This window comes from Tinamus guttatus, unplaced genomic scaffold (assembly GCF_059628265.1).
Source record: "Tinamus guttatus ecotype Peru unplaced genomic scaffold, ASM5962826v1 Tinamus_guttatus_pri_ptg000813l, whole genome shotgun sequence".
Lineage (NCBI taxonomy): Eukaryota > Metazoa > Chordata > Aves > Tinamiformes > Tinamidae > Tinamus > Tinamus guttatus.
The window spans coordinates 84467-148784 of NW_028289347.1; the positions used below are offsets into that span (position 1 = coordinate 84467).

Genomic DNA, 64318 nt, shown 5'->3' on the forward strand with positions numbered 1-64318 from the left:
CCATCATTCCTATCAAATTACTTTTGGTGGAGATTCAATGCCAGATGGCTCCTCAAATGTGTCAGATGTCCATGCAGAAAATTCATTTCAGGGTCACTTCTTTGTTTTGTTTCCTTGAAGACCCTTTTGATTCCTGCTCCCCATGGAGAAGGATTTTATTGAGCTCTTGGGAAAGGGAATGCTGTTTAGAGGAGACTGCTGAAAGATCAAATCTCTGAAGAGCAAGCAAACTGAACCAACTAGATGTGCAATACGCATGATTTTTTTTTTTAAAAAAAAGCATTCCAGTTTCTATTCCTTTAAATGGATTCCGTGTGAATGAAGCTCGGTCGAGACTTAGGAACATGACAATAATTTGCACGGAAGTTCTTTTGGCATTGCTAGAAAAGCTTAGAGGAGTCTGATGGCTTTATCTCAATGCTAAAATTTAAAGAATTAATTTAGTTAAACCAGAGTAAAAGTTAGTGTGAATATTTATATGTGTTGGCTAAAATTGCCCATGAGGTTTAGCTGTGCTTGTAAAAAGAAAGTAATGATGTAAGCTAAACTGATATAAGAGGTTTAAATTGCATTAAGAGTATTCACTCGAGTTTGTATAGTTTAACTAAATCATTTAAACATCTGAACTGTGCATTTAGATCAATCGTTAGCATAAAGCAAAACCCGGGTGTAAATTTTGTTACGCTGACCTGTGACTATTGGGCCTCAGTCTAGGACCAAATGGAAATGGTAGTTTCTAAAAACAGCTAATGTTGTCGTCCGTAAATATCAGCTGCCTAACTTCAGAAGTGATTAACATGAGCACTGATACTGCACTTCTCTGTCCTGACTTTAGCTCTTTAGATGTTGAGCAGCGTCGCTCTCCATTTGCATATTCGTGGGTATCCACACGCAAGGACCTGCAACAACACACCAGTCATTAAAGGACCATTAGATCAAGAACTCAGAATTTGGAAGCTGCCTAGAGCAGGAAGATTTAAATAACAGAAACAAGCATGTTGGAGGCTTCAGAAGATTAAAGGATTCTGGAGTAATTCCAAGCAATAAATCTTTTTCTCTGCATACATTGTAGCAAGTTTGATGTTGTCTGGAGCAGACTAAGAGTCAGTGTGCCAGCATCAGTATTAGAATTTGGGATTAGAATTAGCCAAAAGACTGCAAACTGTCCTTTAAATTTGCTTTCTTACCAAAATGGATTTACACCTACTAAGTCGACTTAAGTCAGATGCATTTCTGGCAAATTTTGAAAGTTGTAGCTGAGGAAGTTTTAATTATCTATCTCCTGTGTTTCGCATTTAGATCATTGTATTTAGAAAGCTAATCCTTGTGAAAACAAGTTATATTTATATATGCTGTGGGATGTGGCTAATATTAAAGAATGTGTAACTAAATCTGAGTTCAGAAAAAATACATATATATAAATAAGAGACAAATACTACTATTTTACTAGTTATATTACACTGCAATTAGTCATACCAATGGCTGCCTTGACATTACATTAATTTTCATTTTGATTACAAGTATCAAGATTGCATTGAAATTTCCCCACCAAACATTTATTTATCCCCTACTGTCTTTAAAAACTAAAAACTTCTTAAGTAAGAAATTAAAAAAAAAAAAAAAAAACTGTGAAAGGGACATTATTCTGAGTAGACAAAATGATTTAGCTGGTGAGCTGACACTGCAGGCATGCCCCCTCGGAATAACACTGCACCAAGGATGCAGCGGCCGAGTCTGCAGAAGGGATATTAAAAAAATAAAATCCTGCTGTCAGCAACTTCAGGAGGCCCCGGTATAGGCAGGATCCTGTGACACCGTTTTAAACGTTGTGTAATTAGCCTTGTCCTCAGCAGGATTCAATCAGCACCACGCTTCTAGTCTGCCGGCTGGTACTCTGCCTTCTAATGTTAACACTAAAAGAGCTGAAATGGTTTTAGCAATAGCAGGCAGGGCATCAGAATGAAGTCATGTCCCTCTCTGCGCTCTTCCCTCGCTCCAGAGGCTTCTGCAACTGGTGCATTAAAAGACCCTACGGAACCAGGGAAATTCAATATAATTAGGAACTATTCTTAGAAGTTCATCGATATTCATGCATTAGTTACAGTATTCTTCATGTACGGTATATAATATAATGCCTTTTCTGGAACCACTATTTTGTGCTGTGAGAGCAGATTAACAATAATGCAGACTGAGCTATTGCCCTAGAAAACTGACTGCAAAGCAAAAATCTGCCAGAAAAGTAGCCTTAGTGCATCCAGTTAATACACTAAGTCACAGCCACTTGTCATATGGACGTTTTTAGTGATAGAAATCTAACCTTTGACAATAAAAAATTACAACCATTTCAATCATATAAGTATTAAAAAAAAAAAAAACACCGAAACTTCACTTTTCTCTTTATATTCTTCTTGCTTCCTTAAGAGCATTTATATGATTTTAGTTAAAGACTGAAGTACATATGAGCAGTGGCTGGACACCGATGAAGTCACTGTATATTTGGAATTCTATATATAGACAGAAGCTGGTGTTCAGCATACACCACAGCTCCTAAAAAGGATACTGCCTGGACTTGAACCAAATGGGACACGGCATACTCCACACAGGCTGTTTGAAGCTGGTTAAAATCCAGCTCCTTTGGGTGTTTTGGGTGGTTTTCTTTTCCATGACTAGTTTAGAAATGCAGCCAGTAATGCTGCCTGGGCCTAAATTAATCAAGTTATGTAAATTAGAGTGGAGTGGAAAACCTGAAAGAAAGACACAGTCCACCGTGCTGAGATTATAGCTCAACAGCTTCATTTTGTTCGTATTCAGTCACCCCTGAGCCAAATGCCAAATTCTTCGGAGAGCACGTGTGAGTCAGGCTCTGGAATTAGACATGGACAGAAAGGATGCTTGCACCGCCGTGCGCTGGAGGGAGAAGAGAACGCTCCGCGCGCGCCGGGCGCCGAGCGGGACGGGCATCGGCAACACGCGGGGAGCTCCCTGCACAGGCACCCTGACATCACCGCCAACAGCCACGGGGGACTACCTGGCCAATTCGAGTTCCTCCTCTGTGGAAATCCAAGGAGTTGTTTCCAGTATCTCAGATTAGAAGTCTTCCTCACTCAATGCCACCCGCTGCGTACTCCCACTTCTCTGTCCTGCCAGCAGTTGCCATCACTGCAAGGTTTCGGTTTTGGCTCTGCTTTGGATGTCCAGCAAGGAGAGTGGTATCAAGTCTCAGGAGTACCGGAGGGGCAGAAGGAACTGAGCAGTCTTGTGTAGCTACAGCCATGGAAAAAAAAAGGAGGAAAGTGCCCAGGCTCCACGGGACTGCTGGGGAAACAGCACTGGTGGCACTAGGTGACTCTCGGCCCAAGTCTTTCCCATTCAGAAGTTGGTTTGGAAGACCATCCAAAATTCAAGTAAGGAATAAGGATTGGTGCCTCTCCTGGGCCACGGTTTGTAAAAATTGGTGTGAGAAATCTCAAAACTTCATGGGCTACAAAGTTGTGACAGTGTCCAGCTGTGTAATTGCCTCCTCTCAGGAAGTCTATCATGCAGCCACCTCACTATCTGCAATAAACAAGTGCTTAGATGTAGGACTCTTCTTCTAAATTAATCTGGATAGGAGTAAGGTGAATCTGTCTGAAAAACAAAAGCTCTTTATGGATGCAGGCACCTGCACAGCTCTCCCTGTGCTCCCATTGGTCATAGTCAGCACTATATACAAGCACCCAAATAAAAATGTAAAGAAGCAACAAGTCTTTTTACTGCCCATGACAAACCATCTTTTGCCCCTGTGAAGAACATTTAATTCAGATGGAACAAAGACAGTACAGAGACCACGTTTTTTTCCTGAAGAAATTCAAGGACAAAGCAGAAAGCAGATCTATGTCCAATCCTGACTGTTTTGTTTTAACCCTCATTACCTTTAGAAGTAGCTATAGTGAGGCTTTTTTGACGATAACACATAAAACTACCACCAAAGTTTTTAGGAAAGTTATGGCTAGAACAAAAGTGACATTCCACAAACTTTTGGCAGAGGATCCTGTCTCTGCATAGCAAGAACAAAAAAGTGGGCTTATTTACAGTAAAAGAACCAAAATAGAGAGGATGAGGATTTACATAGGTACTTACAGTGAAAAAAATCTGTAAACTTTATAAATATTTGGGATGCAATCATTAATTTTACTCATGTCCTTAAATGTAGCTTCAGTACTTGCCAAGCTGACTTCTGTTAGCAGATGTTTCTTCGCTGCAAGGATACTAACAGATGGCTACAGATAATTTCATGCACCTGGATGACTCTACTAAAGCAGATTTCTCTCTTGAACTGCCCCTTTTAAAACCATAATTAAAAACTCAATGGTCAGTTTGGTCGGTTCCAACTCTACTTTTTTGCAGGATTCAGCTTTTGCTATACGGCATCGCTGTACATAAAATACATTGCACATTCCATGAAGTTACTTCAGCTAAAGAAAAAGAGTAGTTTTATAAGCACCGGAACTAACAACGCCAGATTGCCTTCAGATTTGCATCTCTTGTTTGATCAACTTTGATGTCAAAAGGAAGCAAGGGATCCATTTGAAATCTGCCCTGTAATTAGAGAATTTATAAACTCTCTTTTTAGCGTGCATTCTCCACGAATGAAAGAATGTATTAAAAGATACAACATGATATTACAGCTTTACCTTTCACTGCTGCACTAAAGGGCTTGCCTGTTTTCACACACCTTATAGGAACTTTGCAACATCTACCTTTCTGTCGTTGAAGCTGGCTAGGGAGAGCAAAAATTAACTTGGGCCCTCACCATATATGACCACTCTGTCCGTGCTTTGTCTTCTGTAGGGCAGCTCAGTGCCTGCAACTTTTGTCATCAGCCTCCTATGCATTCCTATACAGATAAGAGCAAGATCCCTATCTTCCTGTAAATTCTGCCTATACCTGCCTATTACCTGACCTCTAGAGTGACTTTCCAGTATAACAGGCTTCTCAGAGAATGAGAGGATGAAAGCCAAACTGCAAGGTAATTTCTTGAGTTCTGTGTGACTGCTGTTCTTTTCCTTTCCTGGTGTCTCTGGCTCCATCTGCATTAATACTGTATTGATGCATCCAACCAACTTAAAGCCAGAGGAGACTGAGAGTATCTAGTCTGACTTCGAGGTCATCCAGTTATTCCCCCATAGAAGGGGGAGCGCAGGCCCACTGGCAGTTACCGCTGAGCAGCAGCTGAACTTGGGCAGCTCAGCAGACCTGTGCCTCACCTATGCCTTCTATTTATCACTTATATCTTGTTCCACCAGTCCACAAAAAAAAAATGTGTGACTTCTTTGTGGCTGCATGCAAAACAGCAGTTGTTCAGCCTGACAATATGCCATATACAGGAACGAAAATACCTCTCTACTGCTGTTTATCATCACTCCTTGGTATCTAACTCCAAAGAGTGCATTAGTCCTTTTTTTTTTTTTTTTTTTTTTTTTCCCTCCTACAGTGCCACCCTAGGAGCTTGTAATGATCTGCTTGTCCATGATGACCCCTAAATCTTTCTCTGTCACCGCTGATATGCTGAGATCAGCATCTTCCCCTACACTCAGTATGCAGCTTTGCTATCCTTGGGACTCCTCATGGGCATGGGCAGGGCTCTTTCTGTAAGCACACTCATTTCCTATTCTCTCAATATCCAGAAAATATTAAATTATCCATCATTGCTCAGCTTCTGTTTTGCTCATCCAAGAGAACTTCAAAATACACCTTGCTGTGCAGCATGGGAAATGAATTTGTCCGAGCAAATTGGTTTTAAAGACAGCAGGACTATGTGTTCTTGCTTCATTTTATTTATAGAGACAATTCAAATTTTAAGTGATAAGCTCTGGAGTGAAACCTATACTTTGTGGGTGAATGGTCCAACTCACATTCGCCTCAGTTACCCATTTCACTTGGCTTGGCCTCTAAACCTCATCTCCCCCAGACAGTCAACAAGTGCCAGCAAACATCCAGCCCATCAGCCCCTGCTACTTAATTACGAGTAATAAAACTGTCTCTAACACGTAGCTGCTGATGCTCCACTGACCAGACTAAACCAGAATGTCTAACTGCCTGCCATGAAACCCCGCTCAGGATGCCCAAAAAAACAATTTTCCCAAATCAACTGACTTTGTTCTGCACATGTTTTCATAGGACTGGTGCCAAATAAAGCCGGAGAGAGCTGAGCGATCAGGGTATCTCAGGGAAGGAAGCCTCGTCCTGCGGTTACAGCGAAGGCCTGGCAATGAGGTGGCCTTCCTCCTGCTGAGGAAGATTCCCTGCCAGACCGTGGACAACCTCAGGAGCCTCCGTTTCCCACGTTTGTAAATGAGGAGGGAAAAATTCTTCTTTGAAGGCCTATATTTAGTAGGTGCTTATTTTAACTGCAGTTACTAATAATGGCAGTTGGACAGCGACGTGTGTTTTACCACCCCAGCCCTGGCCCTTCCTCAGAGCCGCGTGCGCGCGGCTCTGCCCAGCGCAGCAAGGACAGGCCGGGCCAGGGCACTGCCGCAGCCACGAGGGCTGGCCAGGGAAAAAACTAAATTCCCACTCACTGAGCAGAAAATGAGATTTTCAACTAGATTTTTTTTTTTTAAGCCAGTATTTTCCTGAGATGTGAAACCTCATCCAGTGCTCCATTCCTTTCTATGCAGAAGTCTTTCCTGGGAAAATCTACCAGCTCCTAAGACCCAGCGAGTTTCACTTGCCAGTCAAGTTATCAGCATTATATCAAACTGTTTTGAGAAACCCCAGAAGAGAATGCACCCAAGGACATGTTTTCACTGTCATCACTGGAAAATACAGACAAAACAGCAGATGTTCCTGGGACATCAGGAGAGGATATGGACAAAAACAGCAAAGACAGGTTGAAGACGAAGATAAGGACCATGGTATCTTCAAAGAACTGTCTGGAACTGGGCAATAGGACCAAAACAGGGCCTCTGAGCCAGAATGGGGCCACATATGGAAGTGAGTTCCGAGTTGTCATGGAGTGGACACAGCAAGAGGACCACCAGGGAGTCTCAAAAGACCCCCCGAGACCACCAGAGAGACAGAGGGTGCGTGTGCACGAGGGTGGGGTATATTGTAATTAGTTCCAGGAAATAGAATGAATATGTATTATCAGTCCTACACTTTAATGCATACGTAGATAACAGAGAAATAAAGGTTTTAGCAAGTACACCTAAGGGTGTGCACAATAGCACCCCGTGCACCCAGCGCTGCAATAAAGTGAATGCCTGCTTCTTAATGCTACATTGGTGTTGAGAGGTTTATTCCTGGTTTTCAGTGCCAAAACCAGTCTCCCTGAGAAAGTAATTCTACTGTTCTTTTTTTTTTTTCCCAGATGTTGCCAGAAAAAAAAGTCTCTTAAGGATATAAGCAAAAGAAATTTAAAAGAAAAATCATTCAAAGGTAACCATTGTGACACTCTAAATTGTACATCAGTCAAGCAAAACATCTTTAATTACATCAGGATGCAGCTATCATGAACAGAACTCCTGCTGTCAATACATAGTAAATCAGTTGCAAATGGCAGCTTTTACAAGTCAATAGGTCAATTATGGACCAAAAAACAACAACAACGAAAAATGATGTCGACTCTAAAAAGCAGTTTTCATGTCAAGTTCCTTCATTTAATTCACCATTCCAATACCAAACAAACTTTAAAAACAACCAATTAATTTCAGATGCTTGTCTAAATAAATCTGGTGGTACTTGGATGCTTGCCTTACTGCCTAGACTTCCTGCTCCCTGTCAGACTTATAAGCAAAATAAATAGCATTTCCTCATCTCTTTATCATTGCTGCTAACTACAGAGCAGTAAGCAGACTTGTGCAACACAAACAACACAGGTTATGTTTCATTAGATGATTTACTTTTTTCTATACTTAAGTTAAGACTGTGGCTAGAAAAGGGTAGACATGAAGATACAACAAGAATCTATATTGATAACACTTGTATCCAGCCAGAAGCAGAGCAGGAGAGAGTATGAATGAGGAAAGTTCTGTCAAACAGAGAAGTTGACAATAGTTCATTTTTCATTGAATTTGACAAAAAATTAGGCATATAGCAGTCTGTTCTTCAAGGATGTGCTCGGATTAACTGCTTCTAGTCTGACTCAAGGGGCCGTCTACTTATAAAAGAGGAAAAGGAAAAAGGGGGGGGAAAGTTACATAATCAGTACCGATTTCCACTTTACTCCTCCTCATATTCTTCTTGCCACGCACCAACATAAAGTCAAAGTGCTTTCAAAAAACTCTCACCAATTTATCGGCTCTGGGAGCAATGCCTATTACTCAGCCCAAACACATAGAAACCCCAGGACAGGCAGGGTTATCAACCATTTTTCTGAGAAGGTCGAAGATTAGACACCCACAGGAACCCAAGATCTCCCAGGTGAAAGAACTAATGCTGTCTCAGCAGGGGAGAACCTCCCCAGGCGTCTGCAACGAAAAAATGTAATCCTAATTGGCAAGTTTCTGAGCCCAACTTCTGCAAAACCGGCAACTGGGTCGTGTAGGAGTAGAGTGCCCTCTAGAGTGTTAAGGTTGAAGTAGTTACGCGTTCAGATGGCCACCAGCAGATCATCACATTTGGTCATATCCACCTGATACAAGACATATGCCTTGCTGATCAATGTTCACTTTAATAGAGTAATTGAAATTAAAAGGTAAGTTAATTAATCAGAATATATCTGGGGCTTCCATACACCAATCATGTCATGTTGCCACATCATTTTTTTTTCCAGAAAAAAGTGAGCAGTTAAGTCTTTTGTTGGAGCTCTGAAAGACTGTGGCCTTGGTACACCTCTTAAGTGTGCTGCTAGAGCGTGCGGATCACTAGCTGAACTACTTTCGCAGACCATGAAAAAGAGTGGAGAAGACTTCTGAAGTCATAATAGCCTTCTTTGTTTCAGTGAGGTTGATGGTCTCTGGCAGAGCATCTCCCTGTACAGTGCAGATGATACTTTCCTCTCCCAAAGCCTATTTTATAGTGCTGGAGAAGAGATTATGCCCAGCCAATTAACCCATACAATTACCAGAGGGGCCAAACAGTCAGCCCACCACCTTGCACAGCTTAGAAATGAACTGTTAAGAATTTCCCCCTTTTTCCTTCCAACATCTTGTTGCAATTCAAAACAGAAAAGAAAAATCAATGACATGAAAGGGCTGTGAAACTGGAATTCCTGTTCTATCTCTAACACTTTGTGGCAATATTCAGACAACTGCTCCTTCTCCTATTACACAGCCCAAGTTGTCAGGTATGCTCAGGAAGTGTCTGAATGTCTTGCACCCTTGGAGTCCCACACAGACCTCATCACTTCCGCAGTTCTTATAATATTCTACTGAGTGCAGCAGAATCGGATGGGATTTTGTCATTCAGGAAAGACATTTAACTCAATCTTTTTGTATTATGGGTATTTTCTCTCATTAAGAGTATTTTGAAAGGTGCTGTTCAAAGGCTTTATTTAGTGCTTGGTTAATAAACATATAGATATTTAATTTATATGACATGACAAAACAACACGAGCTTTGTTTTCAGAAAGCTGTTTTTTCCATATGGGTAGTGGCATGTGAGCTTTATCCATATGCTGTTGTTTAGAAAGCATTCACACCCAAGAAACAGTAGCCAGCCACTGTCAGCCACATGCTTTCTATATATCTGCCATTAGCTTTTGCATTGTTTTCAGTGCTCTGAAGGACAGTTATCTTTCTAAGTAACTTGATGTATATCATTTTAAAGATTCCATAAAAGAACTATGATCATTTTAGCTTGACTGTGCTTTAATATATAATATAGTTGTCTAGAAATATCCCTGTACAGAAAATGAAATTACATAATCTCTCCAGTGTAGGATTTTTTTCAATGTGCCCATAATACCCACAAGTCAACATCATTCACCAGTAGCTTCCTGTGTCTTTACAGTTTCTGACTTAAACATCAGCTTAGCCTTATACATCTCATTTTACCAAAAAAGCTTTTTATTTACTACAGATCTCCAATATTGTCTTCCACTGTGATTCTTACCACATCTCCTGGTGCAAAAGCAGAAGGGTATTTTTTCTGCCAGAGTTTTCTTTTTTTGTCACCTTAAGGAGTCTCAGTAACATAACATCTTTCTTTGACTTTTTTTTTTTGAATTTTGTTTGTTTGTTTGTTTTGCAGTGGTGTAACTGCACAAGTTCCAAAGATCTGCCTGCATTAGCTACTAGCTAGGATGCAGACACACCGTGGCACTCTTTCCAAAGAGCAGAAAATGTACATTAAACAGCTAAGATATGTTGTGTTCATCTGACACAGTGCTATTTGCTTCTTCCTCCTTGCATACTTACTGCACATGTTTCCAGCAGAGACTGTTTCATACTCACCAACAACTTTGTCTTAATTCTCTCTGAGGTACAGTCCTATAGGTGAGACCAACATATGTTATGACATTGTAGTATATACTCTAGAGTATATGTTGTAAGAGACATGGACATGGTCTGTACTGTGTTTATCAACTTATAAAAGTGAAAAGTGTGTCCTTGTCCTCTAACACCTTGTTTCAGCTTCAGATCTACCTAATATTTTACAGACCCGAGCATCTCCTGTCAGGATCACTGCCTGTTACTATTATCCACAAGGTGGAGCTCCAAACGTGGACATGAGACCTGTAAGGATGCTTTTTATCTTGCTAATTACAATCATTTTTAATCTTCCCTCATTCACACAACACTACAGATCATCAGACTTGCTGGATAATTTATTTTGTTGTAAAATGAGTGTTTATTTTCAAAGTAATCATGTGAGTTTTCCTTCATGCATTTCTTTGACTTTATCTAATACCCACTTGATCTCTTGCTTAATCATAAAGCTTCTTAGATGTGAAACATCTAAGAGAACAGGAGACAAAACTGGTTCAGAGTAGTCTTACCTGCTTTTTTCAGGGGCAGTGTTTCAGGGCCAGTTCCAGGAGAGTTTTTCAGGGTAGGAGTTGCTTGTTTTTCTGACAAGGAACAGAAGAGCAGTTCTGGTATTACCTAAGGTGAGCCAAAAAAGGATATCTTTCTGAATCACCAAAGAATTCAAATGTTTTCATGAGTAATAGTATATACACTCTTTATCCATCATTAGAGACCCTGCTCAGCCTTCTTGATTCATCAGCAGCAGCACAAGGCTGAGCAAACTGGGTTTATTGTCTTCCCGGCCAAGTGGATTGGCCCCTCAACGCAGGTCACCTGCCCCTCAGAGTGAGTTTGGACAGGGGTCAAAAGCACTAGATCTGGACACAGGTGAGGTTCGCCTCTACACAGTACTAGAATACTATATCTAGAGCTTCAGTCCACATTCAGCCCAAACAAGTTAACTCTTAAGAGCTGATCTCATGAACTTTTTACTCTGGCCTACCGTGGCACTATATTGTCCCATAAAACACTGCTGAAGCAAGATCCTCTACTCTCAGCAATTCTTTTTCCCTCCTGGCAGCTATAACTAATTTAAGAAAAAAAATGCAAGATTGTTTCACTAAGGCTTATTTGAAATCTGGTAGACACCCAAGCTAAAAATATGCTCAGTGTGAAACAAAGCTCTTATTGACCCCAACCCCAGATGCGCAGGGCTCTGTGCCAACCCAGTCATTGGCAAATCAGGAGAGACCTGTTCATAGCAGAGACCTAGCAGCAGCAAGACCTCTCTTTCCGATAACTTCTAGCATACTATTTTACTACTTAACTAGATGTGTCTAAACCTCTCTGCTGTTATTTGGACCAAGATGATAATTGCTGTATCGTTTTCTGAAAAGTGATTCCTTCAGCTAAATAATCACTGCATTTCCATCACCTTGCTCTGACCTCCCATTATGAAAGCAATGACTCACTGAAGGAGAGCAATACTTTAATATTTAGAGGCCTTAGCCTTACTTGGCAGTGCATCAGGCCTATCAATCAGTTCATTTTTTTGCCCTCTGTCTCCATCAGGGCTCAGTAAATTAGGGCTTTAATTACTTCCATTTTAACTGCTGGAAAACATTAAAATTTATTTGAACCTCTGTAGATCTAGAGGTGGAGGTTTTGCTTTCAGAACAAGGCAGAGCCTCTCCAGCTCTGGCCCTTAGTGCTTCCTCCTGGCGTTTGATATCTCACTCCAAATCCTGAGGTGTCGTAAAGGCTGCCTAAATTTCTGGTCTCTAGCCCAGATTCTGGAAAGGATTCTTAGTAGATCTTTGGCCATGCTCATCCCTGATCTCAGTTATCTTAGTCTCAATATTTGTTTCTACGCAGAGAATGATCATTCACATCATGCATGAAATCCCCTACCACCCAGAGAGGAGCGGAGGCAGAACTGGGCACCTGACCTCGTGATCAACTTGCTGCTCAAACCAACGTTCACGTGGGCACGGGCACTTCCAGGTGCCTTGCTTAGTCACAAGCTGCAGTCCTCAGACACCCAATTTATTGATTGCTGAAATGTGGCCTTTGGGTACCTCTGACCTTTTTCTGGGTCTTGCTTGGACAAGCTCTGGATGCGTCCAGCAACAGCAGCTATGCAGGCAGTTTGCTAGTGAAACCTTAGGCAATGTAGGTGCTGGCTGAGGTGGGCTATTTTGAAAAGCAAAATGTTGGAGACTGCTAGCTCAGACCTTTTAGGGGAGTCCAGAGTTACTCAGAGCATGTCTATAAAACTAGGCAAATAGTTAAAATTAAAAAAAAAAAAAAAAAAAAAAGAGAGAGAGAGACCAGACCTAGCAAAGGACGGCAAAAAAAACCCCCAAAACACAGGTATAAGCCATGCTATACAGGCAGTGTCAGCTGAGATTGAGACATATAAAACACTTTGTAGTTTCAAAGTCACACTGTGTGTACATCAGAGGACAAAACAGAACAAAGCAGAAGATCCTTGGATTTGGGGGATGGCAAGCAACTTGTAAGAGATGGCACTGCAGAAGTGCTTCTGACAACTAGGGCAATGTCCTCCTGCCTCACGCTCTGGGGATGCTTACAAGGGCAGACTCACAGAGCACAACTTAGCTCCCAGGCAGAGACACCCCCCTCCTACCATGGTCTGCAGCCAGGCCTAGCAGGGCTCTCCAGAGCTGATCCCCCTGCAAAATGATGGCATTTTTCTGGAAGATGGTAAGTCACACATTGCCAGCAAACGGAGCCAAAGGAAATGCCAGAGCCCAGGGAACAAGGATAAGATCGGGAAGGAGACTCAAGGCCTGTTCAGCACCTCATGCAGCCTCATGCAGAGATGGGAAACCCATCTCACCCACAGCACTGTGCAAATCCCACCCTGGTTCTCTGCACACCGGAACCCTGTTGCTAATAAGTCCCCATCACTAAGTTTTCCTGGACTGCAAAAGCTAAAGGAAGGGAGGGGCTTGTTAGGCCAAGTCGTAGGGGTGGTTTAGAAAAATTAATTTAGCTTTCAGGTGTTTTCAGTCATCTACTATGATTTTTTTTTAAGGGTCCTCATGCTCTTATTTATGTACCTTTTCTCTGAAAAAATGAGACTTATCAGTGGGAAGTTTTAAAGCAATTAAGTGCCCTTCTTTCAAGCTAGAGGGCGTAGCTGAGCCCCCTTGAAGACAGTCTGGACTAATGACCTTCTGCACTAAGCAAGAGCCCTGCTCCCCATGCTCTTCAGCCCTGCTGCTTCTTTTCCCTTCTGCAGCCATAGAACAGTGGCTGGCTGCCCTTCTCGGAGGGGGTAGCGTGTCCTGTGCTGCTACGCTTCGCAGGAATGTGCTGTGAGGCCGTTTCGGGCCGGGCTCCCCCAGCTCAGGGAGATGCAGAGCGGGCTGAGCTGGGCCTGACACAGCGCTGCCAGCCTGTGGACGTGAGCAGAGGCAGTTCTCAGGTTCGTTTTACTCAAGTAGTATGAAAAGTGCAGCAGGAATGGCAGCAGTTCCTGGCCTGGAGCCCGGTTACTAAGTGGTAGGTTGTCAGCCCTTTGGGGAGTACCCGCTTATTGCTTTGAATTAACTCGTGTGCTGAGAGAAAGGCTCTCACTGCAGCCTGGGAGCTCTTTAGCACATGCACTCAAGTTCGAGAGAGTCCATGAGTCCAAGACCCGATATGAGATGCCTCCCTGCAGCCCAAGAGCATGTGCTCCTGCTCTCCATGGGAGAGCAGAGGGCATACCCTGTCCCTGCCTTGCTAGCAGCCTCGCACGAGCCTAGATAAAAGAAAAATAATCTAATAGGTTACAATGCAGAGGTAAAAAGGCGTCAGTGCCATTGTAATACATTCCATGTTGTAAGGAGTTAGAGCAGAAGTTTTGGTTCTATAGAAGTATTTTAAGCACCCTGAGACAATACTCTTTTTTGCCAAGAAAATTCTGCTCACGGTATGAGATATAAATACTCTAATTCCTTCGTACCTCATTATTCAATACAATTTTTCTCTCTCTCATGCAAACAGAATTTGATTTAATTGTCATCCCAATTAGTTAAAGAATATTGAAAATTTTGGCACAACCACAAAATATCTGAAAATAGGTATGGAATTATGCTATTGAATCAAATGTATTTCACCTTCAATATTTGTATACACAGTGATGAGAAGAAAAACAAACAAGCAAACAAAAAAACAACCACCAAGTTTTAAGTTAATTTTACCATAATGAGACACAGGAGCTCTACATAGCTGAGCAATGGAGCACTAGACTTCAGAATAAAGAGAAAAAATGCTCAGCTAGTAGGAGACTAGCTGAGTCAGAGAGTTATAGAAGGGTTAAATACACTGTAACATTTACACACCAAAGAAACTCAAGAAGAATACTTTATGTAACTAATAACAATAAGATAGTCGTCTTCAATTCAAGGTCCTGTTTTAATTAGAAATTAAACATGTGTTCTCGAAGTAGTAAAAAAATAAAAAAAACTAGCAATGCCATGGAGTGATTCTTCCCAGAGGTCACGAGGAGATATGAAAATCAAAACAATAAAAAATGTAATTCTTCACAGTAATGATGTTTTAGCTCTGTTTAACTGAAGGCAAAATTGAGATTACTATTGAACTCTTACAATGCAATTATTGCATCAACAGATGAGAGGATTTGGTAAATAAAAAGAGTGAGAGGTTTTCATGCTGTTAGTACTTTAACATTGACTATTTCAAGCTTTTATCAAGTAGTGATAATCAAACTTTGTTTAATAAATTCATATCCCAAAGTGTTGATTTGATGAAAATTACCTTCTCAGTAAAGGATGTAATTTTCCAGGGCTAAACTGAAGGATGTTCTGAATACTGGTAATTGCCCGATTATTTTGTACAATTATTATATTTTAACAAGCTCAACGAGTTTCAAGGCAATCGGAACACTCTGCATGGTCTGCAGATGTGTTTAATAGGAAGGCACCTGGTAGTATTTGAATTACATAGTCTTCTTGTTAGCTAGGGGAATAAGACTGATATCTTTTTTTTTTCTTGCTGAGTGTAAAAATGACAACATCGCAGTTTTCACACAACAAAACACAAAACACACCTTACTCACTTCATTTTCCATTCCAAAATACATGTTATTTTTTATAATCTATCAGAGCACAAAATGAAATCCAGGTAAAATAGCTGTTCATTCTGAGCAGCTTCTATCAAATATACTGTAACACTGGATGTAAAGTTAAAGCTGGTGCCATAGTACAACTTAATTGGGATGACACATTAGGCACTAAAAAGTATGAAGAGATGAAGCAAAGTCTGTTTCTGGCACACATCAAGAGCTCAAGATGTAAAACCCTGTGCACATAACTGGAAGTGGGATCACCCTTCTCATGGCAAACTCACCCTTTCCGCTGGTCTCTGAGAAGAGGGGGGTCTAACCTGGGCAGTTATTTGGCAGTACGTGTCTGTGTTTTGTTGAATATTTAGACTGGTAGATGGGCAGCGAGAATGAAGTTAGACAGGGATGAACTGGTGAAAAACCCAGACACAAGCTGAATGTAAACTGATGCAGAAACACTGATTCTCTCAGTCTGCTGGCAGATACTAGTAGGTTTCAGGCCTTGGAAAATTGTACAATGACATTCTCATACATTACGTTCTCCCTGTTCATCTTTCTGAAGCTGCTCATGGACTCCTCTTGGAGACTACCAGGAACAGTTACAGTCTCTTCCCCACAGCAGCAAAGCTGGGAGGAAGGTTTGATGGAAGACTTGCATGTGAGCATGAGGCTGGAAGAACACTATGTGCTACCAAAGGGAAGGACAGCTACAATAAAATGTGATAGAATAGACTGCCTCTTCTGAACAGTATTGTCCCTCTCAATGAAAATTTCAGGTAGCATAAGGCTAAAAGGGCTCTTATGTTATCCCAAGTCAGAATGATACCAATGGGCTCCACACATCTAAGTTACCCAGAGTTTAAGCCTTATGTTGACTACAGAATGAGAACTCTACCCCGAAAACAAACTGTGAGACCACATTAATTTACGTACCTGTTCACAGAGACATCGGCATTGGAAGTCTGCTGTTCTCCATAAGAGGGAGAATATGATTTGTACATTATGTACAGTATAGCAACTCCTATTAGCCAGCAAAATAATACAGTGGCAAAAAGATAAGAAATGAAAGAACCGGCTAACAGGGAAGCCACAATGCACAAGGCAAAAAATATCATCAGTAGCACTGCTGAATCCCTTACATGACTTGAGCTTTGAACACTTGGGAAGTCCACATGCACAACTAAACCCTTCCGTTATTTGTCTGCTTTTCAATAACACATTTCCTCCCTCCTTTACTTACATTCCCCCCTGCACTTTTCAAATCTCTAACTAGAATAGTAAGGAAGATGTTAAGGCTTTAGAGATGAACCTACTGAAAAATGAACATCTGTTCAAAAAGCATATAGAATCACAGAATGCTTGAGGTTGGAAGGGACCTCTAGAGATCATCTAGTCCAACCCCCCTGCACACGCAGGGTCACCTAGAGCACGTGGCACAGGACTGCGTCCAAGCGGGTTTTGAAGATCTCCAGAGAAGGAGACTCCACAACCTCTCTGGGCAGCCTGTTCCAGTGCTCTGTCACCCTCACTGGTAAGAAATTTCTCCTTAAGTTCATGTGGAACTTTTGGTGCTTCAGTTTTGGGCTGTTTCCTCTAGTTCTATCAGTGGCCACCACTGAAAAGAGGCCAGCACCATGCTTCTGTGAAAATAATACACTTTTTCTTATAGGTACTTCTGGTTAAAATATAATGTACTGCACTAGATAATCTTTGTCACCGAAAAAACTAGCTGAATGTTAATACAGAAATGAAATGGAGGTATCAAATAACCGACTGTGATTTCTATCGCTGGTGACTCTGAATGAAGAAAAACCCTGAGCAGCAAGAAACAAGCGTTACCTGGCAATACTATGGATTTATTTTTAAAGAATGACCAAATAAGCACTAGAGGTTAAGGAGGAAAGAAAACAAAAAAACAACCAGATTTGGATTGTAGTGAAGTATTTGACATGTTAATGAAATTTCCTTCTGATAAATTAATGCAAATCAGCCTTGGCAGGAACAGCCTCCTATTAAAACTGAGTTTATATATATATATGTATATAAAAAACCAAAATGATAAGTGACAATATACTGAACTGGTTAGTATTCATTAAGCATCATAGAAAAGGGATAGGAGTCAGGACATTTTTTATTTAACATCCTGATTAATGATCGAGAAGAAGAAGCAAACAACAGGTAATGAGATTCAATACCTGGGGAGATCAGTTAGCACTAGTGAGAGCTGCAAATTATTGCAAAGCAGCAGACAATAAAATCATGGGCAGAAGACAACAAAAGACACAAAACAAATAGGTAGAAATTAAATTTAATAAAAATAAATCTGGGGAAATTTAAGGCAGAAGAAACAGCATTTAGGTAAGGAAAAAAAGCTAGGAAGCAGGAACATGGGAAGAGATTTAAGCATGAGAGCAGATGACTTATTACACATCAGATTGTATTTTGAAGATGTTGCAGCTAAAATCAAAGAAATCTGAGGCTGTATCAGATGGCTGGGGACTGACAAACATTCATATCTCTGCATTAATTTGGAATACTGCGTTTAGCTGTTCCACTCTGAGCGTTTCTGCCCAGGCACTTTCAGAGGAGAATTCAGAAGAGAAAGGAGCAATAAAGGTGGTAGTGCAGGAGCTGGGTGGTTTTACTGATCTCTATGGAAAGATTGAAAGTGATATATCTCAGCTATTAAAGCAGAGCTTGGCAAAGTAACAGTTTTGAAAGGATAGGAGAGCATAGCAGTCATTTACATCTGAGGAGAAACAGAAGAGCAATATGCAGCTCAGTCTATCACACCACAAGTTAACCTGCCAAACAAGGAAAATGCAGTGTAGCTCTTCAAGAATATCTGGACCTTAACATAGATGGAAATTGCTGCCTTTGAGAATGTGAATGTAATATGAACACATTCTAATGAGAGTCCTACAGAGTTAATGAGAGTAATGATGCAACATTAATATCTGCTTGATAAATCAGTCTTACATGAAGCAAGGTTTATCATTTACCTGGGCTCAAAAAGGCAGAGTGATAGCATAAAAAGTGCGTTTCTAAACAGTTACAGATGATTATAAAGTCTGATTACATAACTCAAATAATACATAAGGCATATCAACGCCTTGCAAGGAATGTCTTAATTACTATTATGAAATGGGATTTATTAATAAAAGGAAACCGAGCATTCAGATTTACCTGGGGTCACTGCAAAGCACACAAATCAGCTGACTGATCGTGTTAAGTGATCATTTCTAGTTGATACTTCAAAATTCTTTAAAAACATCTCGATCCTAGCTAACATGGAGAAGCTTCTTGTTTCAGCATGCAGTGTGTAGAACGAGCCTACAGCTCTCCTTTGGATCCGTCCTGTGGGAGAGCACAGGCAGGTTTTGAAAATTTCAACAGGAAATAGCAACAAACTTAAGGGATTGTGTTGGGAACAGCAGACTGTAACCTTGTGCCACAATAAACCACATTTGCCAAAGCAAATTGCTTTCTATTAGCGATCACTTGCTGAATACGGTAGCAAAACTAGAATGGGGGCACAGCTTTGTAGAAGGGTTGCAGTTTTTTTTTTTTTTTTTTTTTTTTTGCTTTTCTGCCACTGTCTTTTGCAGAATCAGTTCTTATTTACAGAACGTGACATTCCTTAGAGCAGTCCTGATGTACTGCAAGGCAGGTTTCATAGGCACACTTGCTGGCCCAGACAACAGTGCAGTTATAACAAGCGATAAAAGCAAGGGCGCTTGAACTGGGATCTTAAACCTCACCTGCAGTTTGCTGATTGCAGCAGAGACAGGACTTGAAACCTGTGGTCAGAAGTAACAATTAGCTACTGCTCCAGCTTTTATAAGAGCTACCCTCTTGATGAAAACAAAAGGCTTTGAAAATTTTATCGACAAGTTCAGTTATTTTCCCCTGACAGGGTTAATAGGTAAATACAGTTTATCATGAGTTTATTTCTGGTGTGTCCTACTCTATTTATTGTGATCTTAATTCCATTTGGATATAATAGTGATGGTAATGGTATACAGAGTGAGAATAGCAGCTCACCAGATATTGCACACATCCATGCAGCAGGATAAAGATCCCTCAAAATCTCACGAAGTTCAATAGAAAGTGGAAACCCTGGAGGGTATTTTTCATCTCAAAAGAGGCCAAGTCTAATGGGAATTGAAATCCATAAGAAGTAATTCATTCAAGTTCACAGGAAAAAAATAGGTACCCCAGAGAGGTAATTTCTCCACATCATGCAGACAAGTAGGACTCCTCTGGGAGCTCCTGGAGCTTCTCCAGCTTTGGCGCAAAGTTTAGGACTGTATCACAGTAAGATATTTGTTCTGTCACATAGCCTCAGTCTTAGGGATATTTATCCATGGATAAAATCATTGCTTTGTCAAATGAGCTGTAGGAAAGTGAACATTTTGGCAAATTCATCTTTTTTTAAATCTTTCTGTGGGACATGATGTAATCTGTTCATCCACAGCAGGGTTGTGAGCTGCTATGTTTTGTATGATGCTTGTAAAAACATTTTTTTACAGGTCATCAGGAACTTTTAGCTATTCTCATTTATCCTTTTCGGGTCACCCGTGGGTTGCAAGAAGGGATTCTCCTTTTTTCTCCTTGGCTTTTATCTGCTCTAGAATGCCTTTATTGAGAAAGAACACACAAAATAATGTCAAGTATCAAGCAGGCAGTCAGATTTATTTTTTTCTCGTGTCCAGTTGTAATACCACTGTGAATCACTTTTACTCTTCTCTGAAAGATAACCTTCATTTTATGTCCTTAATCTCTGATTTTTAGTGGCTCTGGTTTATGACTTTCCTTAGAGAACACTGTTAATGGAGAGTATACTTACTAAAGTACAAGTGACAAATCTTCATTTGGGCTCCAGCAAGCATATATAAATCCTAGAAAAAAAAGATAAGCTGGATTGATAAATGTCCTGTACACATCCTGGATCCCCCTCTGACTACCAGCTTTAGCAGAGCTGCTTGTGGAGAAAGTTGCTCCTCTGCATCAGTAGAAATTGCAGAACTGGAAAGATGGATCCTACTCCAGCAGAGGTCCTGCAAATCTGTGAACTAGGCCTTTACGGGGCTGTGTCTCTCTGTCTGTCTTGAACAGAAAACAGAAATACTTTGAAAAAGATGCTGAGCACTATTAAGGGGGGCAAGACCTCTCTGGAAGCTATAAAGAAAATTCCTGAGGGCGATTATGATTCTTCAGAAAGCACTTTCCTTTGCACGTGAAAGACCATGATAAGAGTAGCAAATGTGAGTGCCCTTCCTTCATATGAGGAAGAACTTATTTACTGTGTGACAGAGCACTGGAACAGGCTGCCCAGAGAGGTTGTGGAGTCTCCTTCTCTGGAGATCTTCAAGGCCCACCTGGATGCCACCCTGTGCCATGTGCTCTAGGTGACCCTACGTGTGCAGGGGGGTTGGACTAGGTGACCTCTAGAGGTCCCTTCCAACCCTAACGATTCTGTGATTCTGTAATCACAGATCTTTGCCATGGTCTTTGCCACTCAAAATTGTAATGAACAACTGGGTAACTGGCCAGATGGATTGAGTTGTGAATACTGCAATTATTTCCAAACTGAGTAGGATCCATATGTACAGAAAAACCCATGCCGAAGCACCCCACTGTTGTTTGACACCCACCCTCCTCAAACACTATGCATCTGATGTCTAATGTGATATAGCCTTACCTAGCTAAGTCTATATTTATCTTGATAAATTTAGAGTCTTATTAATCACATCAAGCACTACCATGAATTCACATGTTGCCTACACTTAAAAATATCACAGATATATTAAAATCTTTTTAAGGAGGGTTCCAAACAACCTATTTATGGATAAGAATTGTTAGAATATGCTAAGAATAATCCAAAATTGGAAGGATTTTAATGATTAGTTATACAGATGGCATAGCAGGCTACTAAAAAAGAGATGTGTCTGAAGATAACTTAGCCTTACACTCTTTCATGGTAATCAAAAGGTGATCTTGGCTCTGCTGCATTACATTTCCAGTTAGCTAAAGTGCCAATGCTCATCCTTCTCCTGACCATCTGCACACTGGAAAAAAATCAAAACCTTAAACGCTTGGTAAAAAGTGGAGATGTTCTTACCATGACACTCCAGTTTCCAGCTGTCGCCTAAAAAACAGTGTAAAACATTATCACTGAAGGAAAACTTAGGCTACCTAAGAGAGAAGTGATGCTTATTTTCATCAAATGGAACATAATTCTGTTTTATATATAGACACATGCATGCACCTATGTATGCATGTGTGCTATCCACTCAGGCATAGGGGCAGGAGGCCTGCATGGATGAGCAAGGAGGTGCTGACAAAACTCAAACAGAAAAGGGCATTATACAGAAAGTAGAAAAAGGACAGGCTCTTTGGGAGGAATATAGGAATGTTGTCAGGGAATGCAGAGATCTGACGAGGAAAGCTAAGGCACAACTGGAGTTAAATCTGGCAAGAGATGTTAAAAACAAGAGGTTTTTGGAATATATCAATGGTAAAAGAAAGATTAGGGAAAACGTGGGCCCACTGGTGAATGCCGTGGGTGCCCTGGTTATGAAAGACACAGAAAAAGCAGAGCTATTGAATGCCTTCTGTGCTTCAATGTTTACCAAGGGCAGCCCTCTGGAATCCCAGACCCTAGAAACCAGAGAAGGTGCCTGTAGAGAGGAAGACTTGCCCTGGGCAGATGAAGATTGGGTCAGAGAGCTCTTAGGGAAACCTGACATCCACAAATCCATGGGCCCTGATGGGATGCAGCCCAGAGTGCTGCGGGAGCTGGTGGATGTCATAGCTAAGCCGCTCTCCATCATCTTCGAAAGGTCCTGGAGAACGGGGGAGGTGCCAGTGGACTGGAAGGAGGCCAATGTCCCACCAGTCTTCAAAAATGGCAAGAAGGAGGACCCAGGCAACTACAGGCTGGTCAGCCTCACCTCCATCCCTGGAAAGGTCGTGGTGCAGCTCATCCTGGCTGTTGTCTCCAAACATGTGGAGGACAAGAAGGTGCTCAAGAGTAGCATGAATTCACCAAGGGGAAATCTTGCTTGACTAACCTGATAGCCTTCTATGATGGAATGACCAGCTGGATAGATGAGAGGAGAGCGGTGGATGTCGTCTATCTCGACTTCACCAAGGCTTTTGATGCCGTCCCTCACAACATCCTCCCGGGCAAGCTCTGGAAGTGTGGGATAGATGAGTGCACAGTGAGGTGGATTAGGAACTGGCTGGATGGCAGAGCTCAGAGGGTGGTGATCAGCGGTGCAGAGTCTAGTTGGAGGCCTGTAGCTAGCAGGGTCCCCCAGGGGTCAGTCCTTGGTCCAGTCCTGTTCAATTTATTCATCAATGACCTGCATGAAGGCACAGAGTGCTCCCTCAGCAAGTTTGCTGATGATACCAAACTGGGAGGAGTAGCTGGTACCCCAGAGGGCTGCGCTGCCATCCAGAGGGACCTGGACAGACTGGACAACTGGGTGATGAAAAACCTCATGAAATTCAACAAGGCCAAGTGCAGGGTCCTGCATCTGGGGAGGAATAACCCCAGACACCAGTACAGGCTGGGGACTGACCTTCTGGAGAGCAGCTCTGCAGAGAGGGACCTGGGTGTCATGGTGGATGACAAGTTGACCATGAGGCAGCAGTGTGCCCTCGTGGCCAAGAAGGCCAATGGGATCCTGGGGTGTGTTAAGAAGAGCGTCTCCAGCAGGTCGAGGGAGGTGATCCTGCCCCTCTACTCAGCCCTGGTGAGGCCACATCTGGAGTATTGTGTCCAGTTCTGGGCTCCACAGTACAAGAGGGATGTGGAGCTGCTGGAGAGAGTCCAGTGCAGGGCCACAAGGATGATCAGGGGCCTGGAACATCTGCCCTATGAGGAGAGGCTGAGGGAGCTGGGCCTGTTCAGCCTGGAGAAGAGAAGGCTGAGAGGGGACCTGATCAGTGTCTATAAGTACCTCAAGGGAGGCAGTGAGGAGGATGGTGCTGGCCTCTTTTCACTGGTGGTCACCAACAGAACTAGAGATAGTGGCCACAAACCGAAACACCAAAAGTTCCACAGGAACTTAAGGAAAAATTTCTTAACAGTGAGGGTGACAGAGCACTGGAACAGACTGCCCAGAGAGGTTGTGGAGTCTCCTTCTCTGGAGATCTTCCAAACCCGCTTGGACGCAGTCCTGTGCCACGTGCTCTAGGTGACCCTGCGTGTGCAGGGGGGTTGGACTAGATGACCTCTAGAGGTCCCTTCCAACCTTAAGCATTCTATGATTCTACAATCCTTTAATTCTAGAGAAGAATATCCATTATTTTCCACTTGGAAACTGTTTCATATCTCACTAAGACAATCCATGGTTGTCTAGCCCTTACTAGTCCTGAAGCTGCCCTTATTTCAAATTGGTCAAAATCTGGAATCTGGTCTGGCACTGTTTCTTTTTAATTTTTTTTATTGCACCAAAAATGCACTTGGATCTAGTATAAGGTGTTTCTAGCTAAATTGAAAGTGATTAGAAATGTTTTGACTACTAACATGTTTCCATACATGGAAACACATGCCAGCAAAACAATTGCTTTTGCAGCTATAAATTGTTCTGTTGGGGACAGCAATATAAACTACACTGGTGAAATCACCCTTTCACCGGTAACAAGTGCACCTGAACTAGCCATGCCAAAAAAAATTGTCAGAGGAGATGAAATTTCGGCTGATTTGTGCTTGGATCATCAGGTGGAAATCAACAGAGAAATAACTTTTTACTTGGGCATTCTGGCAGGAGATTCTGCTGGACTGAGCTGGTCTGTGGCTGAAATCGGATAAGCTTGGTTCTATCAACACTTTAAAAATTATTCAAACCTTTCACAGATTTAGGGAAAAGATGTACTTTTGCTAAGTTCTTTGTACTGCATGTGATCAGTACAGAGGCAGGTCCTAATAAAAAAATGCTCCTTAAATGAGTTTCTGAGGCTTGAGGGTGAGGAAGCTTTCTCTCTGAAGCACAGAAATCTTTTTTTTCTTTTCCCTCATTCAAAGGAGCCAAAGACCTTGTTAACTGTGTTTCTTTTTTTGATTTCTTTTGAACAGACATAATGACAACAGTACTGTCTAATAGAAACTGTGAGTGAGAGCAGATCAGCTCCATTTGGAACTCTGGAAAGAACAGGCTGATCAGACCTTACAGGGAGACAGTGTTAGCTAAATATCAGCCTTCTTTATGTGCAAGGTGCAAGGCAGTAAATTCAATTTCTTCCTCTTCCACTATTATTTCCACCCACGCAAAGAAACTAATTGTATGACTCTGCACACTGCAGATGCAGGCAAACAGAAGACATTTGCAGGCTAAGCCTCATCTCTGTGCTAACAGAAAATGATTACGCTCGTTTTAGTGCACAATCCCCCAGTCACACTTAGCAATCTATACAGGGATATGTCCAGACGGATGCAATATTGCTGGTGTTTAAAAAGATCCAAGGGGATTTAAGTACTTAAATGTCACTGAAAGTTGAAGGGAATTAGACCTATCCTTCCTTGCCTCTTTTTAGAGTTTAAACAATGACACACTTGCTCCTCCACACATGCTTGCAAGGGTAGTGCTTTGGGGTGATGCCTCAGATAGGCTTTTTGAGCAGTGCGAAACACTGGGCAGACACAACTGCCACTGGCTTTGCTGAGAAAGGAGAATAGCGAGCATAGCTAAAAGCACCTGTATGTGCCTGAACACGGACACTGGCTTAGAATCTCATTGGGTATAAAATAACAGTGGTGAAATCAAGGATCTAAGGGGATTAACATGAATTGCAGAGCAGCTGAACTGTGGGTATCTGGAAATGATGGCCTTTAGATTTTGTAATTACAATTCTGATAGGAAGGGAAGATATGAAAGATTAAGAAAGCAATGATTTTTGGTATAAAACAAACCAAATCTGACTCATCAGCATGAGCAGCACAAGGATCTTTAAAGTTTGTCCTTTAAAAGCAGTATAATGCAACTGAGAACTCCTTTGACAAAGAAGAGAGATGCATAAAAGCAACTCTTTCCTGTTGGGGTCTGTTTGCAATCTGCCATCTCTTTCTTTTCTCTTCCTTCCCACTTCTAGGTCGTAGTGCCTGACTCATTATCTTGGGCCAGCTGGAATTCTCAGGTACCCCGCTGAATATTTAGAATGAGCCTATAAAGGCAATGGAGTCATAAAAATATGTATGTCAAAACAAAGAACAGCAAACTTATCATCTTTGGACTGTTCTTCGGTCCCCATGCATTTGTATAGCACTGTAATATGGAAGCAAATAATTAGAATATGTTATGGTCTAGCTCCTTCTTTTAAATATATAACAGTCCCTGAACTTCATAAGAGGACTAAGGTCACACAGCTTCTAAATGTCTAAATATCTAAAATGTTTGGCAACATCATGAAACTAACTTATAGCAATAGCAGATGACCAAATGTATAGGACTTGCTCTGTGCTTTGTAAATGTTGTTTCCCTTCCCGGGAGGGAAACCTTTACCCTTTCCTAGGGGAAAGTGATTCACTGCATTAGGCTGAGATCCAGTACCCTCCAATGTAAGCACCTCATGAAATCCAGTTGCATGCTGTATGGAAATCCAGGTATGGCTCATGACACTATACAGAACTTCAGGCAGATATTTACAATAACTGAAGAGAACTCTAAAATCACACACATCCTTACTCTGTGCTAAATAATCCTGGAGTATCAGTCCTTTTCGATTCAGCAAGGCACCTAGTCATGTGCTTAATCCCAGATATGTGCTTAAGCAGGACAAGGGAGTGATTTAAGCGAGCGAGTGAGATTAAGCATCCATTTAAGGTTTCATGTGGCCTGCAGCATGTACTTAAATTACTTGCCAAACTAAAGACAGAATTGCCATTCAAGCGAATTTTGCCTGCAGTCTGAGGGTTGTGTGTTTCTTTCTAGAGAACAACCCTGGAAATTGAAGATATTTGTAAAATTTTCTATGGTGAACACTGGATTGGAGGGTGTCATTGTTTGAATGGAGGGTTAACGTGATGCACATTCAGGCAGTTTTTTCAAAAGCACTGAACAGCTGGGCCCAGCTATGCTCAGTACTGCTGAATACCAGACCAAAATCGAATAGATGAAGGGAATATTCATGCTGCCTAACTCTAGACCTACAGTTTGAACATCTGAATTAGGCACCTGGTTCAGAAGTTAGTTGCTACATTCTCAGACAAATATTATTCGCAGCATTATTTAGGGTAACCTCTACTTCCACTGATTTGGAAAGAAACCTGAAGACCAGGTCAAACCAGACTATTATGAATAGCTTTCCCCCAAGAATTTCAAATTGGGTGCTCAAAGCCTTGGCAGAAATTTAGACCGGAGTGTCTTTAAAAGAGACCTAAGACCCAGTATTTACAGTGTCTGATGATACAATACTTACCTACTAATTTTGAATCCAGTATTTTATAACTGTCTGAATCCTTCCATTAAAAGTTCTCCAAACATTTATGATGACTTTTTTCATAATAAAAATAGGGTTATTTTTCCATAAATACAGAATTCTTAGACAGAATGTGTACCCCAGCTGTTACAAGGATGATCAGATGAAATCTCCTTTTCTCCCTGCCCCCACCAAAACTAACTGCACTATTAATAGTATATTGATGCAAAATCTGAGCAAATATATAGCTTTGTCTATTCTAGCGTATTAGTACTGCTGCTTCTTCCTCATTCTTGTTCCTGCTAAGAATCTGCCATCAAAGTGCGCTTACACAGATTCATGTAAACAAGTGTGTGGATTTTCTTTATATAAAGGTGTAAGCAGTGAACAGCATTGACTTCAGAGATTTTGATGTTAGTCACTGATTAACAAGAATTTTTCATATCTATAGGTATTTCCAGAAAAGTTTCTTTCAAGTATGGTGATCACTATAAATCAGAATAACTGAATAATAGTGTGAAAATGAGAAATTAATAGCTACCTTTTTAACTATTGAGTTTTCATTGTGTTTATTACAAACTGTGAATCTGAGTTACCTATTGAATTGTGACACCTTTACTTTCTGGATATCCATGGTGCTGTGGATCACACTTTCATTATTCTTGAAATGTAGGACTTTAGCACCAATTCACTACATCTAATGGAGCTGCCATATGGCTTTATTCTTTGCCTGACCTTTACAAGACTGGTTCACAGGAGCACTATGTGAATCAGTATATGCAAAGCTGCACGTCCTTGGTTCTAAAGTGCTTTTCCTTATCAGGATATATGGCACTGTATTATGCTTCATGTTTATGATTTGAAACACTGACTGATAACATACAGGCACAGTCAAACAAAATGGTACAACGTGAAACAACAACCAACTCATTTGTTTGGGGGAAAGAATATGACATCAGAAAGAAAGAGCTATATACTCAGCTATATTTGATTGGAGGTAGTCAAATAGCTGAAATAATACAACCATTAAGATCTGTTTTTCTGATAACTACCCATATCCACATAATAATATCTATTTATTTTTCTCTCTTATCTTAGTGGAACTTTGAATGTATCTGACCTATTTTTTTCCATTGGGTATTTACTGTGTTGTTGGAAGCAAAATTTCTCGTTCTTTCTAGTCACATTAACCTCATCAACTGTAATAAGAGAAGCAATATTTTTAATGAGTACTTGTGCTATTAAATAGAAAAATGTTTACTGAAATGATTTTTCAAGTGCCTAGCCAGACAGGAATTTGAGCCTTTTCAGTCTGAAGTATAAATATTACTGATTCAGAGCAAAGGACTCATTTCTAGAGTCGGCCCTTTTCAGAATGTTGTTTTAACTGGGCAGTTCTCTTAGGATCTCTGGAAATGGGCTTTCTAAATGGAAAGATCTGATCATCGAGAAATACTATTCTGCTTCTGCACAAACACAAAAATTATGGTTGCAGATTAATTACCAGAAAGTCTTTTCCTATAAGTTTTAGATTATAATTATTTCCAGATCTGACCTAATTTGGACGTCATCTTTCCTTAGGTTTGTAATATTTGGGGGAAAAAATCACTGATAAGAGTTTGGTTTGCTGTTGCAGAAGGAATTTCTCAGATCTAACACCACTTCTTCTGTTACACTCAAGCGCACAGAGTTAAGCCTGATTGACACTTCTGTGGAACTATAATCTGTATGTAAAATATACAACAATTCATGAAAGGAGGCTGTAGTGAGGCAGGGGTTGATCTGTTCTCCAGAATAACTACCGACAGGACAAGAGAAAATGGCTTCAGGTTGTGTTAGGGGAGGTCCAGGGATTAGGAAGAATTTCTACAGGGAGTGGTGAAGCATTGGAACAGGCTGTCCAGGGAAGTGGCGGAGCCACCGTCCGTGGCAGCAATCAAGAAACGTGTAGATGAGGCACTTAGGGACATGGTTTGGCAGGCTTGGTGTCAAAGGGCTTGTGGTTGTACTCAGTGATCTTGAGGGTCTTTTCCAACCATAATGATTCTGTGTTTCTGTCATTCAGATGTTTGCCTTTCCCATGAATGTGCTCTTTACATAAACACACTGTACCTACTCCTAATTTCTGATATGAGAAATATACAAACACCTTTTAAATTATATTAAGATCCCCTGTTCTCTTTAAAAATATTTTTCTTTATATTGAAAATGCTTATGATTATTTTCAGCCTGATACTATTTTGGGGGAGCATTTTTTAAGGCAGGTTTGTTAACAACTGTAGTTACGTAAGGCTTGAGAAGCAAACTAAAGGCAGTTGATAAATCTTCAAACCACGGAAGATAAAACTTTGGAAAGCTCAGACTTGTTAAGCTCAGCATCTCCCTGAACATGATGTCTTCTTGGTCCAACAGTGAGAGATGGGGAAGTTTCACAGATAAAGCCACATCTCTGAGGCCTTGTCTGGGCACCAGTGCAAGAGAGTAGACCACACAACACCCTGAACTCTACACAACCGCTTTGTGGTTCCTAAGGAGCTGTTTGCCACACATTGCAGGGGCAGCCTCGGGTCCACAGCCACAAGCCTCTCCTTTCCGTATACAACGGGGACTTGAGAGAGAGAGGCAGGTCAGGAAACATGTTCCTCTGTACAGACCAGCATATCTCACCTAAAGCAACAGTTCTCCATAGCTGTTTACATTAAGGTTATCTAAGGACTTGTTTCTTTACTGTCTTGAAACTTGCGGATACAAAAAACATTTCAACCAATACTACTTTGATGCAAGGGAATAAGATCTAAATATTTAATTTAAGCCCCTTGACTCATTCTTCTGTGTATTTATTTATACTTCTTCCAGCTCCTTTATACCTATATGTAAGACAGAAGAGTGCTGCACTTCAGACTCACAGTCGGACAAATACTGCAGTTAGTGGTGTCAGCAACTAAACTGACTTTGACTTTGGTCAGGAAAGCTAAGCACTCTGGTGTTCATTCTTGTGAAGAAATCCTCTGCAATTCTTCATTTCCAATAAATTACACATTTTCTCCACCCACTCCCTCTTTATCAAGCCATTACTTTTCATTCTAAACTGTATTTCCCAGTGAATTTAAGCCATTGGCTTGATTTTAGCTTATTGTTTTCTTTACAAAGGTTAAGACCACACACTCTGAGCTCTGCTAACACACTGTATTATGCTACTAGTAGACAAGTTTTAACATCACATCACATACAATTGCAGTTGCTGTTGGAACATGCCTTTTAAAAAATACCTTTATTGGATGAAATTGTCTATTTCCCAAGAAAAATCTGGTTCTTTAATATAATTTATTAGGCCTTTTAAAATTCTGTCTGTTCAATAAAATCTTTGCTATATTATAAATACCTGTAAAGAAAATATAATTTAAAATTTTGAGAGAAAACTTTTTTTTTCCTTTTACATTTTTCACAAAACCCACACAGGTACCAAGGAAAGACCAACAATAAAAATAATTTACTCCTGTACAATCTCCTCTGGGTTGGAAACATTCAAAAAAGAGACTTTAAAGTTGTCCTCTGATGAAACTTTGGCTACAACATGGGAACTAAACTTAAAACAAAGGAGGGTCCTATGTTTTCCCCCTGTTTAATCTGAGTGCTCCTTTCAAGGGGTGATTGCTAGTACTTTCCTCACCTTGTCATACCTGATTGACGACTGGCTAAAACTGCTGTTCTCTGAAGGAAGCAGCCTCTAAGCTTCATTGCACAGAAGTAAAGCTCATCCTAACACATCATATAGGAATATTTTTGTAGAAATTAACTCCCAATTCTGAAAAAATCATCAGTGGAAATATGTTAGTGCTCTCAATGTCCAGTAGCAGCTATTAGAAATTTTAACATTTTGCTTGCTCAATAGTTACCAATCGCCATAAGAAAGCTTCTGAATTGGACGACTTCTGTATTTTTTATCACTTCTTGTTCTAAGCAAATTGCTTAGTACAGAAAGAGTGATTTAGTCTAAGAGATATCCAATCTCAGAGTTGCTATTTTTGAAGTATGATAACATGGAGTAGAAATATAGAAGAATTCTTCAAATCAGCTAAGCTAAATTTACCCAAAGCTGGCAAAAATGCAGAGTTAGCTCAAGATTGGCACTAGAATGAATGAATAAGTAGAGATTTTCAAATCGTAAATTTGGTAAGGCAAGATTTAAAGTCGTCTTTAAGCAGTCCTGATTAATTATAAGATAAGTACTGTCTTAAATTAAAAGATCTAGGAGGAATTTTGAGAAATCACTGTCCAGGGTAATGATTTATCAACATCCCTTAAAGAAACAGACAGTGAAAGACAACAAGTATATCTTGAACGCTTGGAAAATATATTTCAATAGATAGATAGGAGAAACAGACAGGGAGAAAAAGAAGTAAAACTTAGTCGGTATTTATTCCTTTTATCTTTAGCACTGTAATTTGGTACAGGGTTTTTTCTTCCATTAGGAATCTTTATTTCCTTCATCTAGATACCCCCAAATTCTGACTGTCCAGTATTATACTACTTTTTCATTATGAAAACAAAATAATAAGCCAATATTGACTTTAAATTTAGAGGGGCATGTATGGAAAACTATTTCTCTAACAAACACTTCCAGTCACATCATTCTACTCCAGCTTTCATTTTTTTTCACCTGCGATAGGGTGATCGACCTTTCTTACCAGGGTTCTTCTCCCTTTGCTATCCCTTTTCTTCTCACTACAGATTTTCCCCACATTTCTCACTATTCATTTTTTTCCCCTATTATATCTTTCCATTTTTTCTTTCCTACAAGTGCTACTGTGAGGGAGCAGCCTGCTCATGCTTCTCCCTCAGAGTTACTTCTATTTCCTTCTCTTTTACCTTTTCCTTTCTCCTCCACATCCCAAGCAGTCTTTCTTTCTACTGACTCCTTTCTCTTGATACTTGTATCTCAAGCCTCTCCCATTCACTTTCCTTTAACTTGCTAAATATTTAGGAAACATTCCAATGGCCAGTCTCTAAGTGGACTTTGCAGAAATAGTTCCCCTTTCCACTTTGGCCACAGATCAAGGAGAAGGCAGATTCGTTGTCTTGACTGTCGAGGATGCAGACATCTCAGGAGATTTTTGTATTACTTAAGTTTAGAAACCTAACTGAGGCTCCATATGTAAAAGGTCAGTCCCCCAAAACTCCTACAGTAAAAAATAAAATATATGGGTACTCCATCAGGTAATTCAGGACCAGCGTAAAAACTAGCCAAGTGCTTTGAAATGTTACTTACAGGAGCCTCTGTCTTCATTAACTATATACAGCCTACAAAGACTAAGGTTTCAATTCAGGCACTTCATTTGAGTTAAAATTAGGTGGCAAGAATGCTATCCCCTGGTTTGGCATGCCTCATTTGGGGCTCCTTTGTGTTAGTATCTACATGCCTGTAGCATACGTCAGAAATAACTTCATTACTGTGTGCTTAGAAAAAAGCTTCTTTCCAATAATGGATAGTAAATGAGTGGTTGGCATTTTCCTACAATGCTCCAACCCAATTCCAGGTTTACAGTTGTTCCTTTCCTAGAGAACAGAAGGTTGCATTGTTTGGAAAAGGGACAAAAAAAAAAAAACTGTGACAGAAGCAGGACTGGTTGCCAGTCTTAAATCCTGAATAAATGCCAAGCATAAAAAAGACTGCAATATCTATTACAAATCCAGAGATGAGTGTATCTCCCTATAGCTTTGGCTGTTCAGTTCAAAACTGCTTGGTAACTCAGGTTTTGAATCTTACTGCATGCTAAGGGAATAGGGTGGAAGAAAAAGCAATGTGAAAACTGTTTAAAATAGAGCATTAGGGTTCTTCGTTTTTTTTTTTTTTTTTTTTTTTTTTTTCCCCTGGGGGAATACTGTTGTGTTTCATGCCTGAAGGGGCAAGTCTATTCTGATGGCAATGAATAAAGGCTTTGAAGAAAGCTATTACTAAAAAGCATCAGTTTACTGCCTTATCCTCCCACACCTATTTTTGTCCTCTTCCTGATATTTGTATTAAATATGAAGCAATCAAAGCAGCAATCACACAACTAGAGCATACAATAGACTTCTGGAAAAAAAAAATGTGGAGGTGGGGTGGGGAGCATGAATATTTCCAACTCAGCACCATACCCTATAGTTTAGTTTCCTTCATTCAGAATATCAACCAAGGCCTGCAGCAGTCTGTCATCTCTATGCTTGTATGGTTTGGCGTTGTAAAAAAGATCAACGTAGTCACTGTACAGACTTTCTTCTGAGTCTTTTAGCTGAAAAGGCTTGTTTAACTTTTCGAGGGCTTGATAGAACTGTTCGTATGGAATATTTAACTTCTCACTTGCAGCCTTCTCGGGAAGGCGCTTCTGAGCCATCTGCCTGCTAAAGGCACTTTGCAGCAGGTGCAGCATGGCCTTGGATGGAATTTTATCTTCTGCTTTGGCACTGCTGCTACTGGTGCCTTCTGTGACTTTGGGATTTTCGCTCAGGTACTCCACTGTGGTATGATCCTAAAATACAGAATAGTATAAAGAAGGTTAGGTGTCAATGAAAAGTTGACTAGAGCTATATTTACTCTAAATAGCAATTTTTTGTGTGTGTGTGCAAAGAGATGCTATTTTTTTTTCACATGGGACTACTAGCATCTAGAAAAAAATTAGATCATTATATAACAAATCTGACTATTGAAAGCACTACAGATACAGTTAACTAAATCCCTCTGAATCAGAGAATCTCTGATTTTGTGCTGCCATTAGTTACACACTTTATTCCAAACTTCCAGCAAGCAGGCTCTTTTGGGGTCTGAGACTTGCTTTCACTGGAATTATGATAAATGCTGTGTATCTGTTAGAGGAATAATCTTCCTTCATTGCACCACTCAGCTGCACTAGATATTGAGCTGACAGCTGTAGTGCCAATAGTCTCTTAACATCCAAAAGCCCTTAGATGTTGGTATATGAAAACAGAGTCGAAAGAAAATATATCAGTTGTTGAAATGGACATAACCACAGTGCTCACACTTCCATGTGATTAAGGGGTAGAGAAAAGAATACAGAATGAATGAGTGTCCTCTCACTAGAAAAGAAATACCATATTCTTATAAATTGAAAAATAGATAAGGAAGTAAATTAGCTTAATATTACCTCTACAAGGTCTGTCATCTTCTCCACTCCCCTTCTATCATTTTGCACAGCATTGTAGGATGTGTACACACGTGGCTGCTTCATGTGCTCAGGCTGGGTAGACGTGCCATGCAAAATCAGTTTCCAATTTACAATTCTCCCTTCATTTTGTATTCTTCTGGACTAGAAGGCAAGGATGGCATTAGGATAGGTTCTCAGGAAGTATGAAGTAAGAAGTAAGAAAATGAAATGGAAGATACTTGATCTGAAGTTAGACAGAAGACACTAAAATAAACTACAGGGCTTTCAGTATTTAAAATTAGACAATGACTTATAAGCACCAAAGGACATTATAAACAGAATATGTCAGAATGTGGAATTTAACACAAAGTCTTGACTATTTCAAATACTCATATTCTAATGCAACATATTTATATATGAATCATGTAAGCATTAAAGGAATTTATTCTGTGTTATTAGGGTTTGTTCTCAAGTCAGTCTCTGGCAACATCGCCACAACAGTTGCCACTGAAACAGTCATTTGCAGTAATATTCCATAGTGGTTGATGTACAGCAGTAGTCTGAAACACAGCTTGTGGAGTACCAAATGCTTTATCCATTATTTTTGACGATAATATTTAAAACTGGAAATTTGAAAGTAGTAGAGACAAGTATGGAGAATGCTGAGAATTGTCTTCATCAAAGCTTCTTTTTATAACTTTTTGCTCAGACAATAGTTACTTGAGACAGCTGCTAAAGATCTTAATTTCTGATAAATCTTCCATTAATTTTACATGTATTTATTCTAGCATTCAGGATCTTCTCTCACTTGAAAATGGAATAAAACGATATTCTTAAGAGCATTCCAAAAAACGTGTTATAGGAGTTACAAAGAGCAGGATATCTGTAACCATGGGGTTAGCTATAAGCCCACAATATTAACTCTACAATGATGATAATTATATTTACTCCTACTGCCTTGCCCATCTGCTCTGTACTTGGCATCATCCCGCTGTTTGCAAATTGAGCCCAAAAGGGATTGGAGCCTCAGTGTCTGATAGGAAACACTCAGTTCTTGGCAGGATCTGACCCCTAATGACAAGCTTATTGGTAGGCAACTTCAATGAAACTCTCCAAAGATAAGTGAGCTTGATCTCCTTGAAGAAGATGATTTTTTCAGTTGCCTATCAAACACTTTTCTGGTGGTGCATTGTTGCAATCCATATCTCCAGGTGGTTTGAGCAAACATATTTATTTTATATCTGTAGATTTCTTGATTCAACCATTGAAGTTTTTCAGCAATAATTATGGCAGTAATTAGGCTGAAAAGAAGGTAGGACAGATATATGGCAGAACAGCTCTATAAAGTCACCTGAAATTTATTAATTCAAAGGTTCCAAGTTAATGAAAATTATGAACAATGACCAAGAGGAGACTAGATCTATGCTCTTCTCTGCAGGAAAAACTAATTTGCAATGAATCATATATAAATTATATTATATTACATATTATATACTCCATAAACCACAGAAAATTATATGAAATTATTTCTCTCAGTATAATATGGCATGAGAAATATATAGGCATGAACTTTTATTGATAGGTATATATCTGTGAAATGAGGCTGGTTTTGCGTTTATGCAATGAACAAGAAAATTCGACCTTATCTTTTTTGTGTGTGTTTCAGAGGAGCCAGTCTAATCTTTCAGCCAGATGGATATGTACTTTAAACCAAGTCCTATGGGAGTTTGCTCGCTGAGAAGACCCCCTCTTCAAGATGCTTGACAGTGGCTATCAATCACTTTATCTGTGTTAGTTGCCAAATACCTTACTACTTAACATATAGATTTACTTACCACATCAGTAATTCTTAATACCCAGGTGCCTGTTGGATTCTCTCCCCATGTGTGAACAGACATGAAGTCCCAGTTCTTAAAGCCATTAGGAGACTTATCTCTCTCTCTCTCTGCCAGTAAGACAGTGCTGGTTCCTATATTAGTATAATAAATGAGTAATAGTAATTTTTCAGCCACATATGGTTTTATTTTTCAAATTACTCAGCTGGCAGGCTATACAGTACATGCATAGCTAACCTGGAATATACAGTATTTAACATGGGCTTAGAATAGGAAATATGCCATTTCTGATCACTGATTAATTATTTTCAAAGCAATATTTAAAGAGCAGAAAACTGTCATATTAGGTCACATTAGAAAGGTACACTTTGCTTAGTGTTCAGCTTCTACTAAGAATCAGTAGTATACACTCATTAAAAAAAAAAAAAAAAAGAGCCTAAGAAACATATCACACACAGTCAGTCTTTCTCCAGCAATAAACAATTCAGAGAATTTATGATGTGGAAGTTTCTAAAACAAGCCAGCATTTTAAAAAGACACTGATAGATACATTTGTCTTTAATTTGGTTGCTGCATTTTAATGATTTAATTCTAAATTCAACAGCATCCTGTGACATTGACTGTTACGATCTAACTTGCTAACCTAGATTACTGCCTAGAATGTGTGGAAGGGGAGTATCAAACATTTAAGAAACAGATGTGGTAGCAAAGAGGAAAATACTGCAACAAATGAAAATTGTACCAATTAACCTATTTTTATGAAATGCATGAGCCAAAATAATGTTTGCGCTCATCAAAAGGAAGAAGCAGCAAGGAAATGGGAGCATGTACGGGGGAGTGGGTAAAGGCAGAGGTAAGGCAGTTTAAGAAGGGGAAGTGGGACATCTCCTTTCAGTAGCAGTGAGTTGTTAATTCATCTTACACAGTATTATGAAATCAAAAGGTTATACAGAACTCATCATTTTGGCTTTTTTGGTGAGTTAATGTAAGCGATTACATCCTGAAACACTAACACAGGGAAAAGCATTCACATTATTTTTATAATTATTATAAAAATGCAGGAGTTTCTGTGGCAGAAGAGATTTTGCTGCACAGTAGGAGACTTGTGCTTGTTTGCATATAAAGAGTGAGCAATAGAGCTATATTTACCTAATATAGAGCAGAAAGCCCCAGGGAGCCTTATCATAAGCTATAAATACATTTAAAAATCACACCATAAATATAGAAAAGGAACAACATGCATTCAGTAGGAACATTTTAAAGAAAGGTGGGAAGAATTGAGAGAAAGAACAATTCAACAGTTTAACCATGATACTAAGGTAGAGGCAGTAAAATCAATGATTGTTACCTCAGCTAAAGCCACAGAAGTACAAAAGGACATGAGAAGATATTACTGTCATCAGGCTTTTAAGTCTGATGTTCACTAAGATTCACCTAATTCCTAGACATTAGCAGCAGAGTGAATTAGGGACTTCTTATTAAAAGTTCTTCTCATTTCTTTTATGAGCCTAGAGACAGCCTATCCATTTATACCCAAGCTAAAACTCATCTGGGATGGAGTTACATTTGGAAATGCACACCAATGGTTAAGAAAAAAATACAACATAGTAATATTGAGGTAATCTGACATAATAAAGAAGGTAAACTCAGAAAAGGAAGATGTAAAGTTAGGTTTGAAAGGAATCACAGACAGGTAGGGTTTGGAAATACACAATATATACAACACATTATCTCTGCTCTCCAGGAAAGTCCTGCAATAATGATGTGAACAATGTTCTAGCATTTTACTATCTGTGAATTACTAGTTTAGTATTAGGATATTAGATTAGACTGATTTTTAAACGGTATCTGAGAGCGCTTCCTCTTTTTTTAAAAAAATATTTTTTTAATACTTTTAATACCTACAAAAGATCTTTGTCTATATTTTTTTATACTCATTCTGGTCTCTTTCTTCTTCTCATGGTTCTATTTCAGAGCACTGTCAAGGTATTTTAGCACATTTAGTTTATGGTAGCAAGGTGCCTAAGAGAGATATTATGTTTTAAATATACCAATGATAAAACACAATTATATGAAATCTAGGGAGTAGATTTCCTCAGTTTTCCAGCACAGTAAAGCTGATAAGCACCACCAAACTATAATTTGTTGCATGTCAGAGGCAGAGAAGAGGATTGAGAGATCTAGTTGCCTAATTCCAGGATGCTTTGTCTTCACTCACCTGCCGGAAGTTTTGTCTAACAATGTACTGAATACTTTTAATGAAGCGAAGAGCAGATCGTTTTTAATGAAATAAATTTTACACACTACATAGTGGAAACAAGCATTTCTCTTCCTCCTTTACCTGACGGAGACTCCAGGGTGACATGAAGATCTCCCCTACGGGAATACTCGATTGTTGCCTCAAGCTGCACATGCTCCAGTGACGCAATGGAGTTTTCTTGACCTTCACAGGCTTTGGTGGGAATTTCAATGATGACCTCCCCATTTGCTCTTAATAATCTGGCAAAATTAAGAGAAATTGTTGGATTACTTATAGAAGATTGCTGATTCTGTATTATTATGTGAAGGGCAGCTTTGACACCTTTATCAGAACAGCAAGAGAGGAAGAAGAATTTTTTGAATTTGGAGTTGCTTTGAAATCTCTAGAAGAGCTGTTATCATGGAGCTAAATTTTGCAGGAAGGATATCTTTTTTTTTTGTCCTTTGTAGCAAATCCCATTTCTAGGAAAAAAAGCATACATCTTTTGTACATTCTCAGAACACTGTGCATAGCTTTCTTTGCACAATCATCTCCTTTAATTTTAATGAGAACTGGCTATCTACATCTCCACCTAAGTCATTCAGAATTAAAGACCTTCGGATCTTTGGTTTTATAATGTAAGATAAAGGCTTGTAATAATAATAATACATAAGCAGTATGACATAAATCACTACTGTATTTAATAAAAAATGGAAAAGAAAAAACAACAGATTGTGCAAAGGAGATGGAAAAAAAAAGCAGATTGATAATAAAACAGAATAAATAATTGGTTACCAGGCAGTAACACTCCACAATACTGTAATATGTTTCTACAAAAAGATTTTTGGTGCACTTACATAGTATAATCTGTAGCTTTGAAATAAATGCATTTGTTCTATGAGGGGACAAGAAAGGTGTAAACATTCTTGATTAACCAAGTTAATGATTAAGTATAACTTACATAACTTATATGTATTTTGAATTTCATTTAGGCTGAGTACAATTTGTGTGTATTGGTGGTAGGTCTGCTCAGTGAGCCTTGCATTTCACAAAAGCACTGTTATGCATCAAATCTAAAACTCAACATATCACCCTAATTTGAAAAAGCACTATGTATGACACAGAAAAAAAATGTTAAGAAAAATTACAGCTTTTTTTTTTAAGGCCTGTGGGAGACTTTGGTAGCCTTTTCTTCATCTGCTGATAGCAACATAAACTTTCATATGCGATCACCTTCAGTCTCACAGTCTCATCCATCCATACACTGGCTACACAATAAGATCCTATGATCTTATTCTTTGTTAAAGATTTCAAAGTCGCAATTTCCATGAGCCTTACACTAAATGGTAAAAAGCAAGAAGACAAGTGCTGCTTGCATGCGCCTGGAATCCTGAGGAATACAATAAGGCAAAAACAAGCAAATCAAAGAGAAACCTCTAGGTTGTGGTCTGGCTTGGAGAAATCTGGCTTGGTGCAAAATTGTAGTCTGGCTTGGAGCAATCCAGCTTGGTGCAAAATACTCCCCTTCAGGTTTTACTAAAATAGATGCAATCTGTTCTAAAATTAGCTACTATTAATGTAAATTCTTACCTCGGTTCAAAGCTTTTGTCTTTGACAATACACTCTTTCTTTTCCGGCACACCTTTCCATCTTTCAGGATCGGCTAAATCCACCAGTGCATTGGCATTGAGCAATCCAAACCCAAATCGGCTGTTTACCATGAGCCCAGCTCCATTCTTTTTCCATCCTGGATTGCCAGCCAGTGGATCATACTCAGAGGTCCAGACTACCAAGTGTTGCATATCCCTCCAGGTTAGATTTGGGCTGTTGAGAAAAATGTTGCTGGTTAATTTTTATAGGACTATCTAACTATTTTCTCTCAATTATAGGTCTGCATATGCTTAGGAGTGCATATGGAACCCACTTGCTTTAGAGCCAAGAGCACAATGTATGCTTATCCTCACAGGACTTTAGACAAACAACATTTCTGTTTAAATGAAGAACTGATACCTAGCAAGATTAGAGCCCTGTTCTTCTAAGTTATTCAGGTATTTAAAGGTAAGTAGTCAACAAAGATAGTACTTCCTACCCCTCTTTGCTGGACCTTAACTTTGAAAACATTCACTGATACTTGATTCTGTTTGGGGTTATCTACACCCTTTAAAACACGGTCCCAAATATCTCGCCTAATGTCATAAAAGAAATGCAAGAGAAAAAGGAGCTGAACTCCAATTTTTACAGGACTAAGCCTAAGACCTAATCCCTAAAGTGCTTTCTTTGAAAAGTTTATTGTCTTTCTCCTCAGCCCCTCCTCTCTCTCATCTTCTTTCCTCTGTATATCATAAACCAGGACTACCAGCCCTACAGGATTTGCACCTGCCTGCTCTGACTATCCAGCTTGGCTGCTTCTCATTTTAAGCCTCACCCTCAGCAGCAAGACTCTGCAAACTGCGTAAAGACCTCGCTGAATCTTGTACAACTTGCTGTCCTCAATTATATTATCCTGCTACATGTGCAGCCTCATCACCTTTAATGCAGCTGATTGGAGCTCAGCAAGCACTTATTGCCATGCACAACAAGGTCTAAACTCATCATCTCTTACCTGTGTTCACCCTGCTTCACTAAGTAGGCACTGTGGCAAGTAGCTCCTCATTTCTGTCATCAGACTGAACAGATCTGACTGACAAAAACCGGAGTCCAAGCCTAATATGCTGCCACTTCTAAATACACAGCATTCAGGGGGAAGAAAGTGGGACGACTGAGACAGAGGCATTTCAATGGTGATTCTAGGACACCTTACTTTGCTTCCAAGGCTAGAGCAAAAATTCCTGCTGCCAGTGGTGCAGATGCAGAGGTCCCAGTGTGAGTCTCTGTACATTCATTGTGAAGATCAGCACTTGTCTAACAGGAGAACAGCAACAACAACACCAAAAGAAAGGTATGAAAACCAGTGGTAAAAACAGTCATATCCATACTCAATAACATAAACATGTATCCTTTACTCAGTGCATATTAATACATTCCTCATGTATCACATCACTTAGCAGACTAAATGATGGATGTTTAAATCCATTCATATTTCCATCTACTCTTTTTACATCAACTATAATTTTTGCATCAAAAGGCTTTGTGTTGGAACAAAATACTCCCACACTGAACATCTTACTTTATTCTAAGGCTTCACAATAAGCGTTTCAGGCTTACTGGTGAATCATAAAAACGCATCATTGTGTTGGGTCTAGAACATTTAAAATTACTGCCTGCTTCAAAATTACTCACAGGATTAGTACTACTGTTCTTCTCCCTCTTCAGCAAAAGAACTATAATTTGCAATGAAGCATGCGCTTTAGTTCAAAACTAAATGCCCAAATCATTTGCTCTGGTATCTTAAGCTGGAAAGGGAGAACGCTGAAATCTCCAGATCTCAGCTAAAATAGAAACTATTTAGGAAAGACCAATCTTTTGAGTAACATGCACTGACATTATTTTAATCCTCATCCATGTAGTTTTTTGTAATACTAGTCATCAACCACAGCAAAACAGTACAGAAATTTGTTTCTTCAAAAGGTAATGAAGGCCCTGATTTATCCACCTGCTAAGTAAATGGACATTTCCCACTTAAGAGGTTGGAAACACCACTATTTTTGCCATCAGTGGGAACGGAGGGGATGAAAATCTTACAGAAAGTAAGTGGTAAAATGGCAAGGAATAAATACTAGAGGTCCTTAGATTCTGAATCTCGCTTACTTTCTTTTTATTGTTACAATTTTGTTAAATCTATCAGATCCTACTCATTGGTTGGGACCTCACTCTCATAAGAAGATTAGATCTGATTTTTTAAAGAATAGGAACATGTCAAATGTGATGCAAAGACCTCTGTCACACCAAACACTAGAACATTTAAGCATTCTGACACAATCATCACTGTCATTTAGCTACTGCTTTGCAGTAGAGGATGCTCTGGGAATAAATGCAGTTTTTGGATTTCTAATTCCCCAGGGTTTTAATATTCAAGTACTAAACATGGAAAACCTAAGTAAAGCAAGCACTTGAAATTAGGCATATAAAAGCTCTCGCTTGTTATTTTCACATGTAACACATATCTAGGCATGTTCTGAATCTGGTAAAATCAACCTACAATTCTTTGGTCAGTATAATCCCCACTGCTGTACGCTGTGGCCAGAGTTGACGAGCACTTCTCTGCATACCAGGGAGAAAGGCCTTGCTGAGAAGCACTGCTAATGGAGATGGTGTAGATACTATCAGTGTAACCATCACAGTCACAGTTGTCACCCTGACGACCTCCATTTCCAGAAGCCCATACAAAAATGGAGCCTTTTCCATTTCGGCCCTAGAGGAAATGACAGAAGAGATTACCAGAGGAAGAAGAGGGCCTTCGGTCTCTGCAGTGCATTCTTAACTACTCCTCCCCACAAAAATGGCAGTATAAAATCCCAGACATTTGCAGATGGAAGAAGACAATTTTCCACAGGCACTGTGCAACACAGAGCTGGAAGAAATGGGCTGGATGATATATCCTACTTCACACCTTTTAGTTCAGCGAGTCTAGATTTAGCGTTCCAAATACAGCAACTTTCCTCGGAATAAGTTTTAGATTGAAAAAAAGAAGCTGTGGTCAACAGGTAAGTTTTGCCACATGTCAATGTTTGGTCCTAAGTATTTTTAGGAAAAATCACTATTTTTAAAAGAAATGGCAATTTCCTCAGGAGTTACTTCACCTGCACTTCAGACAATCAGTCTCAGGGCACAACCACTTTCATTCCCTGCTCTGGTCTCCATTGTATAACGAGGTAGAGGCAGCTAATAATTGTTGCTGACAGCTGGCAGTGGACTGAAGCAGCAGCATGCAAGATATCACAACTACCCTATATAAATATCAGATACTGTATATTAAACTGTGCTAGTCCTTCAGTGGAAAAACCTGTTTCATGTGAAGAGCAACAGTTGTATTTTCATTCAGTGCTAACAGATCACTGCAAACAGCAGTCAGAGATACAGATTTTTATCATGCATCTACAGACAAGATTTGATTTTACTTGGGCAATGGGTAAGAGACATATGCAGCACTTAAAACATTAAAAATAAGGAAACAGAAAAATAACTTGTATTTCTTATGATAAGGTAAAATAGGAAGGATAACCCATGCCAACTACAGCAAATGAGATAATATCTTCTTTGGAAAATAAAGGCTGCAGTCCAGTGAAGCTGGCACATGTGAGCAGCTGCTCTGATTTCACTTGAAGTGCTACAGCGTTTCTCAGATGCTTAGGGCTAAGGCATATGCTTAAGAGCTGTTGTGGGTCAGCAAGAAAAACTGCTGTGGAGCTCCATCACCGACCGACTTAATGGGAGGGGAGAGCACCCAGATCCTTGCAAACAGATGCTTGGAAATTAACGTGTAAGTTTGCTTCCCTTAATAAATAAAACAGTCCATAAAAAAGATCTGTGTTCTTTACCACAAAGATAACCTGCTTTTTCAGCGTGAGATCACGGAACATTGGCTCCCTAATTCTTGCCTGTAATTCTCCTTTCTTTGCTATCAACTTACAGACTTAGATCTCTGTTTATCATCAGCTCATTCCTCTCAGCCTCCATTCTTCCTTCAGTGAATGCCTGTCAGTTGTCAGACTGCTCTTTGTCTTCTTCCCTCCGTCTGCTAATGTTAATTGCCTTTTTCTCCAGAATCCTTTCTTTGCATGCGCCCTTCAAGCTTGCCTCCATTTCTTTGCTTTCTCATCTGTTTGATTCAATTTTCTTCTCTGTATTAGTACCTGGCCATCTTTAGATGCCTTTTCACCTCATTGGCAAGGGCAGTTTATTTATGTATTCTCAATAACTCTCCCAGTCTGCCCCCTACTTATTATCCAAACACATCTAAAGAGGATAACATAAAAAAGAACAGTAAAATCAATGTTTTCAATACTCTCTATCATGTATTTTTACTGTCTTCATTTTAATTGGAACGTGATATGCACCAACTTATTAACTAGTGCAATTAACACAGTAGATGTCCATCCACACAGTGCTAAAATGCATCACTATTTCACCAAGTAAAATATTCACCAAGCAGAAACTTTCTATTAAATTTTTATAGGCTCTGAGTGCAGAAATCCAATTACTGTTCAGAGCAAAACAAGCAGACAGAGAAGATGGGGGGTAGGGTGAGACAAAGGCAGCAGAAGTAAAGGTGGAAAACAAAAGGTTATCTGTGGAGGATACCTGCCTAAAAAAGCTGAGAAAGCTGTACTGGTGTTTTTTAAAAGTTATGTTCTGGCTGGTAATTTCTCTGAACTGTACAATTAAAATCTCTTTCCCCCTTTTCAATTGCATTTGAGTGACAACAGCACAAATTTTCCTTTTCCTCCCTGATAGGAACCATTTTTACATTCTGTCTTCTTTCTCTTAAGCATCCTACCTGTTTTATCCCATATTCAAAAGCCTTCTGTGCCAGTCTGCCAGGTCCCTCTACAGTTTTACCATCATCATTAGGGCCCCAGCTTGCACTGTAAATATCGACATGTTCGGGATTGAAGCCAATTGAACTGGCTTCAATGGCATCGGTGACTATTCCATCCAGCATACGTATACCTTAACAGGAAAAAAACAAGCAGATTGAATTTATTTTCTGTTATCTCTTCTTCGTGTTACTTAATGGTTTGCAAAGTCTCCAGCACAATTAATACAGAATTATTACACGTCGGCCTACCGCTGTTCATTTAAGTAACACTCAGCACAGTTATAAAGTCCATGTGAAACAGTACACTTACCCTTTATTTGCAGAGCTTGGCACTCTCTATGCATATTAAAAACAAACTTGTAAAATCTTCACTGCACTTATTTACTTCTGTCTCTTTTTTGCAGAGAGCAAAGAATATATGTTATACACTGTTCCTACTTTTTCTCATTGCATTGAGAGTTCTTTTTTGACTTCTCTTTCCTCCTCTTTGTTAAATTTGTAACAGACTTCTTTGCTCCAATTGCTAATAAGTGACTGAAATTAAACAGGTTTTATCAACAGTTCTTAGACCTTTAAGATTCGTAGGAGTTTTAGTTCAAAAAAGCAGCTTAAAATGTTCTGCCTAAAACCCTTGATCTTCGCAGTCTTTAAACATTTGCTGTCTTTGTGATGTCATTTCACTAGCTCTTCAGTCTTCACCACAAAAGATTCTCACTGCTGATTTCCTACTTCACTCTTTCTACTGTGAGCAATCCAGAGATGCTCATGGTATCTAGCCCTTAACATTTTAATAGCCTCTGCACAAGCTAACCTTCTTCAGAGAAAGCCTGATCTCAGGGATACTTAAAACCCAGTGGCAAACAGCAGCTCATCTGCACTGCATCTTTAGCTCTGCAAATCTCTGGATCTGCACTAGGATTGCTACCATTGTCTGCTGCTGGATAGGGATAGTCTGACATGGCTCTCCAGCACGAGCAACAGCACAGCAGAATCCTGACAGAGTAGTCAGGATTCAGCTTGGGTATTCCAGCAACAAAAATGCCTGTGTTCCCTTGATCTTGGCAAGTTAGTGCTAGACCAGTTGCAGTTCATGGAGATTTTTCTGAAGCAAAACAGGCAAAATGGGAGTATTCTATACAAAAGAAAAAAAAGACCCTTTGCAGCACATCTTAATCAGTCATGGTTTTTTATACTATAAAGGTGGAGGGAGGAAAAAAGCCTGTAAATATAATTCTTTGCCCAAATGGCTACTCCTTAAGACTCCTAACAACTCTCTCTCCGAGAGAAAGCTGTGTTTTATTCTTTCATATTAATTAGTTCCAAAATGAGACATAAAGGAGTTAACCAGCTCAGCCGCTGCCACTCCACTGCTGGTGGTAAAGCTGGAAATAGCATCAAGTTTTGTCTTGTACTTCAGATGCTAAAAAACAACACTTAACCCTGGCTAGGCTTAAATTCAAGCTATTTGCTCATTTTTTGGCTCAGAATCATGAGATTCTCTCATACCGGTGTGCTGTGAGCAAAGATCTGTCTGTGTGGAAATGACTGCAAGCTCTGGGTGCTCAGTTATAACAAATAATGAGATATTGGGAATGCAGAGACTAGTAGACAGATATTTTTCAAACAAGACAAAGACAACCATGCAGATAAATAACACAATAAGGATGAAAAGAGAAACCTGGCAACATACTGGTGAACACAGTTCAAGAAAAAAAAAGGTTTGATGAAGAGGTTTGATGACTACAGCGATATTTCCCTAAGCAGAGTCCAATTCTTTGCTCCGGCACACTGTTCCCCATTCTTCCACATGCTTATTGCTGTCATCAGTGCCACAAATTCAAAACCAGGCAAAGCCCAACACATTTTCAGACAGATACATGTATCTGCCTGGCAGAAAAGCTATATTTAGCAACACACTACTGTGCTGGAACTCTCAACCCAGTCCTTCCTAAAATGGAGCTTCTTAATCATTTGATTTCCATGGCAGCACCAGAGAAATATCATAGCACGGTGTTATGGTTAGATATGTGTAAATATATATGCTCTGCTTTACTAGGAAGACCATTGAAATGCACACATTTCTGAACTCCATACTAAGTAACAAATAAATATTAACTGAGACTGAACGGTATCACTTTTAAAACTGACATTAAGAAGTATTTTTTTCACGCAGTACACAGAAAACCCCATGGGATGCATGGCCATAAGGCACTGAAGAGACTAAGCAAGCAAAACATTTCAGAAAACTGCCAGACATTAATACGACTAATGAGAACACTCAGGATTATTAGTTATTACTTTTAAGGAAAACAAAAAAATATGAATGGAATGTTTTATCTCTCAAGGCAAAGTTAAACCAAACTTTGAAGGTTATAGAACAGGCTACTCCAAATGTCAGGGTTTCTTTCTCTAAAGCAGCTATTGCTGCCTGTCAGAGAGAAGATACTGGCCACAGATTGCTGGATTTATTCAGTTTGGCAACTGCTACAACCACTTAAGGTAGTCAGCCTGAACTAATGCCAAATAGAACTGCGTAACGCATCCTTTCATGGATTTAAAATATGCCTGGAAAGAAACATAAAGCCTCAATAGCTTTGAACACCAAAAAAAAGCCTTCCAGTGTTTAGCTGGACCAAATTTATCTGAATCCTTTGAAGACTTCCCCAGTCTCTCACTGGTCTTCACTTGCACTTTTGATACATTCCTATCTCTTATCAGGCTGGTCATACATACCCTTGTATAATTTCTTTCAGCTTCTTCATTCTCTCTCTTGCCCTTCCCTTAAGCAGCCTTCTGGGCTGCTGGATTGCATTTCCTCCCATTAGCTCCCTTTCCTGGACAAATCAGCTGGCACAGATTTGTAGTTTGCATTTGCAGATGAAGACAGGGCACATGCAAATAACTGTGGAAGAACCTTCTCTGTAGATGCAGGCGGCTTAAAATACAGTCACAGTGGGAGTTCACGTATCTTTGCAGCTTCATCCATTTTGCCTTGCTTTGAAAATTTGGTGTCTTTGCCTTATGAGTGAGATATTTTATTTAAACAGAGTATGAGAGTGCGATGCATTATGGCAAAGGAAGACTGCAAAACTGACATCTATGACAGCTCAGTAGAGTCAAGGGGAACCTAGAAACGTGTAAGACTGAAATGGTGGGAACAGCAGTTACGGTTGTCAGTTGCCATTCACTGTCCTTTGTTTAGGAGGAAAAAAGGAAGTAATAGAAAAACTAGGATTTTACAAGTTTCTCTTCCTTGAGCTAAATAAGCACTTGCAACAGATACTTCGAGTGCGTCTATTTCATGAACCTATAATGGATTAAACTTTCATTTACTGCTTTAAAATATCACAATTATTGATTGAGAAGTAAGAAGACTTAACCTATTTTCAAAATTAACTTAATGGTTGTAGCAGAGAAGTAAGCTATTGAAACAAAAGCCACAATAGTATGAATACTTTGACATGACTTTCCAAATACAACTGTGTGTGAAAACCATATGCTGCAAAGCATGGGTAAAAATGTGGATACGGTTGCTTTTACTCACTCAGTTTGTTTCCTTCTCCCATGTCACCTCCTTCCAGCAGAAGCAGCTAAAAGAAGTGAGCTTACTGTTCATTAAAAGATAAAATCTCATCTCTGGGCACAATCTATACCCAAGATATAAACTAAATTCCAGATAGTATGTTGGCACTTCAGAAATTGCATCATATAGATGTAACACTGTGATCAGAGGATTTTGTAGTTTAATACCGTGAGCGACATTTCCTGAGAAGGACAAATCATCAGTGTATCAGATTAATGGTGACTGAGAACACCTGGCACTTCCCAGAATCTGTCTGGTAGCCATTCACACCAGACATTATTTTTGTTTTCTTACCTCCAACTTTGGAATTGTAGGCTACTCCAACCCCACATTTTTTATTGTTGGCTTGCATGGCAATTTCTCCTGCACACCGTGTCCCATGCCTGAATAAATACAGTAAGAATAAACAACATATGATAAACCACACACTTCTCCCTAATGCACACAAAGACTCCCCAGTGATCCTCCTGATTTATCAGATGTCTTCCTTTACCTGAATGTAATGCAACTATTGATTAACTTTTGAATTATACCAACCCGATGCAAAAATACTTGTTTCGCTTAGGCCTCAATCAACATAAATGTACCCATTTTATCATCAAGAGGTCATCACAATGAGGTGATAAATACCTAATTCAAACCAGATTGCAGTCCACAGACCCACTGTCAGCACTACTACTACTACTATCAGTACTTTACTAGCACACAAAATTGAAGTAACATTATGAGGCTAAGAAACTGCTAAATTCCTTCACAAAGAAATGTGAAAAGTCACTTTTAATCAGATATTCAGATATTCTTCCTCCTGCATTTACTTTGGATTTCACAGTCTTTGAAATACCTTCACCATTGCGAATTTTTCTTGCGACCAAGTATTTCCTACGCAATTTTTTCTTGCCATAGGGGATTCTTTCATATAAGTGTAATTGTAAAAGAGTAGTATTATTTAAGACCAATAATGTTATTCAGTGAAGTGTTTGAATGCTTCTGGGTTGAATTCCATTTGCTTATTTATAAAGATTAGAGATAATACAGCTAGATTTAAGAGATAATCTCACAAGAACCAAAGAATAATGGCCTCCCACTCTTAAATAATGCTATGACAAAATAGAAATGTCATTTCCTAAATGTTCCAGTCATGGCACATTCATCCTTTGACTGACTGCTTTATCTCCACACAATTTCTGATTTATGTTGTGGATGCTATTACATTGTCTAACAGACAATAGTTCCTTACTGCATCTTTACTGAATAGAGGCATCGTAAATGGCTTAGTAAATGGGCTTTTTCTGCACATCAGTTTTTAAAGAGGTCCATTCTCTTCTCTTTCTAATGGACAAAATTGTTCCCTGAACTTCCATGGGTGAGCTTAGGTCCGACAGCTTCATCATGATGTTCCACTGAGATCCAGGGAATGTGTCTAAAGAGAGCATGGGATAAAATTCCTCACTCCTTCCAAGACACATAATTACACTAAGTGAAAGAGCTTTTTGTCCACGCTCAGATCTTCCAAAACTTCCAAAGCTTTCATTGTCTCATTGGACACATTTAGGCCAAATCTGGTCTACAGACCTCTGTGTTTTTCTTCAGAAGGGACAGAAAGATTGTCCAGGAAGTGCACATAACCTCCTTCAGCATCTGAACATACGTCAGTTACAGGAGGACGTCTGAAGCATGAGTTAACCTGTGCATGCGTGTACCGAGCTGGAAGTTATTTTGTTATCCCAAAAATTGCTGGCAGTACTAGAAATAAAGCAGTTAACTGCAACAGCTGACCTGAAGGGATGACCAGAGCTTCCTCTGAGAAACAGTCTCTTCCAGAGAACTTCAGAGGGGATATGTATTCTTTTAACACTCACAGTACAAGGCGGAGAACTGAAGTCAGTATCTGTTTAGGTAGATATCACTCTACAAACACACATCATGACCTACACAGATTATTCCTTTCAAATACAGAGATTTTTGGAACTTTAAGGGAAGATTAAAAATAAAGAATTCTTCATCTAGGGATTTCCTTCATTCCCAATGTTTGTGCAATGTATAAGAGCTTTTCTTTCATGCATATGTGTTGCACTGGGCATGGACAAATTCTGCACTTGAATATCCTAACACAAAGCAATAGTTTATTCTTTTGTTCTCTTTAGACAACTGGGAAGCTACTCACTTGTTTTCATTTGTTGGGTCATATCTAGGAAAAGGATCCTGATCGTTGTCATTGAAATCATAACTTGCCTTTGGATCCTATATTTAAAAAAAGGAATTAATTGTGACAAGTAGAAAGTGGATTTAAAATCTTTTAATGAAAGGAGTTTTACAGTCCTTATTAACTTTGTGTGCCTCGTATTGGCAGCAATCAAAACAGTAAAATTTAATAGGCATTAACAATTCCATAAACTTTTTATGGAGCAAGAAAGATTTTAATAATTCAGCATTAAAACAATGTATGCAAACATGCGTGGGAACTACATTCAGTTAGAAAAAAAAAAAAAGCTCTCTCTCTTAAATAACAGTCATCTTTCTATGACATAGACAAGGTTCCAAACTACACCCAAGACAAATATTTCAGCCTCCATGACATAGGGGCTGCCTGTATATCCAGTTTACAACATTTTAATGCCCAGACTTACGTAGTTATCATAGATGTCAGTATGATTCCACTCCAAGCCATCATCTAGTACTGTGATGACAACACCTTTTCCTGTGATCCCTTTTTGCCACACAGGGATAACATGGAGATCTAATTTGGGCAGTGATGGAGTTACTCTTGTATCTTGCTAAGGGACAGAAAAGGATAACAAACAGGTCAATAGTTTTATCATTTATATCACACAGGTCCAAAGTCAAGGTGCTCTAAATCATCCCAGCCTTAACTTGCATATTTTGCATATATTTCCCAAAAATTAAACAAAAATGAGCTTGCCCAAACCTTCATAGCACCGAAACAGTTCTCATATTACTTAAAGCTTCCTGAAGACCACCCTGAATAAAAATGATCTTGTACTTAATAGAGATGGGCAACAAAAACACAGGAAATGGTAGGGAAGTGCTAATGATCCTTGAAAAATCTAGTAAATAACTAGATCTACTGATGTTTGTTCATTTCACCTGATGAGATGGTAGGACAGTAACCACTGGGCAACAAGCTGCATTTTCCCCAAATACACTTTCTCCTTTGAAGTCTGAGCTAGCCAGAGCAAAGTAATTAATGGATAAAACAATTAAGGTAGTCACTTGGTTATGAACATCTGTGCTGAATCACAACTTGCTGTTTACTACCTTCCTTATTGTTCCTGTGGAAAATCAATTGGAAGCATGAATCATCTACAGCTCTTTCTTCCAAAGCAAGTTTTTTAAGGAATAGCTCCTAAATGGGTCAGTTTTCTGCTCTAATATGAAGCATGTAGTACATACATCTCAGTTAGAAACTTTGCTCACTGCCCTATAATACATAGTTGTAAATATTAGCATTTTCTTCATTTTTCTCTGTGCATAATTACCTAACTCAATTGCAGGTTTTTCGTTTTGTTTCCAACAGAAGGCTGCACAAGGAATGAGGTTTAGATAATGAAATATGACTTTTCTTTCTTTCTGACTGCTATGGTTCAGGAAATTTTTTAAGGTTTTAAGTTTTGTTCTCTAGAACCCATCAAATAATCACTTTCCTGGTGATGCATGAAACATTTTGAATGGACTAAAAAAACACTGACATCAAAGCAGGCAATAACAGATTTATTATTACAAGGCAAGGGAAATATTTTGGAAGAAAATGTTTAACACATTTATATATTTAATCTGAAATTACAGTTCATAGTAGAAACAAGCATAAGCATCATGCTCTCTGTTTCTTATGTGCAAAAAGAAGTGAAAACCACATAAAGCTGGAAAGATGAGCTGTTTCTCCTAGAGAGTACATTTCTTTCCTCACAAAAGAGCTTTTCTCTTACTCTATGTGTGTTTGTGTATTTGTCCAATAAAATCACCTTGGAAATTCCCTGTTTCCTATTAAGGGAGAAGTAAGGAGAGGAGAGAGCACAAAACCAGTTTTGAAGAAATGTAAATTTTTTTCAGATTTCTATTTTCTGTGATCAGAGGAAGTTTGCAGGATTCTTCTTGGGAAGAGTTTGTGCTATGCATTTTGCATTGCTTTTTCTTCCAATTCAAAGGAATGAGAGGGCAAAGCTTCATACAAATAGGTTACACTTTGGTAAGCTTTCTCTAAATCAAATTCAAGAAGAAAAAAAAATCAAGAAGTGGGACCGAATTTGTGTTTGAGTATTTCTTTTGATTTGCTGCCCCTATCCTTAATCCTATACCTATTCTAAGCAGAAATAATGAAGACTAGACTAAAGGCACACGATGCACACTGGAAGAGAGAATCACAAGAAAAAAAAAAATAAATAACCACAATTAACTGTATTTCTGATTTGTCACAAACATAGAAACTATAGAGGGCAGAAAATTCCTTTTTATTTGTATTTTGAGCATATGAGCTATAGAGAAACTCTTCACCTTAAATCAGTGTGCAAAGGGAGAAGATGCTTGTCATATGCATAAGAGATTTTGTTTTCCTCTAGAAGATGCAATATTCACTACCAAATTTAATAAAGAAATAAATTGTCAACCTCAGAGACGATAAGGGAAAACTTATATGATGGCAAATTTTTGAAATTCTTATAAAGTTGAGTTTTAGCCATTCTACTGTTTTCTAATGTCAAGAATCATGCTAAGCACCAGATGCCTGAATTGGCTGCTAGCATTTTTGCACAAACTACTCTTTGAAAAAGACAGAAGGTTGACTGCAAATATCATGCATGCATCCTCATCCACTCCATTCAATGCAATCGCTTTGACACTGCTAAAAATACAGCTGATAACTGAAATTCATCACCCCCCATTCCATAATGAAAAAAAATCTTACCAGATACCACTGCTGATTCCACATAGGATCATTGAAAAAGTTTTCTGCTGAGTGTCTCAGGGTGGAGCGCTTAGTTCGCTTTTTTTCATACTGCTGTTCTGCCCATGACACCTACAATTGTTTGTATAAACATGACAGGTAAGCAAGCCTCAACAGGTTGAAGATTTTCTTAACCTAGAGGTAAAGGGCTTTTCTTGCACCGCAAAATTTTGATACGTAAAGGAAAAAGTGGTATGTTTGATACCAAGACAGTTATTTACACAGCAGCAGAGAGTACTTAAGGAAAGAGGACCTGGAGAAATCATAATACTATGATATCAATTCATATAAAATAATTTCAAGTTAACTCCTGTGAATGCCACACACTGCAGGCTTTTCTGTTGAGTGTTATCTAAGCCGTCGTGGTTACTCAAACAACCAGAACACTGTTTCTTTTCCCTCTCTGCGAATGTTGGGAGTTTACAGAGAAAGAAAGATTCACTCTGCCTTTAGTCTAGCAGTCATAATGACACTGTTACTCATAGTCCAGCTGGACCTTCAAGTCTCCTTCCCAACAGTGTTTTGAAGTGTGTTCAATTAGAAAGCTATGAATATTGGACTAACTTCATCACTTACATAATTCTATTTAAGGCAACTGGAAGCCAAAATGATCCCACGTGTTTTGCTACTGTGTCTATGCACTGAACTGCAGAGCATTTATGCATCAACAGTCATCTCTAAAGTTACTAGTTTGCATTCTGAACATGCTTCCTGTTTGCTCTCCTGAACTGATTACTAAAACTAGTTCAAATCAAATCCAGATTTTGACACCTTTCTTTAGACCGTGTACTGCATCTGTAGATAAGGATAAAATGTTACTCACTGCAGGACTGCTAGGCTGATACAGAGCAGCCTGGTGTTTTTCATCCCGATTTTCAGATAGGAAAAGCAAACTCAAGTTCAGTAGCTTGCCATGGTCCTGCAACAAGCCTCCAGTGGAGGATGCCTTTGTACCTAGCTTTTTGCTTTAAAGCCCTGAACAGGTTCCAGTACTTTGCTCTACTGTTATCCAATGGTTTTATGGTTCTTACATCTGTCACCATATGATACAGTAATGAATGTCTCAGAAATTATTTTAACAAAGAAATGCACTGATTTGATCAAAATACATTTTCCTAATGCGAGTCTAGTGGAAATTAGGTACAAGAACAAAAATCCTTAAAAATGGAAGCTATTCTACACAAGTAATTAGAAAGCTCTCAAATCATACTTTGTGACATACTTGGAAGTAGTACAAATGGACAGTCCTACTAGCCTGAGTTACCAACAGAAGATAAATATATCCACACAAGCATAAACATTTTAAACTGCTTTACTGATATCCAAAAGCATACATATACGTGCAGAGGCTGGAGCGGTTCTCTTTCTTTCCTGCTTACAGCAAAGCTTAGCCTCTTCATCCCCTAATGGTAATTAACTTTTGACACCTTCTGTGCTTGTTATTTCTGTGATGTGGTCAAGTGCTCTGTGGGAAATGAGCTGAGACCACCAAGCACATATGTCACCCAAATAAGCCAAATGTTTGTCACTCAGCAGCTGGATTGTGTTCAAACTACTCATCTATTACGAAAGGCCTCATGCCAAATCTTCTCCAGCCACTGATATAAGAAGTAGTGAAAATGATTTTGATTCAAGTCTCTTGCAAGAAAGTAGATTTGGGAGCCAGCGCAAATATTGAAAGTTAGGGAACCAGATAATTACATCCTTTCAAAACATTCACAGCCATTATGTATTTTACAGCAAACACTGGGACAGATACAGGAAGCAGATAAATACTTAGACTGGAGCCACATTTTGCCCCAGCCTTCACACTTAGAACTGGCTACATAATTCATGAAGGACCTATACAAACAAAAGCAGGATTGGCTTCTCCTCTTTCCCTTTTTTAAAGGGTTAATTTTAGGCTTTCAAAATAAGCTGTTACTGAACAAGTGCAGCTCTCGGGAGTAAAGGTCCATGTGTAACTACATAGCATTACATGATTGCTTTCTGTTTGTATACTTACATAATGACATAATTGCATCTCACTCATTCACATAGCTAATTTGTATGCTATATGGTAAATAAAAGAGAAATTGGAGAAAATTTAGCAAATCACCTGCAGCACTTTGAAGCCATGTTTTTAGGATCTAAGGAAATAAATTTGCCATAATGATTGGCAGTAAGCTACGTAACACAATCGCATCCATTTTGCTTATGACATTAGAATTCAGGGTAGTAAATACAGTTATGTTTTCCTGTTTCCCTGTATAATATATGCATTCCAGGTAATCAGTCCAAAAAGCGGAAGAAACTGTAACCAAAATTCTGTTCCTGAACAACTGTATTATGACTGTATTGAAAATCTGAACATAGGTTTGGGTATTAATTAGGCCGTTTGCATTAGATCTTTTTTATGTCCTTTATATATAATTGCCTACACTAGAACTCTGACTTTGAGCATCCCAGTTTAGAATGACTTCATCTAACACACTTAGCTGTTAAACCAGGTTTACAATTAGATGGGAATGTGCCGTTTTCAAACAGAATAGGCAAAACAAGGCATTTGCTGTATGTCCCCCTTCCTTTGTTCTTCTGTATAAGCATGGAATGGCATTTGCGATCCTAAACTTCAACTCAAATCATTTGTTCTCAAGTGTTCTGTCCTCAAATGACAAAAGGGTATTTTTCACAACTAGACAGCTCAAAGTTTGGGACAGCTAATATCTTGATTGTGGTTGCTGCAATAATGCTAATGTGAGTTCATTATTCTGAAGCTTACCAGAAACTGTGCTTAGGAGGAGCTGACAGCATTCTGCTCCCTTCTTTAAATTTGCCACCCGCCTTGCTTGCCCAGCACATTTACCAACAGGCTTGTGTACCTCTTAAACACAGTTTTCTTCACCGGTGAATCTACCTTAAAGCACTCAAGCCTTGACAGGCTGAACTCCTCTACACGGTGCTCATTCTCTGATTTCAATGGGATGCTAGAGTGCCAAAATACTACAAGCTTAAACCTTGCGATGGGTCTCTTTGGAGAACAGGTTTTAGCTTGCCACAGAAGTGAACACAGCAAAATCTCAGTCCTTTTCCTTTCCTTAGTTTTTCGCAAAACTCAGTCACTTCAAATCATACCTAATTTCCTTAGCTATTGCACAGACATGGCCTAATTAAGCTCCCTGTATCTACGGATTTTTACTCTGAGCCCCGTGGTTCCTCATTCATATTTTCATCACTACACACTGACATCCGAGATTCCAAACCTTGCAATGAGGCAAACCTTATATCTTAATTCGGAAAACACTTGCAAAAAACTATGGCAAATGAGGGTCAGATTCTGCCTCTTAATGAGAGAATAATGAAGTATTATTCAACACGAGTATGGATTGCTGAATATATTAGACTTGCAAAATGAGTAAAGCATGCCTGTGACCTCATTAGAAAGCCAGCAACTTGCAGAGAGCATTAAAAAAAGATACAGGACATAAAAAAAATACAGCTGTAACACTTACCCGCTCATCATCAGAAAGTCTTTTAGTGATATGAATGGCACTTCTTCGAGACCGCCTTGGATGGTTTTTATGTCTGAATAGGTAGTGATTTTTGAGTGATCCAATCTATAAAACAGAGTCAGACTTTAAATACTGAGAGGTATTCCCCTACCACACACAAATATCAACCATCACAACCTGTCAGAATTTATTCAATAGATGAAAGAGCAAGACACTAGCCTCTGGATATTTTAATCAGAATTAAAACATTTTTCAATAAGAAGTTCTCACCAAAACCTGACTGCTTTTAGAAGGAACTGGGGTGAAATGACCTCACTTGAGCTACTCTACTCTTCTCGTAGCCACCTGTACCTCTATACCTGACACTACCTATGCATTATATGTTACATATGTTTATGCACTTAAGTGCTGAAACAGCCCCATTTCGAAGGCCTCGAGCACGTCCTGAGCTAGCACCTGCGGAGCTGGGCACCTGCCGCAGGAGCTGGGCCCCGCCGAGTGCCGCTGGCACCAGACCCTCGCCACACGCGGGGAAGGCGCTATTACGCAAAGGCAGTTACTCATCCCTGACAACGCTGACGTCATGGCATCCCAAAAAAGGGAAAAATATATATGTATATATAAAATATAAAATATGAAATATAAAATATAAAATAAAAAATAAAAAAGCCCCGAGTGAGGTGCGCCCCGCAGCAGCCCCGCCAGGGCCGGTCCGCAGGGCGCCCCTGCGCGGCGGACGGCCCCGCGGGGTAGCCGGGAGCCCGCGCGCAACTTGGCGGCGGTGCCCGCGCCGCCCCTACCTGTCCCACGAGCTCGTACTCCAGCTCCTCGGCGATGGCCCTGGCGGCGTCGCGCCCCGCCGGCACCTCGGCCGCCCACTCGTTGAGGAACTGCCGCTCGGCGCAGCCGCCGCGGGCCGCGCAGCAGGCGCAGAGCAGCGCCAGCGCCACGCACGGGCCGGGCCAGCGGCGCCCCGGCATGGCCGCGGGGCAGCGCGGCGCGAGGGCGGCGGGCGGCGCGGAGCTGCGCGCGGGGCGCCCTCGTTGCTAGGCGAGCGGAGCGGCGCGGTGCGGCCCCGCGGCGGGCTCCGTGTGCGGCGCGGCTCGGCGCGGCGCGGCTGCCTGGGGCTGCGCGGCGCGCAGACCCTCCGGAGCCGGAATGGCAATGAGTGTTTACACGTCAAAACTACGCCAGCCATCCTGACGTCAAGTGTACCTGGCCCCCGAGCGGGCTGGTAATTCCCCAGGGGGCGGGCGGGAGGAGCGCGCTAAAATAAGCATGAGGCGCGCGCGCGCGGAGCGGCGGCGAGCGAGGCAGCGGCAGCGGCAGCGCCGCCCGCGCCCCGGAGCGGCTCCCGCAGCTCCCGCCCGCGCGGGGGTCCCCGCGCCCGGCAGGACGCCCCGCCGGCGCCGCGGTGCCACGCGGCATCACTTGGCGGCTGCCCCACATCGCGCGGCCGGGCAGCGCCGCGGCGGGACGGGGGGTGATGCTGCGGCCCCCCCCGCGAGGGGCCGCTGATCGCGGGAGCCGCCGCTGGGCGACCGTTGGGCGACCGTTAGGGGCCGGGCGGCGGCCCGGGGCGGCCTGAGGCGCGACGGGGGCGCTGCCCCCTCTGCCCGCGTTTTGTCCTCAAAACAAGGGAAGACCCGAGCGGGGATGGCGTGTGGCGGCCGGGGCCCGCTCGGGGCGCGGCGCTGCTCCACGATCGGGGTTTTGCGGGGTTTCCTGTGTCTTTTTATTTTCTTATCTCCTTTTTTAAAATTATTCATTTATTTTTAATGTGTACAATCTGTAAGAGTCATCCTGCATCACAGAATGCTTGAGGTTGGAAGGGACCTCTAGAGATCATCTAGTCCAACCCCCCTGCACACGCAGGGTCACCTAGAGCACGTGGCACAGGGCTGCGTCCAAGCGGGTTTGGAAGATCTCCAGAGAAGGAGACTCCACAACCTCTCTGGGCAGCCTGTTCCAGTGCTCTGTCACCCTCATGAGCTGAGAAATAGAAATGAGTAAAGATTTCCCATGTCATTAAAACAAAATCCTTTGTGACACGTTTTTCTCCTTCCCCCTCCCCCCATGTATTTATTAACTTTTAGATGTTGTTAGGAGGAGCTGTGCTCAAATCCGAGCATCATTACAAGAGGAGAGTGGGGAGAATAAAACATTTTTCAATTAAGCTAATAACCCGGGACCAACTGTGCAGTAATGCTTGATTAATGCACATGGTCCCCTGGTGCTTCCAACACACCGTAGGTATGCTTGCTGCATTAATCGGCATTGCTGCCCAGGCTGATTACATAACAAATAATTGTATTATTTTCCTGAAATACTTCTTTTTTGTATATATTCAGAGCTGTGCATTGTTGCCATTTCTCAAAAAAGCAGAATTTGTTAAACATTCATTTATTTCTACGGTTTCATTTTTCCATCTATGTCACCCCATCTCCTATGATTTTATTTTGCTTTCCTGCTGCACTTTCACTGCTTTTCATCTCCTCACATTTCAGAAAACTTCCCCAAACTTGTCCTAATACTCCATAAATGCTTTTGTTTCTAACTTCAGATCTGAACCCTGCCGCAGTCTCTGTTTACAGTTAACTACATTTAACTGCTTGATTCTTCCAACTTCGTTTTCTTATGTCAAAGAAGCTACTCAGTATAGCAGGATGTGTTAATACTGTATATTTTTCTCATATCGCCCATTTAATCCTAATACAGCTTTTATGATTTTGTGTTAAGGCTAAACTTTGATGTCCTTTGATGTCAGGACAGCCAGTAAATACGAGGCAAAGAAATACAAAAGATGCTTTCAAGTAGTGAGTTGCACTTTCTCATTCTGTTTTGCTTAGTGACAAATATGATTGTTCTATTGTTCATTGGCTTTAAAATATGAAGATAATGGAAAATATAAATAGGAAGCAATGAAAAGTGGAAGATATAGCTATTCTCAAAGGCCAACATTTTAGCATCTGAAATCCCAGCACTGAAAATCATTGTATCAGGATGGGTAAAATGCTCAGGAGTCCCACAAGGACTCCTGAGTTCCTGGGGGGATCGGTCTCTAATGATCACAGCTGAAGTACGGGCCATTACGCTTGCAGGAGACCAAAATAAAAGGAATTTCAGTGGATCAAGGGAGGAGGGAAATAATGGTGAGATAAACATGCTAGAAGTGTCAATAAAATATCAATACTATCAATATAGAATAACAATAAAATGATACTACGGCACCACGGTGTTCACCAATGCTCATTTTTCTGCAGCATGCTAATGATAGTACAGGGTTTCTCAAAGTCAAGGTAGAGACTAGCACTTGTGTCTTCTGTTCATTTTAGTTTGTTGTATTCTCTGCATGATTGTTTTTCAGTGTTGGCTGCCAAAAATATATTTTCTTCACTTTCTTGGACAGATGCCTTACAGACGCTCGTGTTCCATTTTTAGCACCGCGTTTCTGAGGCTTTCTTCCAATGTGTTTGTCTTTCAAGCAATTTCTGGGTCCACGCAGGTCTTTTTTACGTCAGTGTTACCAGCACTGTTCCACTCAGAACACAAAGGGCTTTTAACCTCTCATTTTGCATCATTGCGATTGCAATTCCCAAGTTTTACATCTTCTGTTAAACAACTGTGCAGAAATGAAGCCAAAGCCATACACATATATAAAGAAATTTTAAATTTATATACGCAAGTTTTAAGTCAATTAAGCGGTGCACAAGTGGAGTCTCAGGACCCTTTTCTAAATTATTAATTCATTCAAATATGCTTATTTATTGGGAGACCTTTTGTTTAGGCTTGTGTACCCAGAGCCGTGCTCTGTGCCAACCTGGTTATCCTACCGTTCCATTAATGAAGGATGCTCTCCAGCCCACTACATTCCCGTCTAATAATAGCACAGTGAAAGGGAACAGCTTGCTCAGCAGCATCAGGTGGAGTCACACATAATTGTTTCATGCTCCATAAACACTTTGGGTTTCTTGTTTATTGGGGAAAGATTTATTTAGCCCCTAGTGCCCCCAGTGGTATTGTGCTTTAGCCTAAGATCAGACACAAACATAAGAGCAATTATGAAAACATTATTTGTAATGTACAGCTTTAATTTAGTATGATATTCAGGATAGCCTTGCTTCTAAAGGAACTGAGCTGAGGTAAGGACCTTCATATCTAATTGCAGATAAATGTTTAATAAAGAAGCTCTTGGGTATTTTTTTTTCTTTCTTTCTTTTTTTTTTTTTCCTTCAGTGTGGAATAACTAAGAGGGAATCGTTAAATTTCCAAATGGAAGTATCTTTTTGTAGCCCAAGTGCAAAGACTCCACATAGGTAAGATGTGCATTAGTACAGTATATAATGCTCAGTGTGAAAAAGTCCTAAGTTACCAAAAATACTACTGAGAATTGTACTCATAAATTTTAGGATGGCCACAAATTAATCCTGTCAGTCCCGATTTTGGTCAAATATGGGTCTAAACCAGCAGTAATTCTCCTTTATTACAGAAGCATAAATGAACTCAAAATCAGTACCCATGGGACAAGAATCTTTTCTCAGGCCTCCTCAGTAACTATAAATATATGTCTCCATCTATAGATTGCTCATCTGCAGCATGGACTCACAGGAATATTTTGCAGAACGTTTTGTTAATGCTGGGTATCTTGCTCCAAAACACCCAGATGAAAGTGATATTGGGAATGTCCTTATGCACCCCAGGTGAAAGCATATTCCCACTGTAGCCAAAGGCAGTATTCCAACTCTCTCATTATGCTTAAGATTCAGCTGACTCTTTTTTCTTCCTCTTTGTCAAAAAGCATTTAAGGATTTCAAGCTGTAGCTGTATTTTTATGCCTGCGTTTCTGATCCTTCAAAAAGATGCCATTGCCGAAGGGATCCTAGTTGGGAAGTGCCAAGCATGCACACATATTCCCTTGCTCAATAGGTAGGGTAGAACATTGAAAGCTGAACGTTTATATTCAAGTCTCGACCCTATGCTTCTGAATCCAACTTGCTGCTGAATTGCTGTGCTGTCCGTCAGGATAGCCCTGTCTGTTTACCGCAGTATATCCTGGGAGGAAAGGGACACTTTGGGAAGCCCAGGAGTCAGAGCCAAAGAGAAGGAGCAGGGATGTGGAGCAGGAATGGGGGTCTGCTCCAGCTGCTCCCGCTTGGCTTTGTCGAGACACACTTGGCACAGCCCTGCAGCCCTGCCACGGCCGCTGGAAGACACGGACAGCAGGTATGCCTTGCTGTCCGTGTCTTCCTACCAGCTCTATGTTTTCTGGTTCCTAGCAACCCCTTCCAGCAAGTTTTCCCTGTGGAACGGCCCACTCAGCTTTGGGGCAGTTCAAGGCCAGGGCCAGCGCCGCTGACCTGGCTCGGCGGAGGCTGGCGGGGTGGCTCACGCAGGCGGCAGAGGTGACCCAGGAGTTTTCCATGTGCAGGATGGCTCGGAGCCGGGCAGCAGGAGCCCAGCAAATCCAGAGGCTTTGCCAGCTCACAAGGGCAGCCGTTTCCTGACACAGATATTGACTGTGAGGTAAGAAGCACAGGCATGAAACACTGAAGCTCACGGAGTGAGGAAGCTGTCAGTGAAATAAAAGCATCCCAGGAAGCTATAAAGAGATAAAATTGTATTCCTTCATCTTTGTGCACTTTATAAAAGAGGAGCAATTGTCTCTCTATTGAGATAATTAAGGAAAGAGTGAAGATAAATGGGAAAAGGTCATAATGAAAGCCAAAGGCAGGTAAAACAGCGTACTTTGATTTTCTATTTGCAGAAAACAAGCCCAAAATGTTTCAGGTGAACTCCATTGTTGTATCATATTATTCTGAAAGAACATTGCTGACATATTGCATAACTAAAATTATTTTTGTTTCAGTCACAACGCAAAACCCAGCAAGCAAATTCCTCTCTCATGCTACCTCATACGGTTGACCCATTTGGTTCTGTAGAATAAAACAAAACACTTTGGAGATTTCTTTCTGTATGAAAATTTAATTAGGTTAAAATCCCGATCATTCTTCTTGGATAAGCTATTAGTCTATCCATCTACCAACCCATAAAAGATGTGTTTGCATGGAAGAGACCCTGGATGTGTTACCGCTTCCCTGCGCTCCGCCACGGCGCTGACAGTGAAAGACGAGTGCGGAGCTCGGCGCTGCCGGGTCTCTGCAGTGACAGCGCCAAAGCAGCGGCTCGAGCGCCACAAGCCTTCGTCCCCAAGGAACAGCGCTGCTGGCGAAGACGGGGATGCTGCCTGGGGGAGGAGAGCAACGCACAAGGTCAACCCCGTCCCGGCTGAAGTGTTTGCACTGCTCTAACCGTTACGAGCTTCCACAGCCGGGGAGCCGCTTGCAGGCTGCTCTGAGTCTGCTGGCTGCGCCCTGAGCAGCTCTGGGACTGGCTGCACGCCAAAACCTTGGGCTTTGCCCCGACCGTCGGGAGCTGCTCTGCGCTGTCACCCCCTCCCCAGCAAAGCCCAGCAGTGACACTTCTCCCTTCTTTCATCCCTCACTCAGATGCACGAACGCAGAGGAGCAGCACTGTTTAAAAAGTAAAACAATATGAGCATTAGTATTTCTACCTGCATCTCACTACAAAATCTGTCATTAACTCTGCAAGATTAATAGGACATCTTACCCAACTACTAGTAGCCAAATGACTATTCAAGGTAAAGTTCAGGTTGCATAGTATAAAAAAATCAGTTGTATAAGTGCCAGTATCTTGCTGATTTTTACTGATTGTCTTTGAAAGAGCCAGTTTTAGAAGGTTAATAACACTTGCATGGGACTTTGCATCACAGGTAGCTTGAATTTCCTACGTCTGAGCACTAAATTTTAGAACAGCAGTAGCTGAAAACACAATTAGGTGCTAAAGTAGATGCAGTAGCTGGTGTAGTTTAATTACTTAAATATTAAAAGGGCACGCTGCTTAGCTTTAATTGGGCTCTGGTTGGAAGAGCACTCTCGAAACCCACTGTTTTTCAGGAATACTGTTCCTTTTTCTTTCTGCAGGAGCCAACACTAAAAAGTAATTGAAGGATAGTATAAAAGACGCCATATGTGTAGGCAATCACACAGAATATGGGAAACACCTGTTTTTACTTCAATTACAGCCTGCAAGCTCGTGGGGCATGTTTATTCTGGGGGCATTACATTTGCCTGTGTAATAGCGCGTGGCACATTTTCGGTTTTACTGCAGGCGAGCGCTGAGAACAGCTGATCATATCTCAATAAGTGAAAGGCAAACATGCCCTCCCAGCCATACGTGTGCTTAAACAGGGGCCTAATGACTCCACGCGTTCCCCACTGCATCCACTTGGCCAAGCAGGAAGCAGTTGGCCAACAACCCGCCGTTTGCAGCAGCCTGGCTCGCTTTGTTTGCTCTGAGCCTCAAACTAATTCAACCAAAATGCACGGGAAAATGCACGGGCAGAATGGCTCAAGACCCAGGAAGGCCTGATAAGCAGCAATACTGCTACTATTAGGAGGAGGCAGTCTCCCCAGATTAAGATTTTTCTTCTGGTCATAGAGGGAGGCAGGGTGGCAAGTTCCTTTCAGGCTTGCTAGTAATGCAGATGGCAGAAGTTATCAAAAAAAGGAAAAAGTTTTAATGAAATCTTTTATCAATTTCATTTGAAAATATAAATCCCACATTTTTAATTCTACATTTTGAGTAATACTTTTA

The 64318-nt window shown here is 40.3% G+C and overlaps 1 protein-coding gene across 1 annotated transcript; it reads right to left on the bottom strand.

The window, feature by feature from the left end:
• Positions 1 to 33059: 33059 nt before the first annotated feature.
• Positions 33060 to 57624, bottom strand: PCSK1 (proprotein convertase subtilisin/kexin type 1). Its single transcript, XM_088537559.1, has 14 exons — positions 57445 to 57624; positions 56645 to 56749; positions 53115 to 53225; positions 50824 to 50970; positions 50361 to 50437; positions 48491 to 48579; positions 44572 to 44744; positions 42274 to 42486; positions 40936 to 41036; positions 39726 to 39959; positions 38238 to 38395; positions 35897 to 36030; positions 34062 to 34223; positions 33060 to 33428 (listed from the first exon to the last, which is right to left on the bottom strand). The coding sequence occupies exons 1-14, from the start codon at positions 57622 to 57624 to the stop codon at positions 33066 to 33068; spliced, it is 2247 nt and encodes a 748-aa protein (XP_088393685.1). The 3' UTR covers positions 33060 to 33065.
• Between the last annotated feature and the right edge of the window lie 6694 nt (positions 57625 to 64318).

Excerpts from the sequence above, each read along its gene's own strand:
- PCSK1 (XM_088537559.1), bottom strand. The coding sequence starts at position 57,624 with ATGCCGGGGCGCCGCTGGCCCGGCCCGTGCGTGGCGCTGGCGCTGCTC. Across the intron at positions 56,750-57,444 it reads AGTACGAGCTCGTGGGACAG|ATTGGATCACTCAAAAATCA; the intron begins GTAGGGGCGGCG and ends TCTGTTTTATAG. Across the intron at positions 41,037-42,273 it reads ATTATACTGACCAAAGAATT|ACAAGTGCTGATCTTCACAA; the intron begins GTAGGTTGATTT and ends TTCTCCTGTTAG.